The 54210-nt window shown below is 36.0% G+C and overlaps 3 protein-coding genes and 2 pseudogenes across 5 annotated transcripts; 2 read left to right on the forward strand and 3 right to left on the reverse strand.

Moving 5' to 3' along the window:
• Nucleotides 1-13780: 13780 nt before the first annotated feature.
• LOC132163052 (protein GAMETOPHYTE DEFECTIVE 1-like) lies at nt 13781-18525 on the reverse strand (annotated as a pseudogene). The gene is made up of 7 exons (XR_015913035.1): nt 18086-18525; nt 17868-17945; nt 17683-17763; nt 16791-16945; nt 15552-16684; nt 14178-14818; nt 13781-14014 (listed from the first exon to the last, which is right to left on the reverse strand). The product of XR_015913035.1 is annotated as a protein GAMETOPHYTE DEFECTIVE 1-like (transcript).
• A 2738-nt stretch (nt 18526-21263) lies between these two features.
• On the forward strand, nt 21264-21935 carry LOC132163278 (Histone superfamily protein). Its single transcript, XM_088519316.1, has 2 exons — nt 21264-21346; nt 21422-21935. The coding sequence occupies exon 2, from the start codon at nt 21452-21454 to the stop codon at nt 21761-21763; it is 312 nt and encodes a 103-aa protein (XP_088375442.1). The 5' UTR covers nt 21264-21346; nt 21422-21451; the 3' UTR covers nt 21764-21935.
• A 671-nt stretch (nt 21936-22606) lies between these two features.
• On the reverse strand, nt 22607-35193 carry LOC132163254 (calcium-transporting ATPase 1, endoplasmic reticulum-type). The gene is made up of 9 exons (XM_059573465.2): nt 34995-35193; nt 33128-34567; nt 32583-32655; nt 32361-32482; nt 25655-25936; nt 25158-25535; nt 24523-24632; nt 23533-23761; nt 22607-23400 (listed from the first exon to the last, which is right to left on the reverse strand). Exons 2-9 carry the CDS (start codon nt 34538-34540, stop codon nt 22816-22818), a joined length of 3192 nt encoding a protein of 1063 aa, XP_059429448.2. The 5' UTR covers nt 34541-34567; nt 34995-35193; the 3' UTR covers nt 22607-22815.
• Nucleotides 35194-39012: 3819 nt separating this feature from the next.
• On the forward strand, nt 39013-40616 carry LOC132164209 (mitogen-activated protein kinase kinase kinase 20 pseudogene; annotated as a pseudogene).
• A 2561-nt stretch (nt 40617-43177) lies between these two features.
• On the reverse strand, nt 43178-46894 carry HERK1 (hercules receptor kinase 1). Of its 2 annotated transcripts, XM_059574757.2 has the most exons (2): nt 43783-46894; nt 43179-43607 (listed from the first exon to the last, which is right to left on the reverse strand). In XM_059574757.2, the coding sequence occupies exons 1-2, from the start codon at nt 46281-46283 to the stop codon at nt 43604-43606; spliced, it is 2505 nt and encodes an 834-aa protein (XP_059430740.1). In that variant the 5' UTR covers nt 46284-46894; the 3' UTR covers nt 43179-43603. The 2 variants fall into 2 exon arrangements, with proteins under 2 accessions (XP_088375065.1, XP_059430740.1); XM_088518939.1 differs by having other exon boundaries at nt 43178-46894.
• Nucleotides 46895-54210: the final 7316 nt, after the last annotated feature.

Genomic DNA, 54210 nt, shown 5'->3' on the forward strand with positions numbered 1-54210 from the left:
AGCTTACGGTGTCTCTGTTACACCATATACATTCTTCTTAGTAAATGCTTGATAGTTGTCATCTATTAATATCATCCAACAGCTATTAGATCATCAAAACATTTTGGACGGCTACGATTACACTTATATTCCATATATCAAATTCAAATCCAATTAAATTCAATAAAAAATTCAAAATTCAAAATTTAGGAATTATGAATAAAAATTGTGTTATGTAGTATTATTTAGGGAAGTTTGTTATTTTAATTTCAATAATTACAATTTTAAAAATTGTGTTTTTTTAATCGCGTATTTTTTTTTCTTATTATTTTAGATTAAGTATTTTTTAAATCACAACGTAAAACGCTTTATGTCACACACTTACACACACTAATCACTATTATCATATTACATATAGTATTATTTAGTTAATATGTTAAAATGTTAATGCTTAACACGGGTCAATTATATAATGTCAATATTAATATATAATGTATCTTATATGTAAACATTTATATACTTTTATGGTTATATGGTTGTATCGTTATCTAATTTATATGGGTAATGGTTATGGGTCAATGTTAATTGTTATAACTTATATATTTATATTATATGTTCTTAACTTCTTATTATCACGATTTATGATATATGATTTAAATTCAAATTGTTAAGTTTTTACTCACCGTAAATTGTTATTATAATGTATAAATTATAAGAAACATATTAGTTACTTAATTATTAATCATTTAATCTAATAGTAATACTCAAACTCTAAGTAATAAATTCATATGATCTAATGGTCGTACACTCATACTTAAATTTTATGATCATATTATCTCACAATTAATATTAATATTATCTTAGATCTAAGATCATGTAATACATCATATATGTTTTATAAGAATAAAATATAGAATTATAATGTATTGATTAAATAACACAATAACTTATGCAGATATACCATATGATTATATAATGATTAATGATTATGTGATATATACGATTCCAATTTTCAAAGTATAAACTATCTAATTAATTATAATATTTGTATTAAATGATACAATAACTTGTACGGTTGTACTATATGATTATATCATATGATAAAATGATTAATGATAATATCATATATTTCTTGTATATATATATTTCTTATATGTTTTTATATTAATATATACATATATTATATATATAATATATATACACACATATACATAAATAACAAAAAAAAAAAACAAAAGTATATAATATATTTGTTATTATTGAGTAAATGAGTAATGTTGATTATATATTGTTATTTGTTACTTAATACAAAATATACGAGCCGAGCTTAATAAGCGAGGCGAGCCTTATACGAGCCGAGCTCACGAGCTGCTCACGAGTTAGCTGAGTCGAGCCGAGCTTGCTTCGTTTAATATTCGAGCTAGGATTTGTGTTCACGAAGCGCTTCATTTAATATTCGAGTCGAGCACGAGCCGAGCTTATGCGAACCGAGCCCGAGCTTGCTCGCGAGACATTTCGCTCACTTAACAACCCTACATGTATGTAATGTTTCCCAATTTAATGATTTAATTGCCCTACTGTTTTACTTTAACGCAATTGGATTGAATAATTCTTGGATATCTTCTGTGATTTAAGGATACACTTGATGGTTTAAGATTATTCAATACAATTGATAGCTTAGTTTTCTTTGTTAAAAATTGAATTTCCCCTGTGATTTATTCTTTGGATGCAATTGATATTTTGATAAAAATTGGATATTTTCTTATGATTTACGGATACAATTAATGATTTAATTATTTATTGGATTTCTTTTATAATTTGGGTTATGTATGGATACATGAAATGTTTTGATTAATTCTTTGACGCAATAGTAAAACAAATCTAAGATTTACATGTGAGAACTTGGGTAAATATTATAAATCACATGGAATTATGTTGCTATGAATTTGTGAGTACGGATTCTAAAGTCCTAGTGTTTCGTCATTTGATTACATTCAGATTAAATTGCTTATGCTTTTGATTTTTCATTCAAACAATAATCTTTCAAATTTTGGAACTAGGTTAGGGTTCAATTAATTTAGATTTAAAATTGCTTTCAAAAATACAATTCTCTGTGGGATCGATATTGCACTTGCAATCCATTAACTACAATTAATTCGTGCACTAGCGAGTTAATATAAATTGACACAACAAATACTATAAGTTCATTGTATCCCATATCTATGCCTGATTCTACATGGTTATAGAGTCTAACTTTGAGTAGTCGTAAGACTGCAAGACAACTTCCACAACGTCCACAAAATCCACTGATTGTCTCATGCCTCTGCTTCAATTATCCTCTATTAGCTTCCCTAACCAAAGTAAGAGAATTTTCAAACAACTCTTTATGTTCATCATAGGCTAAAGCTAGGCCTGGGTATCGGTCAAAACGGTCCGGTTTTGGCTCTTATCGGTTATTAACCGATACCGAACTAATAAGAATTTTAACCGAAATTATTCAATTATAACGGTACACGGTTAAACCGGTTAACCGATTTAACCATAGGCTTTATATTGATTTATTTTGTTGGGCCAAAAATGAGTTTTTTTTACTTTTGAGAGCCCAAATACTTTTTATTGGGCTAAAATAACTTATTAAAAATGAGTTGTTTTAGGGCCCAAATACATTTTGTTGAGACCCAAATTTTTTTTTTTTGGGATAAAAATTGAAGCTTTTTTATACTGATCCACCACAACTTTTTTTATATTATAAAATACATTTTTCCAAAGCAAATGAACTAATTAACATAATGAATGCTAATTAGACTCACAAAATTAGTTAATGAAAAATGCTTTCACCAAAGGCAAAAAAATCTCATCCAATGCCATCACTAAAAAAAAAAAAAATTAAACCTACCCAAACCCAAATTAAGATTAGGTTACATAGGTATATATATAATTCCAAAACTATGTCATTTTGGCATCCCTATTTAACGGTTTATATTGGTTAAACAGTTAACCGATATGAAATTTCTAACCGAACCAATAAGCATATCGGTATAAAAAATTTAACCGATAAGGATATCGGTATATCGGTTACGGTTAATATCGGTTCGGTTGAAACCGGTACACGGCCGGTAATCGGTAACCGGTTAATTTGCCCACCCCTAGCTAAAGCTGTGGGATTAAAATTTATTGTATCCTAGATCTATGCATGATTCTAGATGGTGATAGAGTCTGGCTTTGAGAAACTGTAAGACTGCAAGATGGCTTCTACAACATCCATAAAATCCACTGATTGTCTCATTCCTTTTCTTCAATTATCCTCTGTTACCTTCCCTAACCAAAGCAAGAAAAGTTTCAAACAACTCTTTATTTCCATCATAGGCTCATAGCTGTGGGATTAAAATTTATTGTATCCTAGATCTATTCCTGATTCTACATGGTGATTGAGTCTAGCTTTGATTAACCGTAAGACTGCAAGGCGGCTTCCACAACGTCCACAAAATCCACTAATTGTCTCATGCCTCTCCTTCAATCATCCTCTTTTACCTTCCCTAACCAAAGCAAGAAAATTTTCAAACAACTCTTTATGTACATCATAGGCTCATAACTGTGGGATTAAAATTTATAGCGTCCTAAATTTATGCCTGATTATACATAGTGATAGAGTCTAGCTTTGAGTAGCCGTAAGACTGCAAGACAACTTCCACAACGTCCACAAAATCTATTGACCCCTATGATTGACCACCACGAGCTGATTTGGAATCTTTCCTTCTTCTAACCTGTTGAGGGTATTAGCCACTTATCGGAGCTGAGTCTCCATTTTGGTGATCGCCTTCAACACCATCTTTTGGAAGTCAGTCTGCGATAGAGGAGGTAGTTCGTCCTGATACTACTACTGTCGAGGCCAATATGTGGAAGAAGGCTGATAGGGCTGCCTGTTAACTTGAGCTTGACTGTGCAGGCCTGGAGTTGAATTTCCTGAAGCTTGAGCCTTCCATGAGAAGTTTGGATGATTTCCCCACCCTGGGTTATAGGTATTGGAGTACGGATCATTTCTCGGTTGTGAGAATGTTGCATTGACTTGCTCATTAGAAACATCAGAAAAATTTCCAGTAAACATTCAACATCAGAATGTTGCATTGACTTGCTACTATCCACGGGCTCAGAATCCATTCTCCACCGTTCATAATGTTGTTTCATGTGTCATGAACGTCCTTACAAAGTTTCAGCTCAATCAGACCACAAACGATCAATGATTGGAGCTGTTGATTAAGACTGGACGAAATTTCAAACTCTGGAGCAGTTTCGGAGAAGCCTATGCGCAAGCTGCATGGAGGCCGTCCGGACAGAGGAAGGTTCGTGATAGCTGGGATGGCTGACAGACTTTATGGTAGGTGGCCTAACTGAGTTTGGTGGCCTAACCTGTCGGGCCATCCAAATAGATTGCGGTTGGTGAGTGTGAACTCGACATGAACTGCAGCTATGCAGAAAACACAGAAGTTAGGTGGCCTAACTTGTCTAAGGGCGTCCAGACAGACTGCGGCATGCTAAGTGTGAAACCGACAAATATTTCGGTGGTCAACACGGAAGTGGGTTGCCAAACTTGTCTGTGCCGTCCACGAGGGGAGGCCAATCGAACGGACCCAAGACCGTCCGGACAGACTGTGCCTAACTTCAATATTTTATTGAATATTGTCTCCTCTCTTGTGCCTTTAAATAGAGGACTCATGCTGCTCGATTTTCATCAAGGAAAATAGAGAGATACAAGCTCAAACCAGAGTGAAAACATTCTAAGTGTTTAGAGTGTTTATTTCCTTGTATGTGCTAAGAGAGATTTCATGTTTATGTGCTTTGAAGCCATACTCTCTTAGAGTGCTTGGATGTTTTGTTTAGAAGCTTTTCTTGTGTAATTTACTTTGGAGAAGAAGAAGCCTATCGGAAAGAATCCGGTAAAAGTGTATCACTTGAAGAAGATTGTGAGCTAGGAAAACAAGCTGGAGGCTTGTTGTCTCTTACAAAGCCAAGTACTTGCATAGGATTGTAACTGTCCTCTTGTCTGTAATCTCGTGATAATCTGTTCGATAGTAATATTCTGAGGTTTGGCTGGCCCGGAGAGGTTTTACTTTTAGAACAGTTTCTAAAAGGTTTTCGCTTCGTCACCAAAATATCTGTGTGCATTTGCTTTACCGCTTTACATATTTTTGTGATTGATTGTTTATCCCCCTCTAGGTGTGTTTAGAGTTTATTATTGTACTTTCAGAATAGCTAAATGAGTAGATGTGGGCATATCATACCCCCAAACTTGAATGCAAGAACACGTCATGAAAAAGAAAACGATACTCCAACCAATAAACAATCAAATGCACACATTGTTGCCAAAATATAATCTAACTGTAAAAATGGAACAACAACAGAGAAGATAAAACCCGAAAGGAGATCATGTACCCAGATGAGGTGAGGAGTCGAGCGCACAGGGCCTAGGCTCGATCCTCTGAGGTATTTCTCAAATTAAATCCGAGTTTCAAAGGATCTTACCTCGATCCTTCAGAAGTCTAATCAAGTTTTTCCATCCCTTCTTCTTTATGATCATATAACACTCCACAAGGAATAGGACTACTCTTAAGACCAAAAAATTGCTTCTCTCAAATGGAAGACCTTGAGACTCCCCATGGCGATACTCAATGTGCTTATCCTGAACTTGTTCAATGATCAACATTTTCTCTCTATGGGGTTCTCAAAAACCAGGGCAACCAAGGATCTTGACAAAATATTGTCAACCCCAATAAAGTCAACTTCGATAACCTCTGAATGAAGTATTGCCCATGTGGGGTTGTCATAAGTGGTGGAGTACTTGAAGTGAGGCATAGGCTCTGATGGGTTGCTCCAAGACTGGGCATTAGTTAGAGTATTAGGAGGTGGATCTTCAATAGTTTCTGCAATGTCATCCAAGAACAAGCATTCGTTTTGATCAGGTACATGTTAAAAGGCATTGAAGATGTTCCGTCTAATCTTCATTTTCTCAAAGGAGATCTCCATTACTCCGGTCTGACAATTGATGCATGCATTGGTCGTGGCTTGGAAAGGTCGCTCGAGGATGACAGGAATCTGCTTCTCAGGATTAGGAACCGGTTCTGTGTTGAGAACTATCAAGTCAACTCAGAAATAGAACTTGTCCACCTTGATGATGATATCCTCCACAATCCCTCGGGGTTTCTTGATAGATCGGTCAACCAATTGCAGGACAATATTTGTGGGTTTTAGTTCCCCTAAGCAAAGTTGTTGATACACCGAGTAAGGAAGCATATTCACACCAGCTCCTAAGTCAAGGAGAGCCTTCTCAATCTAAGTGTTTCCGATGATGCATGAAATTGTAGGAGCTCCAAGGTCCGTGAACTTTGGAGGAGTACTATGGTGAATCAAGGAGCTTACTTGCTCGGTGAGAAGGACTTTCTTGGGAATGTGTTTCCGATTCTTCCTCTTTTGAGTGCACAAGTTCTTGAGAAATTTCGCATAGGCCGAAATTTGCTAGATGGCATCAAGGAGTGGAATGTTGATTTTGACCAGCTTGAAAACCTCCATCATGTGTTATATTTTTCTCTCATTGTTTCTCGAAGTGGGAGGGTGTCTTGAGACGCTCTGAGAATAGGACGCGAGGCTCATATGGTAATTCAGGAGTGGGAGCAGCTAATGAATATGCTTCAGTACTTACTTGCTTACCTTTGTCCTAATGCAAATTTTGTGGAGCCTCAGTTTTTGCATCCATCATCTCTTCCACATGATTGTCTACCACTCTTCCACTCTACAATGTCGTGATAACTTGGACTTGCTTTAGATTAGAGGTACTCCCCTCCACCATGTATTGGCCCCTAGGATTGGCCACTAGCAGATTTGGAAGTTTTCCTTCTTCTATCCTGTTGAGGGTATTAGCGTTTTGTCCAAGCTGAGTCTCCATTTTGGCAATGGCTTGAGTGTGAGAATTCAGTATCTAATCATTAGCCTCCGTTTTCCTAATCGCCTTCAACACCGTCTTTTGGAAGTGAGTCTGCAACAGAGGAGGTGGTTCATTCTGATACTACTGTTGTCAAGGCCGGTATGTCGAAGAAGGCTCATAGGGCTACCTATTAACTTGAGCTTGATTGTGCAAGCCCGGAGCTGAATTTCCTTAAGCTTGAACCTTCCATGAGAAGTTTGGATGATTTCTCCACCCCGAGTTATAAGTATTGGAGTACGGATCATTACCTAGTTGTGAGAATGCTGCATTGACCTGCTCATTAGAAACAGCAGAAAAATTCCCAACAGAGGGACAATCTATATCTTGATGCATAGGACTAAGACATACTGAACATGGGTCATGCGTTGAGGTTCTGTGAGAGGAAGCGGCTACCACTACCATAAGCTGGTTCATCTTTTGAGATAGATTGGTCATCTCAGGGTTGACACTATTACTAGGCTTTCCTATCTCAAAACGACCTTCAGCTGTTGGGGCCTTGGGTGCAGGTCACCTACAACTAGTTAAAGCATGATGCGCAGAATTGTCACCAAGGTTCTCAAAAAGGCTTCATGCTACATCTTCACTCATCATCATAAAGGTCCCTCCACAAGATACATCAACCATCTGTTTATAAGGCTCAGTCAAGCCATCATAGAACCTTTGCAAAATATTTGTGTGCATTTACTTTACCACTTTACATATTTTGGTGATTGATTGTTTATTCCTTCGTAATTTTTAATTCCACAGTCATTTTGGCAAACACATATTCACACCCCCCCCCCCCCCTCCCCCTTCTAGGTGTGTTTGGATTCTATTATTGTACTTTCAGAATACCTGAATGCGCAGATGTGGCCCATGTGGGCATATCATAATCCCAAACTTGAATGCAAAAATACATGTCCTGAAAAAGAAAGTGATACTCCAACCAAGAATCAATCAAATGCACACATTGTTGTCAAAATATAATCAAACTGTAAAAATGGAACAATGGAGAAGATAAAACTTGAAAGGAGATCATGTACCCTGATGAGATGAGAAGTCGAGCGCACAGGGCTTGCTCTCAATCCTATGAGGTATTGCTCAAATTAAATTCGAGTTCCGAAGGATCTTACCTCAATCCTTCAGAAGTCCAAGCAAGCACCTCCATCCCTTCTTCTTTATGATCATGTAGCACTCCACAAGGAATAGGACTACTCTTAAGACCCCAAAAATGCTTCTCTCAATTGGAAGACCTTGAGACTCCCCATGGCAACACTCAATGTGCTTGTCCTGAACTGGTTCAGTGATCAACATTTTATCTTTATGGGGGTTCTCAAAAATTAGGGCAACCAAGGATCTTGACAAAAGATTGTCCACCCCAATAAAGTCAATTTTGATAAACTTCGAATGAAGTATGTCCCCTGTAGGGTTGTCATCAAGTGGTGGAGTACTTGAAGTGAGAGACATAGGCTCCTGTGGGTTACTCCAAGATTGGGCATCAATTAGAGTATCAGGAAGTTGATCTTCAATAGTTTTTGCAATGTCATCCAAGAAGAAACACTCGTTCTGATCAGGTACATGCTAGAAGGCATTGAAAATGTTCAGTTTAATCTTCATATTCCCAAAGGAGATCTCTATTACTCCAGTACGACAATTGATGCATCCATTGGCCGTGGCTAGGAAAGGTCGCCTGAGGATGACAGGAATCTGTTTCTCTGGATTTGGGACCAGTTTTATGCTAGAACTACGAAGTCAACTCAAAAATAGAACTTGTTCACCTTGATAATGACATCCTCCACAATCCCTCGGGGTTTCTTGATAGATCAGTCAGCTGATTGCAGGACAATATTTGTGGGTTTTAGTTCCCTGAAGCCAAGTTGCTAATACACCGAGTAAGGAAGCATATTCACACCAGCTCCTAAGTCGAGGGGAGCCATCTCAATCTAAGTGTTTTCGATGATGCATGAAATTGTAGGAGCTTCAGGGTCCTTGAACTTTGGAGGAGTGCTATGCTGAATCAAGGGGCTCACTTGCTCGGTGAGGACTTTCTTGGGAATGTGTTTCCGATTCCTCGTCTTTTAGGTGCACAAGTCCTTGAGAAATTTCGCATAGGCCAGAATTTGCTAGACGGCATCAAGGAGTGGAATGTTGATTTTGACCTGCTTGAAGACCTCCATCATGTCTTGTATTTTTCTCTCCTTGTTTTCATAAGTGTGAGGGTGCCTTAAGACGCTTTGAGAATGGGACTCCAGGCTCATATGGTAATTCAGGAGTGGGAGCAGCTAATGAAGATGCTTCAATACTTACTTGCTTACCCTTGTCCTGATGCAAATTTTGTGGAGCCTCAGTTTAACCCCTGGGCATCCCTAATGGACGAATGAAATCTCGTGAGGGCTTAACAGGAATGATACCCACAAACATTGTATCACTATGTTGTTAACAAAAAAAAAAATTCACATAAACCATAATTTTTATTCATGAGCAAACTTAAAAAGACAAACACCATCATCACAGTCAAAAGAAAATCCATAATCAAATCACTTATAAATGAACAATTGAGACCTCATATGTTCTGAAAAGTGTAAAGTATAATGAGCATACATTCATGAAGCTTTCAGTTTAAACTCAAAACAAGTTCCACAAAATTGGGAAGAATCCCTAACAGATGAAAACAAAGGCCAGATATGTATTTTTCTTCTCCTTTTTTTTTTTTTTTTTACAAGCTCTGCAATGTTTAACTCCCTTAAGCTTTCTAATTGACCTATGTAACAAGTGTTAGGTCAATGACACCAAAGCCATGTAGCTTTAGGACACTTAATGTAGAACATCCCTATGGGCTTATTAACTTTAGTCAAAAAGGCTATGAAGCCAAACTAGCCATATCTTAAATCAACACTGAATTTCACACTTTTTGACGCTAACACTCAATATGCTTGATGAGGCAAGAGGTCCGATTACTCAGCAGAAAACTCAATATAATCTTTCTTCACTTTTTCCTTCTTCTTTTTTTATTTATTTATTTTTTATATCTTGTAAGCCAAGGTTATTCATCAATAGGTCATCTAACAAATCTCAAAAAGAACAAGCTTAAGCTCGAATATCATACCTCACAGAAAACATGTTAATGTGCTCATAAAAATTTGTCTCAAAACAAGTCAAATCTCTTTTACCCAAAAATAAGTCAAATGACTCAAACTCCTAATGACATAATGATGATGATCAACCCTTTAAGCAATCCAATGAAATGCAAACCACAATCACAGTTTAACTCAAACTCGACAACAACATAGCACAATTTTTTTATTTTTTTTCAAATTTTTTTGCACAAAAAGACAAATAAAAATAAACAAATATAAACAAATAGACAGAGTATCTTTCCATACCCCCAAATTTGATTTACACATTGTCCTCAATATGTAGAATAGAAATATATTACCAGAAGTAAGGAAATCTGAGTGTAAACAAGGCCAAGGCGTCCCCCAAACTTAAACAACAAAACACATGTCAACAAAACTAACAGCAATATTTTTTCATAGAAACAAACATCAAAAGATTAATTGCTGTTAGAAACAAAAACAAATAAAAACATGTAATGAAAAAGGAACGAAAGAATTTGTGGAGTGAAGTGCAGAAAATAAACTGGAGGAGAAAACTTTATAGCGCTTCCCTTGATCATGCAGATGTCCACCCAATCCCTTCCATCCTTTCTTCTTCAAAACTTCATAACCCTTTAGAAGGATGTTTCGCCATCTTATGTAACCGACTTGCTTGCTTCAAAGGATATTCTTAGGACGACGATTCTTAGATTTGTGTGCACAAGTCCTTGAGTATCTTGACATAAAATGGCTCTTTGAGACATTCAGACGAAGAAGCTTTGGGCTCTTGATGTGTCTCAAGAGGGACATTGATGCAGGCATGAGCTTCAATACTCACTTTCATGTCACTAAGCAAATTAGGATCCGTTGGGGCTCACTGTTCTCATGGCGTTCAGCTTGCTCAAGGTGCTCAACTTCTTTTTCTTCCTCTTGAATGTTATCCACAATTTCCTCTCTAAGTGTGGTGGTGACTTGAGCATGCTCAACTTGCTCTGTGTGCTCCTCTTGCTTAGGGTGCTCAACTTGCTCCTCTTCGTTGTGCTCAACTTGCTCCTCTAGCTGTCATGAATTGGTTTTTTTTTCTTTTTAAGTTATCAATGTGAGCAGTTGGACAAGGTTGCCATACCCCATCTTTAGGAAGATAATTCCTTGTAGCACTTTCCTCTCTTTCAAGGTTAGTGGTAGCTTGGACATGCTCATAATAAGAATTTCTAGACTCATCCTCATCAATCATGTAGTGTCCTTTAGCCATCAGCGGACCTTAAAGCTCTTCTTCCTCATTGTTATCATCAATGCTCTCATTGTCCCAATATTGAGTTATTGGGTCAAGTTGATGTTTAGCTGGATATTTATTCTCACTCTAGCCAATCCCTTCTTCCAACCCTGCGGTAGCTTCAGTGTTGGCTTATTTGATCTCTTGATTAAATTGTCGCAGTTGTTGTAAGAATGCTTTGAGTGTGTCTTCCAGTGATGACTATGGTGCAAGCTGTGACACTTGAGTGGTGGATTGATAAGTAGGCGGTTAAGCTTGGTAATCGAATTGCGGATAGTCTAAATGGTGCAATTCATGATATTTGGGAATATAATTTCTTATAGCCTGAGCTAACCATGAGAAATCAGAATGGTTGCTCCATCCTGGGTTGTAAAAATTGGAATTTGAATCAACCCCAAGCTAGAGAAATTGGTGTTCATTTGCTCATATGAAAAATTAGAAAATTGTCTCCAGTGTGGACAATTACTATAACTATGATAAGGATTGGAGCAGTTTGAACATAGTTCATGTGGGTAAAAATTTTAAGGGTAGTTGATAAGAGCTGGTGTCCTACAATTAGGAGAAGCATGTTGTACAGAAAAATTATTAAAATTATTAAACGAAAAATCCATACTTCACCTTGACTCTTTAGCATGCAAATATCCCACATAACACATTACCCCCCCCCACCCCTTTTTTTTTTTTTTTTTCTATATATATACATTTTTAAATAAAATAAACTCACAAAAAATAAATAAATAAATAAACTAAAATTTAAAAACTCACAAAAAAATGACCAAAATAAATTTTGGCAAAATTTTTCAGCTATTGCCAATCTGTTGCCGTTGCCTCTAGAGGTGCACTCGAACGCAGTAGCGCTGATCCATAGGTGCGTGGCCGCGAGAGCGCTCTAGCCTTCAGAGGCGATTGTCAAGCGCAGGTGCACTTGACTTGCTGACTTGGCTTCGAGTGCGCGCAATCGTAGCAGGGTTCCGATCGATCGCACTAGCAAGGGCGTGCGGAAGGTGTTGCAGCAGAACTATAAAATAAGCAAAAAAAAAACAAACAAACAAACGAAAGAAAAATCTTTTTTTTTTTTATTAGTAACAGGAATAAAACAAAACAAATTGCAGAAAAAATAAAATCCTAATTATAACTAATAGAAGAATAAAACTAATTTAGAAATAAATTGATTTCAAAAATTAAACAATTCCCCAGCAACGGCGCCAAAAACTTGTTATGCAAATTTTAATATACTTACAAGTGCACAAATCGTTTGCAATATAATATTTTGCAAGTACAAGGTCGAACCCACAGGGAAATGTGTTTTTGAAATAACTTATATTTAAACTAATTTTATCCTAACCTAGCTCTAAAAGAGATTTAAATTTTTGAAATTTAAAAGATAAAATATAAACTAAATAAAATAAACTAAGACATAAAATACTAAGGTTTGGAAATTCACAATCACCGAATCATAACAACATACTCCATGTTCATCAATATTAATCTGAAGTTCTCACAATTAAAATCTGATAAATGGTTTACTATGCTTCAACAATTAATCAAAATCATCTCATGTATCCACTCATTGCACAAATTACAAAAGGAATCTAATATCAATTAAATCATCAGATGTACCGTAAATCACAAAAAGATATCCAATTTTAATTTAAAAACCTAATGTATCCTAGAATAAATCACAAGAGATATCCAATTTTTAAGCAAATAAAATCAAGCAATCAATTGTATTGAATTATTTCAAATCATCAAATGTATCATTGAATCACAATTGAAATATTAAACCCAATAAAATCAAAAAAATAGATTTACATAAAAGTGATGTCGTTTTTCATCTGTCACCATTTTTGTTACCAAACATTAAAAATAAAAATAAAAAATAAAAAAATTTAAGACAGTACCAAAATTTTTGGAGACAATTATGCCCCTACAATGACAAGGACTAGAGAGGATCCAAATGCAACCCTTAAAGTTTTTCAGTGAAAATTTTTTTAACAAAATTTTAAAGACAAAATTCTATTTTTCTATGTAATCTCAAACATGCTCATAATTTAGTAAGTCCCTAACACATCAATCAACAAATGTCTTAGTATAATTAGAAAAAAAAAAAAAAAAAAAAAAAAAAAAAAAAAAAACTAATTTCTTAGTACTATTTCCTACAATTTCTCTTTTAAGGTTGATTTTTGAAGGGCAGTGAATTTCGGTCAACAAAAAGAAGAAAAAGCATCAAATAAATGATATATAAGCTTCATAAAGAATAAATTTTTTATATTGTGTTATAAAATATTTTTATTTTTATATTAAATTGTATTTATCATTTTTTTATTTTATAAAAAATAAAATATTATTTTAATGTCGTCCCTACTACAATCAATTACTGGCTCTGCCGGTCACTTCCAAGTACTATTGGATCCAAAGGAATTGCCATTAAAATAAACTAGACCATAGGGGTCAAATCCACACACACACACACACACACACACACACACATATATATATATATATATATATATATATATGGAATTAGCTATTGAAGAGAGGCCAATCAAGCTATGATGTCCGAAGAAAATGAGAATAAAGTAACTGACCTTATAAAGCCTCAAACAGAGCCCCTAAAAGAGATTCTTAATATGCTCTAACTCTTGAGTTTCTTTTGGTTCTTTCCCCACGCAGCCATGCCTCCCCATAACTGGGATACGCCTATCGACACACCTAACATGCAAGAGAATAATTTAGGAGAATTTGACACAAGTTTTGTAAAAGAAAATTACGATATATCACTTATAGTTTCTCAACGGTCCAGATATATTCTCTTTTTTAAGAATAATTTAGAATTAAATTTGAACAATTAAAAAAATAAAAATAAAAATTTTACCGTAAACGTATTCTCAGTTGTCGGCTGGTCTCAAGGAGCCTCTGTTCCATGTTGTCTCCATGTTCCAAAATCAACACTAATTTAGACCAACTTTGACCACTTCAAGAATAATTTGGATTTCGGAGACATTTCACTACTTCCATTCTCCTTTAAAATCATGGCTAAAATTGATTTCGGGACCAAAATTTGGATATAAATAAAAGATCGTTGACAAAATTTTACCACCATTCAAATGAGTGGTTACAAATGATGCAAAGAAAAAGTCCGTACTGGACTACACTCAATTCTAAATAGCTGATCAATGGGAATAATTAGAGAGAGAAAAAAAAAAGTTACTAGACATACACTCTCATAATTTTTTTACAACTTTTAACACTTGTCACCTTGTGATTAAAGAGTGATAGAGAGTGTTAGATGCTTACAATTTTTTGCTCCAATCACAGGGCAACGCATGTTAAAAGTTGTAAAAGAGTTGTATATATAGCATTATTAAAAAAAAACAAAAATCACTTTACAGCTTCAGCATCTTGACCCGGCTTTTGATTTTCTTAGATTTTTTCTTGAAAGTCGTAGGATTCAACAATGGCTGAAAGGAAATAAACATGCTCGATTAGATGCTCTCCATTTTGGTCTTGATTTCCCTACAAATCAGTAGAGTCCATGAGTAAATCATTGGTATATCAAAAAAGACCATGACAGCTTACAAAATTCAGAACCAAAAAAGGGAGCTTCAGCAATATGTAAGAAAACTTGATTAAAAAATACTAATGAAACAAAGGACCAGGACAGCTTACAATACAATCACAATTCCATGCAAAAACTCAGTTGTGTTAACAGATCAGTAATTCTCGAGAAACTCAGATCTACATGTGACTTAGAAAACCTAATCCAACCCCCAAAGTTGGTGGAATCAAAAGCTAAATTATATAAATCATAAAGCAGAATGAAATAAATCTAAGAACAGCAATGAAGGACAATGACAGTCTTCAACAAAATTGTTTTCAAAATGTTACACAAAAATTCACACCTGTCCCGGTATACAAGAATGTTTCACAAAAAAGAAAAATGAAACAACAATGAAGCACCCGGAAACCCATAGTAAACTGGTTTACAATTTCATCAAAGTTCACAGCAGAAGATATAAAAGTAGATGCACTTGTGACAGAAACAAACCACATTCAAGCTTCTAAATCAGAAGATATAAAAGTTCAACAATATATATATATATATATATATATATTACATTGTAGGTTATATCCAACTACAGCACAGCTTGTATGTGTTTCGCACTCATGCAATTCTCACAATGCAATATTAAGTATAAATATGGTTGGCATGCAACCAATTCCCCCAAACACTAATTGAAAGTGTTACCTGATATAGATTGAACGAAGCTTGGATGATGAACTTCAGCTTCTCCATGCCTTTGCTCTTCCATTGTCACCTCCACCAACTCATGATTTGCAACTGAAGCATCATCTGTAATTGTCATATCAATAAAAGACTCTGGGATTGGAAGGTGATCAGTGAGTATAGCCGCATCATTCCCAGGTTCCCTATATTGTTCTCCCTCTGGAAACTGCTCATGTAAAGACACATCATTTAAGGCCAAAGATGTATTTTCTTGATTTTTCATATCTACCTCCATTAACACCCCCTCCATATCAAAACCTAAGACTACATTAGAACTTTTTGTACTCTTAGACTCTTCGTTCGTAGGAGAAAGAAGAACTATATCCTTGGGCAGTGTAGGAAGTTGTCTTTTAGCATCAGCATCACAAGGAGCATCTAACTCCAAGCCCTTCGTTGATGCATGAAACGTGCAATTTTCATTTTCTGGAACAATATGTGATTCAGAATTAGCGACACATATTTGTAATTGCAAATCATGCTTTTCTGCTACACTCAAGGAAAGATTCACATCTGACCCATTTGGATTCTCTTTTTCCTCATTAGAGGTGGTTGTAGGAGTTCTAATTTCCTCAGAGTTTGTTAAAGCTTTTGTAGTATCACTTGCTGAATATAAATTCTGAGAATTTTCACAGCCAGAGGTTTGATGTATTAACGAAAAATCATGTGATGAAGTTTGATCTGGTTCTGGAAGAAGATCAAGCTTGCCTGACTGTTCAGGCAGTCCACAGGCTGCATCAGATATCTCAACTACTTCAGCAGCAGACAAAAAGTCTTTCCCATAATCTGGAGGTTGGGGCACAGTCTCAGTTTGAGATATCAAAGCCTTGACTTGAAAACCATATGATGGCATGCTGTCAATAACCGAAGCAAAATCTAGGGCTTTCACAGTTTTTGATAATTTACTGGAGGCGGAGAAAGACTTTGCCATGTCCTCTAATAGCAAATCACCTTCACCACTAGAGATGGGATCCCATTTAAACCAATCACCAGACAAAGGTTTGTTGGAGTCTAGTGATACACCTGATGGTATTACTTCAACTCTAATGGCCTCCTTGTGAAACTGTTTTTTCCTTAAAGCATTAGCTACAAGAGTCCTGCAAAACATGGGGGGAAAAGGTTTCCAGATATATATATATATATATATATAAACATCAGCACAGTGTTTCTGGATGGCAGTGAGGTTTTAAAAAGTTTTCATACCTACAATTTTTGGAAATAGCCACTTTAGCTCGTTCCATGGAGAGCCCAAGCAATAATGATAAATTTGCAACGTCATATGGCCCTCTAAGTTCATTTACAGAAGGGGCACCACTCGAGAAAATGAGATTTTTTCCTCAAGTCCAATCCACCAGTAACTGAAAATTTATGAAGAATATGCCCACATAATCAATTTCCAGATCCATTAATAACTTAGATACAAACAATAACTCAACACATAATGTTATTAAAAAGAAAATAATAGTTCACAGAAGAGCACCTTACAAAACTTGGCACCAATAAAATCATACAGAATTAACATGATTAATTTACAGAGCATTGAATGCTGAAACTATTGCATTATTTTCTACAAAATATACGTCTATCTATACTCGACACATATCTCAATCTCAACAGTATAACCATTAGCTTAGTTGATAAATGAGGGCAAAATCTGACTCTCCCATAATAGCCACAAATTAGCTAAGATCCTTTCACCAGAACAAGATGATCTTCTTTAAATGTAACCAAAGTACCAAAGACAACACTCCTTATCATATAAAATAGAATGCCTAGCTGTAGATTTATCTAGAAATGTTTGATCATAATTTCCTTCAAAGATGTTCTCTACGAGAATAAGATAACCAAACATCATTAATTCAAATTTTATGAACCAAAACCACATCAACCACGCCTGTCATCAGAAACATAACAAAACAATTCAATAACATATATATCAAGAAGCACGGGTTTGAACCTTATTTGTCTTTCTCGATACAAATTCTCTTCAAGATAAAATAACATAACAAATTTGGATACACAAACAAACAAGCATTCCTACAGTAAGTTTTTCACAAAAATTGAGATTCACAGACAAAGTTTGCAAGTCCCACACCTTAGCATTGGATATCATTTGCCTCCTAGTTTGGACATCTACGATAAGATCGGAATATGTGAGCTCGAAATAAACTCCCCTCTGTGCATCGAAGACCAGATATTAATCACCATTCTAACATTCCAGAAACCCTAAACGAGAAGAAATAAGGAAAGAAAGTAAAGGAAAATCATTGCAGAACAAACCTTAATAGCGGCCTTGACCATAGGCAGCTTCAATCGGAAAGCCAGCCTCTCTGAAAAATCAATGGCGATTATATCTACCTAGGTGACACGCAAACAACATCAATAAAACCATCATTCAGCGGCAAAATTGTAATTCAAATAGCAAATTAGTCGATAATGCTATATTTTCTTCTATTTTCCTCAAATTTCTCGGTATCCGAACAGAGCATAAAACAAACCTCCAATTTCTCACAGGCCTGATCGAAGACGGTCTGGTTCAAGGGCTGAACAGCAACCAAGTCGTAGGTCTTCAAAATAGGGTTCCCGGAGTTGAGGGTCTGGGCCTGAGAGGGGCCGTCGGCGCATACGGTGAGGCGCGTGTACTGGCGGAAGGGGGAGGCGAGTGGGACGCCGAGGAGTCGCGGTGGAGATTGACGGAGGAGGAGAGGGAGGGCACGAGTTTGAGAGAGACGAGAGAGTGAGTAGGGAGATGGAGCAACGGTCGTGATCGGACATCATGCCCTTGATCGTACGGTTGTAGGTGATGCCGGTGTACCCTAGCTCTATGGCCTTTATCACGAGCTTCGTTCGCGTGGCTTTGAATGCCGTCTTATCGGACGGGGAGGATTCGTGGTACGGTATGTTCAGGTCGAAGAAACCCATGGCTACAGAGAGAGAGAGAGAGAGAGAGGGGGGGGGGGGGGGGCCTGGGGGTTTAGGGTTTTAGTCTAGCAAATCTTATTTCTAGAATTTTACTGATATTTTTCGGGTAACTTTCATTTTATATTCCTGAATTATCACGCGATCTAATAAGTTTTCAAATTTTAAAACTTCACAACTTGAATCATGAACTTTTAATTGCAGTCAATTTGAATCCATTCATCAGATTAGACTAAAATATCTCTGATTTTCATTTTTATTTATTTATTTTTAATTTGGAATTAAGGGTAAATTTGAAATTTTATAAAAAGTCAGGGGTATAAATGTTATTGTCTCACTTTTAACGTTTAAAATTTGATAGGGGGTTCAAATTGACTGCAATTAAAAGTTCATAGATCAAATTGAAATATTTTAAAGTTTGAGAGAGGCTTGTCAAATTGTATGATAATTCAAAGATTTAGAGTAAAGTTATCCTTTATTTTTGTTTTAGGTCAAATACACGTAGAACAAAATTCGATTGATTTCTCTCTAATTCCTATTAAATTGACAAAATTAAATATATTATTAGTTACTGTATGAAATAGGATTAAATAAAAAATTGGTTTTTTAACAAGTTGTTAAAAAAATAAGGGGAAATTTCAGTAAGCTCCCTTGAACTTCTAGTTGATTTGACAAGCACCCCATGAATTGTAAAAACTCTCACTTAGGCCCCTTGAACTTTGGTTTGCTCTCACTTTGGACCCTTCTGTTAGTTTTTAACGTTAAAGTCAAATAATTTGACTTTTTATACTATTTTACCCTCAACCAATACTACGTCATTGTGGACTCCAAAACTACACTATTTTTGGATTCAAAACTACATCACCACCTAACTCAAAACGAAGTTGTTTTGAACATAATATTAATATTAAAAAAAAAAAACCGAAATCGGGGTGGCTCAGGTCTTGGGGGGGGCGGCTAGGGGGTGGCTCCAGCCACCCCGATTTCTTTTTCTTTTTTTTTAATATTTTGCTTTTCTTTAAAAAAAAATAAAAAAATAAAAAAATTAATGCCTAAAACGACGTCGTTTTGAGTTAGGTAGGTGTTGTAATTTTAGAGCGCAAAACGGTGTAGTTTTGGGGTGAGGGTAAAATAAGCATAAAAAGTCAAACTATTTGACTTTAACGTTGAAAATTAACCGAAAGGTCCAATGTGAGAGTAAACCAAAGTTCAGGAAGCCTAAGTGAGAGTTTTGAAAATTCATGGGGTATTTGTCAAATCGGCTGAAACTTCGAGGGGGCTTAGTGAAGTTTCCCCAAAAATATAAATATGTAAAAATTACAAAATTAGAGGAAGCATAATATATGTGTGAAAACTACGAAAAAATAATAAGCTCGGGAGGGGTGGGCAAAGAAAGCGTCAATGCAACTCCCGGGGCGACAAACTTGCATGTATTTATCCAAAAGTCATTCTAAAATAAGAAAAAGATAATTTCTTATAAAGCATGAAAAGCTATCCTAGCTTTTCAATATATATGTGAGAGTGTAAGACACAAAATGAGAAAAAGTTGAATATTTGAAATTAGAGAAAAAATAATAATTTTCATGAAATAATTTCAATGCAAATAATTATTGAAACAGTCGTACCATGAAAACAGAATTATAGTATGAGGAGGAAGCCATGGTCCATGGATAAAGAAAATGTAGACAAGTGATACATAAAGTAATAACACTACAATAAAAAGAATATCAAGGAAAATATGTACACCAATTATTAACATCAACAGTAGAGACCAATTAATTAGAAAAAACAAACAATAGAGATCAATTACCAACAACATAGAAAAGGTTTGGAAATATTTGTAAAACAAACTTATCCATAAAATAGTACGTAAGCATTCAAAGATGAAGGATCTGCAGTCATCTTAAATATATGAAAGATCAAACGCATTTTAAAAAAATAATAAAAAAATTTTAATTAATTAATTAAAGAAAAATAATTTGAAGAATAAGGGCAGTTAGGCACTAAGGCCTTGTTTGGCAATAATTTTGGACTAAATTGTAGTAGAAAGTAATTGATATGGTATAAAATTTTAAATTTTTTTAATAAAAAACTGAAAAAAAAAAAAAAAAAATTGATAATGTGACTTTTTTGTTTTGTAATGATTGTTTTATTTAAATAATAAAAAATAATAATAATGTGATGAAAAAACTTTTTATCGTGAGTATCCTGATAACACCCATTTTACAGCTCTCAATTAATAATCGTCACATAAACAAAAGCATAAAAAGTGAACAAAAATAAGTTAGACCAAAATACACTAAATTTTATGGTAATAAAGGGTCACAGCCGGCGGGGTTTGAGGTGTTCACCGTTGGCCAGACCCACATCGTGGGTCCGATGAGACTCCCACGTGGATTCGGCGAAACTCACAGTTGGGTCTTGCCGACTACAGGTTTTTTTTTCTTTGATTTAATATGATTATTCTCACTTTTATTTTTATATTTTTCTTTAATTAAATGTGTTATATAATAATTAGAAACTACAAAAATAGTATTATCTGATAGTAGGGGCTCTCTAATATAATATAAAAAGTCTGAAAATTAAGTGACTTTTTTTAGCCGCCTACTTTTTTCGGTCTGTAAATTCCAGTTCAATCCAATTTGTAAAACCTCCTCGGAAAAACCACTCATCCGTCCATGTCATCGATCCGCGCCACATAAATCAAATTCACATCTCAACCGTCCCTTTCAAATTTATCAACGACTCATAACATCCACAATCAACCAATCTTCTCTTTATATTTATTAACCACTCCCACGCATTATTCGCAGGCTTGGCCAAAGAATCCCCAGTTTCAGGTATTGTCGGCTCGCTTTAACCTTTGGATGGTTTGGGGTTTCTCTGTAGCTGTCTGACTAATTTTGGGTTTTCAGATTTTGTTCTGTGATTTTAGGTGATTGAAAATGTCGGGGCGTGGAAAGGGAGGGAAGGGGTTGGGGAAGGGTGGAGCGAAACGACACCGTAAGGTCCTGCGTGACAACATCCAGGGAATCACCAAGCCGGCGATTCGCCGACTGGCTCGCAGAGGGGGAGTGAAGCGAATCAGCGGTCTGATCTACGAGGAGACGCGTGGCGTCCTCAAGATCTTCCTGGAGAACGTGATTCGGGATGCTGTGACCTACACGGAGCACGCGAGGAGGAAGACCGTGACGGCCATGGACGTCGTGTACGCGCTCAAGAGGCAGGGCAGGACTCTGTACGGGTTTGGGGGTTAGGGTTTATGCTGTGAAAAGTCTTGCTGTCAAGAAAAAAAATTGGATGGGTAGCGTTGTTTTAGGTTTTTTTTTTTTTTGTTCTAGTTGTAGTAGTCGGCTTTCTCTGTAATTCCACCTCTGAATTGCAATTAAAAATATTAATGGAAACTTTTAGTTTTGTTAGCTTCTTCAATCCATGGGTTCTGTGCCTCTCTTTCTTTCTCTATCTCTCATGTCCTCTAAAATTTACATTCATCAAGATTTTGAGCATAATAGCTTAACCAAAATTTTTTTCCAAATTATTGAGCTAAATACTTCTTTTAGACTAGTCAAATAAACATTTATGGAATATTACTTTTTACCCCATTAGCACTTTTCTCATAAACTATTAATTGTGACATTTGAACTCTATGAACTATAATTTTGTGCTCAAAACTCTTTTTCTATCAACTAAAGGCCCATTTTGACAGTTAAAAGAATTAACTCAAATGGTCAAATAAACTAATATTTTGTGCTTAAAACTTTTTTTCTGTCAGTTAAAGGCTCATTCCAACAATTAAAGGAATTAACTCAAACAATCTAAGTGACAATGAGTTATTCATGGAGTCGGATGTCACAGTTAATAGTTTATAGAACAAGTAAAAATGCATTGTAATTCAAGAGGGCAAAAGACTGTTTCCCAAACATTTAATTAACCAAATGAGAATGTTTTAAAATATTCACATCTCACTCAATAAATTGGTTCTTGATTTTAGCTTTAAAAAAATATATATATAACTTAACTCATAACATTTGTTTATGTCTAGCAGGATGGGAATGCTAAGTAGGCAGCTTGTAGGAACAATGGGGGCCTCATGCGGAGAATTGTCCACATACCAGAGCAATTTATGCATGAAAATTATAACTTTAGATCTAATCAGTTTGTCACAGAAATTTCTACTTCAAAGGTAGTACAAGTCTTTCAATAATCCAATTAAATATCAGGTCCAGGCCAACCCTTGCCATTTTAAAAGGGTGAGAGGGTTATAGATGGGACGACGGACCCAATTAAGGTCTTTTGTATATGTAGTCCCTTACTCTGCTTTGTGCTTTGAAGATTTTCTTGCACTAGAAGTCCGCAATCCAATCGTACACCTCCCTACAAACTTGAGCACCTCATCAATTAGAATCACCGGCAAAGAGACGGCTAGCACTAGAAGCCACTCGTTCAGGCTGAGCGGAACAATGCCGAACACTTGAGCCAGAAATGGCACATAAAGGATTAAGAAGTGAAGGCCAAATGAGACAAACATGGCGAGGAGGAGCCACGGGTTGACCCATGGAGGCATCGTCAATAGGCTCCCATCCTCAGAGAGGGCATTAAGAGAATTGAACATCTCTATGGCAACCAAGACGGAGAGGGAGAGAGTTGAAGCTTTGATTTTCCCAGACTGGAAGTAATCACATGGATTTGAATCAAAATTGAACACCTGTTCCCCAGCCGTGAACGGGGACGGTGAAAATCCCTCCCAAGAAGGGCACTGAGCCCAGTTAGCAAGTTGAGAGTAGGACACAAGACTATGACCATCTTTGCTCAAGTCAATGCCCATGAATGAGTGATGCGTGTACCATATGATAAACACCCCAACGGTTGCAATCCCAACATAAAGCCCGATCACCTGAACAGGTTAGGTATATGGTTCAGCTGTTTGAGTTAATTCCAAATAAAATCCAATCCAATACAGCACAAGAATAGGAATAAAAAATAAATAAAAAGTTATCTGTTGTGAAAATGCATGTAATTGAAATACCAGATAGCGGAATAAAATCCATGCAGTGATCAATGAGTCGTCACTTCTTCTAGGGGGCTTCGTCATTATATCTTTGTCGGGAGGATTGAATCCCAAAGCTGTCGCTGGGGGTCCATCAGTAACCAGATTGACCCAGAGAAGCTGAACAGGAATCATGCCTTCTGGAATACCCAAGGCAGCTGTCAGAAATATTGAGGCCACCTCACCAATGTTTGAGGAAATCATGTACCTGCAGTTATAAATGGGGAGGGAGGGAAGACAAAACAGTAACTTGTTTAAGAAATGAGTTGCATAAACACAAACCAAACAGAATTTGACAAAAATCTTCTGTGAACAAATTCAATCGAAGTTGGATCCAACTTTGGCATGGCTCTGGCTAGTGAATGAATCGAATGATGGTGGTGTGACAATGAAGTCGAACCACTAAACAACTCCAGCATATGTTAGACAAACATGTAACAAGTTTGGAAACATTATGAACTCATGTCTGCAATGCTCTGTCAGAATAGAGATGCAATTCCCTTCAATTTCATTGTCAATGAGGCTTCCATTAGGTAACTATTAGTCAGTTTCCCTTACACAAGTTGTTGCATGCCCAGACATTTCAAATGTATACTAAACACTAAAAACTGCGTCCACTATAATCACTCATTTTTTTCATTTTATGGCACATTAAAGACAAGGCAGTTACCAGAGTTTTCAAAATTTTAAATACCACCGCCACCCCTCAAAAGGAGCAGGCACCTATGTGCTTGGTCAGTAAAGTCTAGTGCTTTGACCACTTTCCAGCAGCCCCTTCCCCAACATAAACTCACACAAAACAAAAGAAATATTGCCAACATAGATAAGTTTTGTGCTTAAGCCTCTTGAACAAGAAGTTTATAGTTAGGGGACTGACTGAAAAACACATCTTATATCACCAAAATCTGCAGTCACTTACTGAGTATTAAACCTGTTATACCTGTGAACTTGCTTAAATGGAGAACAAACCTGATAAAAGCCTTCATGTTGTTGTAAATAGATCTGCCTTCGCCTACAGCAGAAACTATAGTACTAAAATTATCATCTGCCAACACCATGTCAGAGGCTTCTTTGGCAACCTACAATGAGTGCAGGGGATCAGGAGTAACAGCGAAAAACAAAAAACATAGCAGTTAAGTTAGACCCTTCTTTGATTTTGATATGGTCACAAAATAGCAGACGGCACAATAAGATTTGTAACCAGCCCAATGATGTACAAACATAGAAAGTGACTGATATTTCACCACGAGCCTTTTAAGGCCTGAATATATAAGTATCTTCATACTAAATAGCCATGCATATGGCATTTGTACTTGCACACTGTTGCAACAATAAGCCAGTTAACTGATGAACAAACAAATTATATCAGTCCCACCTAATAAATGCATCCGCACAGCATTTTTCCCATGAAAATAAGAAGCAAAAGAACTCTGGATGGTTTTACTAGTTAGCAACATCCGTGCATACCTAATGATGGTATACACCACAGTTTGCATAGTATAGCCATTTATAGAAACATACACCCAATTTATGACTCCATCCAGAAAAAATCCAACACAGAGATATCAAAGTAAAAGAAAAGAAGAGGAAACATTAAAGAGTACCTCTGTCCCAGAAATGCCCATTGCAATCCCAATATCAGCCAATTTTAAAGCAGGTGCATCATTGACTCCATCCCCAGTCATTGCAACCACTTCACCATCTTCTTTAAGCAACCTAACTATCTCCTGTTTATGTCTTGGTTCAGCCCTAGAGAACAGAAGTCCTCCACTTTGTCTTAGATGATTTTTCTGATCAGGATGATCCATAAATTCTCTTCCTGTTATGCTTTTTGAACTAATATTTTCATGAGGCCCAAAAACACCTATTTCATGGCAAATAGCTTCAGCTGTATTCTTGTTGTCTCCAGTAATAACCATAACACGAATTCCAGCAGTTCTGCAGTCCTCAATTGCTTGACGAACCTCTCTCCGAGGAGGATCCTTTAACAATAGGGTGAAAGTTATTAAGAATCATTAAATTATTATTAGCAAAAATGAATAGAAAAGAAACAGACAACTTTTACATCATACAACAAACCATAGACATTGAGACAACTCACCCTTAGCCCAACCAAGCCAACAAAAATAAGTTTACTCTCAATTGAAGAATAGTTGGATGGCTCAAGTAAAAGTTGATGTGCTGGATGGTCTTCATCGCCATTATATGTCTCAAACTCCAAAAGTTCATCTTTGTATGCAAAACCCAAACAACGCAATGCACTTGTTGACATTTCACGAAGGCTCTCTAAGATAAGATCCCTTGAATGTTGGTCCAATTCAACAACAGAACCATCGAGCAGCTGAATGAATGAGCTTCTTTCCAATACATTTTCCACTGCACCCTGCAACATTGAGCAGTGTTCAATAAAGTTAAAAATATCCAACAAACAACAGTGAGTAGAAGAATAGGACAAGTAACATGACAGCACCAGTAAAAGGCACATCTTAGACTTCAATTAATGATTTTGATAGTACCATATAAGAAGAATAACAGAAAAAATAAAAGGACAAACTCATAAAACACCAAGACCATTCATATGGCAAGATAGTTCACATCAAGACAAATAAAATCAATAAAGAGAAACCCAAACAGCATGTGTTGATCAAGGAAAATTACTTAAATAGATTATTACTCCAAGAAGTGATAAGGAGCTTCAGGGAGAGCATAACATGATTTGCTGGCAAAAAAATAAAAAGAACAGGAATATGCTGAGAGACAGATAGGGAAAAGAAAATCAGGCAACAGCTAGCTCTCCTTAATAAGTCACATTCCGATAGCATCAAATCCAGAAATGATTTTCACACATGAAAATGAAGACAGAACAGCATGTGCATACAAAGCTCAAGATTAACACAAAGCATCAGCATCAGCATCAGTGAAATTAGATGTGACTGGCATTTAGCTCTCTAATCTGTCCCTGATTTAAGAAATTTAAGTCATCCAATTGATGAGATTTATATCTATAATTTTAACAAAAAGCCAAGGGAATAAAACCACCTCAAAGTTCCTCCAGTACTACCTCTCTTTCAGAAATTTCTTTATTATTTAGTTGACCAATTTTGAATACCTAGTAATCTCAAGTCATCCTAAACCTGATGCAAGTATTCAATTATGCTTTAATAGGAAAACAAGAAACATTTGTAGAGCATAATAGAGATACTTAGAATAGCAAAAGTGGTGTCGCCAGACCATTTCAGTGGTGCAAAATAGCTGCAAATATATCCTGGAAGAATAAGTCAGATTGATTGAGAATGGCATCTCCATGTGGCAGTGCCCCATGGAGCGGTAGGTGAAGATGGACGCCTAGTATTTGGTTTATTAGACTCCGCTCGATCGAAGTACAATTCAATAGATCAAACTGGCCTTCAAGCGTACAAGTAGGTGAGATTCGACAGACAATTTAATGCAAGCCGCCACCTTTTGATCGATCAAGTTTAAGTTCAATCGATCTAACTTGTTTTTAAATGTGCGTCAGAAACTTCTTAAAACATCAAAAGTGAAGAAAAAACTTATTTTCTTCACCACATTCGTCTAGACCACTGAGAGAGCAAAGGGTGAGAGGCGTGAGAGAGAGTAAGGAAGAGAGTGAGAGGAGCTTAGAGGGAGATGAGAAGCATGTGAAGAAAAGACTTTGTTTGATATTAGGGTTTTGATAAATTGTTTTGAGTTAGGGAGAATAGGGTTGTGCATGTAATAATGGTTTTGTTGGTGGTGTTTTTATGGTTTTAGTGATATTGTTATATTGGTGTAGTGTTGTGTAATTGCCGATGGAATGATAATGGTAGTAGTGTTGTTGAAAAATAGATGAGTTGTGAAGTGTAGTTAGTGTGTTTGGTGCTGTTTATTCTGAATGTTGATGAAGTTGTAAAAAGGGAAGATTTTTGGTATAGAGGAAGCTTGTTTTAAGGTTCTTGATTTGTAGTTAAAAGTGTAGTAGGTTATGAAAGGTTCGTTTGGTAAATGATTTCGTTTTGGTTTCGGTTTGATATTGTAGCAAAAATTAATTGATGTGAAAAAAAAGTAAGAATGTTTTTTTTATAAAGTGAAAAAGTAAGAATGTTTTGTATGAAAAAATGAAAAAAAAAAAAAAAAAAATGTTTTGTAGTGATTTTTTTAATTTGAATAGTAATAAAAAATGATTGATGTGATGTAAAAAGTAAGAGAATGTTGGAAAAATGAAAAAGTAGGATGAATAGTGTTGTGCCGAAATCATGCCAAATATCAAACGGGCCCAAAGCGAGGAGAAAGGTGGGAAAAAAAAGACCAGGGTTTAGTGTTTTCGGACGTGAGAGCTACTGTCAGGGTACTTCAATCGGTCGAAATCAGGTTCTAATCAATCAAACTTGACACAAAATGACTCAACTGAACCTTCGATCGAACTTGACAGGGGCAAAAAATGAAAGAGGAAGAACATGTGCAGGCATTAAGGTTTAGAGGTGATTAGTGTAGACTAGGGTTTAGCTTTTTGTGAGTAAACCCCAACTGACCATGGGATAAATTGTAGATGTTGGAGTGAAAGGATTGAGGGTTTTAAAAGGGTCTAAGAAAGCACGGTAAGTAAACCCACTTCAAAAGTAGTAAAGTTATTATACATGAAATATGGTTTAGTATTTACATAGTAGAATAGCATGCAATGATGTTTTACCATGATATGAGCCAATGAATATAGTTTTATTTTTCTTTATAAATAATTGCAAGTTCATTAGAAAACGTAAAGGCACAACTCAAGTACACAGGATGTTTACAAGAGAGACATCTAACTAGAGGAAGAGAAAAGATCTAGAAAAATATGAAAGCTAGAAATATTAAAATCAAAGACAGCAGCCCAATGGTAAAGTGTTTTAAAGAAAAAAATGATTTAATTCCACTGATGCCCGCTCAAGGTCCTCAAAGTTCTGATTATTTCTTTCCCTCCAAAGACACCACATAAGGCAAGACGGTATCATCTTCCATACTACGTCAAATTGAATCCTACTAACTTGCCCTCTCCAGCATGCGAAAAGGTCTAGCACTCGACTAGGAATCACACAAACCAGCCTTACACTACTGAAGATTGTGTTCCAAAGAGCACTGGTAATCTCACACTGAAGCATAAAGTGTCCGGTGACTCTCCACTCTTCTTACACATGCAACACCAATCAACTACAATGACATGTCTCTTCCTAAGGTTATCCATGGTGATGATTTTCCCTAATGCGGCCGACCAAGAAAGAATATCACTCTCGAGGGAACATGATTCTGCCAAATACTCCTCTAAGGGGAATGAATAATATTATGGGGAACAACATTGCAATATGATCTTGCATCAAACAACCCTCTCTTAGAAGATACCCACTAAAGCTTGTCTTCCCCACCCCGTCTCAATCTGAAGAAATAAAACAAATTGAAGAACAATGTAAAGAGATCCACCTCCCAATTGTGAGTTGCTTTAAGAAAGTTAACATTCCATTAATGAGAGTAATGCAGCGTGACGTCGTGGGATGCAAAGAATAACCGCAAGAAGAAGGGATAAATATAACTTAGATCTTAAGTCTATCAAAGATCTAAGAAATCTTTTCAAAACTTTAGAGTCTATCTAGGGTTTGAAGGAAAATAATGAAGAAACTCAACTCTAAGACTTCTTATTGATAAAAACTCAAATATAATCAAAAGCTTCATTCTAGGGTCTATAAAAATGTATATATAGGCCCCCAAACCCTAAACCTAATAAAAATACGAAATAAAGTCGGATTGTAAGTCTACGATGGCCGTCCGAACGGAACATAACACCGTCCGGACGGTCACTAAAATAAAAAATGAACACTATAAATAAACATAGGCGTCCGGACAGTCTTCGGACGAGACTCCAGACGAGGCTCTCAGGATTACTCGCGTCCGGACGGTTGCAAATGAGCTTGCAGACAAGGCTCTTGAAAAGACCCTTCACTCTCCTCATCCGGACAGGCTCTAGACGAAGTTGCAGACGAAGCCCTCTGATCTACATCAAAGAGGCACTAGAAAGATCCAAATGATCTACTACGGTAGCTTCCTTGAATCGGGAGATACTGAACAAGTCGAAAAAGGGATCTTAAAAGTTTGATCCCCATGACACAAATCATGCCAAAATCTAATTTTGGAACCGTCACCTACCTCAAAATCTAGTATAACTAGAAAGCTCTCTCCAGCCCCTCCTGACATTTTTCCAAAGCCCTACCCCATACGACCCATAGACCTCATTTGAACACCACCCACCCCACGAGCTGTCATATTTAGAATCTACAACCACCCTCCATAAGGCCTTTCTCTCAGAGCATAACACCAAAGCAACTTCCCCAAAAGAGCTCGTGATGTGGACACCAAATACAAGCCAATGATTACACATGTATGGACCCTAATATCAAAGGACAACAGCCTTGAGAGCTGGAAATTTTACTTTGGGCACTTTTGATTATGTCACATTTTATTGTTATGTTATTTTATTTTTTCAGTGTTATGTTATTTTATTTTTCAAACTTTGGGTTATGTTAAGTTAGTTGGGCTTTATGTTATTTTAGTGGGCTATCAACCCAAGTATCGCTAGGGTTAGGGTTTAATCCCTAGGCTATTTAAACATAACTTTGTACTGTGATAATAAGTTTTTAGTCAATTAAAATTTGATCAAATTGTTGTTGTCTTCTCCCTCGTTTCTTTACTCTACCGTTGCTTTGTTCTTCTCCCTCTCTTACTTCTCTTACCTGCTTCTTCTCTCTTTCTTCAACTTTTCTTCTCAATTGTTTTTGTCCCACATTGAACAAAAGTAAATTTTAAACCCCAATCCTCCTTCAGAAATTGGAGTACACACCTTAGGCTGGCTAACCAAGTGGAATTTGAACTCTTCACCAATGCCACCCCCACAAAAAATCTTGCTACAACTTCTCTATCCGATTGGCAACACCAACCGAAACAAGAGACATGAGGTAAGTAGGTAGATTAGATAAAGTGATTTTAATCAAGGTACCTCTCACCCTTTTAACACGTACATCATTTTCCATCCACCCAAGTGGCGTTCTATCTTCTCAATAATGTCATCCCAAATAGATTTTGCCTTAAACGAAGCTCCCAAGAGAAGACCAAAGTATTTCATTATTTTTTTTTTTTAATGTCAAGGAACATCTCCAAGGCAGGGCCCTTCGGACCCACCCCTTCAAAGTAAACCCCGGTCCCGTATACCGCACCCTCGGAAGTTTTCCTACACGGAATTGGTTAAATCGCTAAGACCTAAATATTTCATAGGCAAAGAAGATACCCTACAACCCAAAATGCTAGATGAACCTTCAACATTAATGACATTGCCTATAGGGACCAACTTTGATATAGCCAGATTAATCCTCTAACTTGAAACCGGTTCAAAGCATAAAAACAAGCAACGCAAGTTACAAAGATGATATGGATTTTCCATGCAAAAAATCAGGGTGTCGTACGCAAACAAAAGGTTTTAAAGGAACATCTTTTGAGAAAAGGCTTTAAAGAAGACTTTAATAGTAAAACAAAAAACAAAAGCACCTGCTAAGTTAGTTTGAAAGTTTTCAGTATTATGTTTTAAAGAGAACAAATAGTAAGAAAAACATGTTTGTTCAGTAAGTATGATTAACCCTACGGCAATAGAGAAAGTAAGTAGCCAATACAGTGCGAAAAGTTATTAATTACTAGTAGCAGATGGAACCACACGAGGGTGTGGGCTACCACCTGGGACTCCATCTTTTGGGTGCTCCACCCCATCAGCATAGTCCTGGATGGTGTCCTATTGACGTTAGCATAGTCATGGCAGTGTGCCACTCGTGGCATCAGCATAGTCAAAGGTTCATGGGTCAGGGTGTGTCTCCCCAATTAGTTTAGTACGTCTTGTACCCACAAGCGTGCTTAGATGCCTCAGAGAGGCGCATCAACCCAAGGTTGTACAGGGGAAAGACTAGTATAGTTAGCATAAAAACTCAGTAGAGAAAACATTTAGCATAATACAGTTTTCAGTATTATACCTGCAAGTTTAGAAAAGTATGATTTTGTTTCAGAACATTACTTTTCAGCATTTGTTATACCAATAAAGATTATAAGAGAGGGAGCAATATTTTAGACTGATTTCAGCTATTTGACGTATGAAAGAAAATCAAGTATTTGAGTTGGTATGGATTTTCAGCTCTGGTATTTCAATAAGCAGAAAATTCTCTCTCATTGCACCCCCATTTGGGTTGGATGGCATGCATGCCCCTTTTGTATATTGTTAGTCTATGTGAATTTTGAAGATAAGTGTAAATATGTAAGCATAATGGGTAGTGCAAAGAAGTGATGTAAATGGTTATGAATGAATATGTATATGCTTATGCTTAGAGGTTTGGTGATTTCTTAATGCACTGTAGAGTTTCAAACAAAAAAAGACTGCATATATATATATATATATATGGTGGCAAATTTCCAAAACCATTTCCACAATATGCTTCCACAATATCCCCTCAGAAGGGTAAGGGCAGTAGGGAGCTTCTGAATATGGAATGCTCTATTAACTATGATGCGAAGGGAGCATCATCTAGGAGTGGGAAAGGCAAGGCCCACGCTTATTAGCTTTTGAGGGTTTGGGGATTTGTTGTCTCGTGGGTTTGGGGTTGCGGGTGTTTTTGTTGTTGCTTGGGTTTTGGGCTTGTGAGAGCTCCCAATTTCAATAAACTATTTCATTACTTATCATAAAAAAAAAAGAAAAGAAGGTATAGAGCTCCAAATATAACTGCAACTCTGAAAGAGATTGGGGAATGTACCTTTACTAGCAATGACTTCTTCCCTGAGATGGAATCCACAATAACACCCATCGATTTACGATCGCGGTCAAACTCTAGAGTAGCAATCCGATGCTCCTTTTCATTCCAGAGTTGAGAACAACCTTTCATGAAAAAACAAAAACAAAAAGAGCTTTCAAAAGCATGTCACCAGCAGAGTAACGAAAAATGAAACAATAAACTATTCAAATATCAGATACATACGTAGTGGATGACCATGACCTGAAGAAGAACCAGTATCAGAGACTTCAGGAAGTCCCATCTTCTCAACCAGCACCTGAAAAGACAAAGAAACTGCATAGATAAGGAACCTATATCACAAACATTAAGGAAACTTTGTCCAGGCACTAGCTAAGGTTTGTGCAGTGACTTCAGAACAACAGGTTGTAGTAAACATTGATCCTTAACCAATATAGTGCTTTATAGAAAATACTTGACAGTACAATTGTAGTATGCAGTATAGTGACAAACAAGCAGCACAACTAGAGCAAAGCAGTGTTGTGAACCTAAATTTAGGTGCTCCTGCTGTCTAAAAAGATTGGATTCTAACACTAATCTTTTAACTGATAGTATGCAGGTTTTGACCACCACAACAACTCAGGTGCTAGTATCTCAGTTTTTCCCCTTGCTTTCATGCAAGCCCTAGGATCATTGAGCAGATAAAACATTCTACTACTTTAAACATAGAAACCCATATTTTAACACTATATCCAGGTTAAAAAAAAGAGTAGTTAAGGTACTCATTTCACCTTCAATGCTGCCTCGGTGGGCATTCCATTTGCAACAAAATGATTCCCAGATTGTTCAACACTTGCATCATTGCACACAGCACACACCTTTGCGATCATTAGAAGGTTGGCATCCACTCGACCCACTGGCCAGCCCTGTATTTTACCCTCAAAAGGATCGTATGTAGTCCCCTCCACATCAAAAGGTCGGAGTGTACCAGGCCTAGAACCAACGGCCACAAGCTTCGCCACTGCCATCTGATTGGTAGTCAGAGTGCCTGTTTTATCAGAACAAATCACAGTTGTACAACCTAGAGTCTCAACACTTGGCAACTTCCTTACAAGTGCATTCTTTTGAGCCATCTTTCGTGTTCCTAGAGCCAAGCATGTTGTGATAACTGCTGGCAAACCTTCCGGAATGGCAGCAACTGCCAATGCCACTGCAATCTCAAAGTAATACGTACACTTCTCAAACGAGAACTTAAAATTTCTCGGCCACCCATCAACATATTCCCAAGTGAGAAAGTACTTCACATTAATAAGCCAAACCACAGCACAAACCACTCCAATAATTGCCGTTAGAGCCTCCCCAAACTCATTTAATTTCTTCTTCAATGGCGTATCTTCCTCACTCTGCGCTGCTTCATGAATTTGTGAATGCACCTTCCCTATCTCCGTATTCATACCCGTCTCAGTAACCAAGCAGATACAATGTCCATTCACCACAGTCGTCCCTGCAAAAATCATACATTTCTTGCCCTGAATATCCGAATCCTCAGGTACAGCCTTAACAGTCTTGCTCACTGCTTCACTCTCACCCGTCAAGGATCCCTGCTCAAGCCTAACTGTCGAGCTTACCAAACTCAAAACCCGCATGTCTGCTGGTACCTTATCACCAACCTTTAACTCCACAATATCACCCGGAACAAGTTCCTTCGAGGGCAAATTAGCAACCCGTTTACCATCCCTTATCACTGTGGCTTGCTGAGATTGAATTTCTTTCAAAGCTTCCAATGCTTTCTCTGCATTGCTCTCTTGCCAGATTCCAACAATGGCATTCACAATCAAGATCAAGAAAATTACAAGTGGCTCCACAAATGCCGTAATCTCCATTTCACCACCTTCGTCTCCATCATACCAAGCCAGCACAAACGATACAACCGCCGCAACTAACAGAATTCTCACTAGAGTGTCATTGAATTGTTCCAATATCAGTTTAAAAATCGATGTGCCCTCGTGCTTCTCCAATTCATTGAAACCATAGCGCTGTCGCCGCTTTTCAACTTCTTCCGACGATAATCCAGATTTGCGGTTCACTTGGTAATTCTCCTCACATTCGTGAATCTCTTTTGCCCACGCAGGAAACGTCTCTTGGTTCGAAGATCCCGTATCAAATTTCTCTCCTTTTCCATAGTCTTGCGCTCCTTTTCCCATTGATACTCAGTGAGGATGACAGTACTCCTGAAGAAATGAAAATAAATAAATAGGATGTTTTCAGTGGTGTCACCTGAAATGATGCAACCCAACCTAGGTTATCACAATCTGATTATTCAAATTCGTACATATGAGATATTGAAACCCCTAACTCTCTATCTAAAACTAGAAAAAATCAAAGAAAACAGAATAAAAAAATCGAATCTGTCTTTTCCTTGTTGTTTTAATTCAACTCAACCAAACAATCATCAGACAAAGTAAATGTTCTGCACGATTTACGTCCCGATTAACGAAAACGACAAGGGTTTAACACAAAAATGAAAAACCCTTCATCGACCTCGAATTTTCTCAGCAACCAAACAAAGCATAGAAAATCTGAGAAACTAGACATCAAAATAATCCAAATAAAAAAAACAAACCAATCTTTGCTCTAAATAAACAAAATCTGAATTACCAGATTTGTGGAGCTCAGCTGAAGCTTCCTCGCTTTCCCTTTTATTTTCCTCTCTCTTTTTCTCCCTCCAAAGTATGACTCAATGTGAGACAGTGAGTGTGAGCGAGAGAGAGAGAGAGAAAGGGAATCAAAGCAAACTCACGCTTGCAATGAAAGACAAATCGCGCAGAAGAGCGATTCAACTGCTTGCTAGGGCGTTCACGGAGGTAACCAATTCATATACGGGGGACTAGCCAGTATGATTGCGCCACGTGGGGAATCCGACTTCGGATATCTACGATTTGGGCCCACGTATGAGTTACCAAATGTAGCTTTTGTTGTGGACTGGAGACTTTTCTAATAGTGATTAGGTGCACAAGAGTAATGGTGGGACTGTGTAGCACTGTAGCTACCGTACGGAATATCCTTTCATAGCAAGTAATTTGGGTTAAGTTATTATTATTTTATCTAAGCATTTGGATTAAGTTATTAAGCAAAGATAAAAGCTAGAAATTACTTCATAATTATCTTATAATGCCGATTTAAAAGTCATTGCTTCTTATTTAAAAGAAAATTGTTAAAAATTACATTTTTATCTCACAATACTAGCGTATCAATCTCAACCAGCTCTCAATAATGTAGAATAATTATAAAATAAAAATATAATTTTTAACATTATTAAAAAAATTAAGAATTAATTAAAACTAACACGAGTTGACAATATTACAAAATATTTATAAGATAAAAATGTAATATATAGAACTAGAGATGTATTTAATGTAATTTTCTTACGTATCTCTTATTTATTTTTTATTTTTTTTACAGATTTATTGTGAAATTCGTGAGATCTACATATAAATTACACAAATTCAATAATAAAGAGCTATGCTAGAAGTTTCCATTAAAAAAAATTTATTGGGAAGACTTTTTTCATCTCTGGAGTGGAGCACACGTGGAAAGGTGTAATATCGCTTTATGCCAAGTAATTTGGATCAAGTTATCTATACTTTATTACAATTTATTTTATAAATTGATGTATAGATAGATAAATTCAGTTTCCGGCGAGCGCGCCATTGACTCTTTTTTCCGGCATCCTCTTAGTGTGCTTTTTTATGTTAGTTATTTCCTTGACTTTTCTTTTTTTGTTCTTTATGTCTTATTTTGTTTTCTTGTATTAGTTTTATTTTTGCTTGTAATAATACTCGGTCCTCTCTCTCGATCTACCCGCTTGATTTCCTTCGGGATAGTTGATTTGGTCTAGACCTTTGGTTTATAAATGTGAACATTATCCTGACTTTTGGGTCGTGAAGAATGAGTTTTGGCTTGGGGTTCTCTGTTCTCAATACCAAAAAATAAGAACTACTTATGCATTGGTTTGAGTCTGTTTAGCACAAATCCATGATTTAATTTGAAAATTAATCATAGGTTCGCAAATTTTGTTTAAGTTTTGAATATAATACATCATCTTTGAAGTTTATAATCTCGTAATTTTAGCTATAGTGGTTTCAGAGCTTTGCTCTGTATCGTTTGAACTTTATGTTCGTTTATTAATAAATAAGATTGAATTGTTTAAAAAAAAAAAAAGTGTCATTAAATAAATAAATTTATCTACTAAATTTTGTTGTTTTAATTTTTTAACAATTTGTAAAAAAAAATATAATAAAAATTATAATATTTTTCTACATTCACCCCGCCGGCTTGTGGTCTGTGGTGTGATTTTGGCCGTTGGAGTAGTAGTAAATTCACAGTTTGCGTGTGATAAAATCCGCTTTGCATTTTAGTAAATAAAAAAGTTTAAAAAAATAAAATAAATTGGTTTTAGGTTTCTTCACAAGTTTGAAAAGATGTATAATATAACTTTTACTGACGTGTTTGTCAAGATATAGGGTACAATGTACGTGATCCTTTTTCTTCGACTGCTAGAAGTCTTTCCGAAAATGGAAATAACTTACCATGGTAGGTAATGTTCAGAAACCTTTTTCTTCGACTGCTAGAAGGCTTTGGGTAACCTTTCTGTCTTTTTTTTTTTTTTAAATGGTTAGCGTGCGTTTGGCAAATTGTTTTAAAAATGATTATAATGAAAAATATAAAAAAAAAAAAAAAAAAAAAAAATTAAAAATTTGAAAACCCAGCTCCAACGTGTTTGGCTTGGCTGGTTTGGGTGGCGGACTAGGTGTTCTTGAAGAGATTTGGATTGTTGTTGATGGTTGATTTGGGTTGTTTGATGATCAAGATTTTGGTTGCAATTTTGATTTGGGTTTACTAGTCACACCATAACAATGTGGTCTTCCCAACACTCTATTATATGATCTCCATAAAAGAATATAACTTCTATCAAGGTTTAGAAGAGAATAGGAGTAGCTCTTCATAGTCATAGGTGTCCCAATCATTTAGGCCTGTTTGGTAAATGATTTTGGTTTAACACTATTTATTTTATTTTATTTTTATTTTTTTAATATTCTCTTACTTTTTACATTACATCAATCATTTTTTATTATTATTTAAATAAAAAAAATCACTATAAAACAAATTTATCCTTACTTTTTTCATCAATCAAATTTTCTTACAGTATGGGGCCAAAACCCTTTAACAAATACACCCTCAATGGGTTCAAACTCTTCATGAAAATTAACATGGTTAAATAGACTATGGGTTAGAAAACACAACACAATTTTTCTGCTCATCTTCGCTTTGTTTCCTCGTGGATTTCCGACTTAATGGGAACAAATCCTTCTATAGTGTTTTCATCAAAGTATCAATAATGGCCATGAGTGGGTATAGGCTTATAGCATTAGTAAGAAAATATATTTGTCACTTCTAGTGAATACTTTGTAACCCCCCCCCCCCCCCAAAAAAAAAAAAAAGAACTACTCCTAGTGTCAATAACAAATTTGTATAAATACCGTCAAGTGGTGATGGTTCACTGCTATCAAAGAATCTTTTAAAGTGATTGGGCATGCACTAAGGCATAGGTTCAAATCATTCAATGAAAATCTCCAAATTAGACTAATTAGTCTCGCTGCCCTAATGGGAACTGGGTCAGGTTTTGGTTTAATCGGACTTGAAGGAACACATGTTATTCCTACCATCTAAGCCCTTCATGTGCAGCTCCCAGCAGACAGATATATATATATATATATATAAACAATTATCCATTTTATCAACGAGACAAAAATGCTCATCTAATATAACTAACCAGATACTCTCCAGGTCATTTAAACTGGAGAGGATCTTGTTCCCATAACTTTGACTGAATATGTCTTGTCTTTTTGTTTCAAGATAGTTGCCCATTTGAAAATATTACGGGAAACTATATTTTGACTCTTTGAAATTTTTGTAATTATTTTTTAAAGTTCAAAAATTCTGAATTTAGCATATTAAACTTTTGATTTTTTGAAATTTCACCCATCCTGTCGATTTTTTCATTAAATCATACTGAAATGGTGTCAAATTTACCAAAATACCTAATGTTAGATTTGATATGAATCACTATTGAATTCTAATCTAATGATAATTTTAAAAGGTAAAAATAACAAAATGGTCCCCTAGTATTAGTGTCTACCTTTAATTTTGGGACAAATTTTTTTTAGAAAAAATTTCTTTCAACCCATCTAATTAATTGTCATGCGTTCTTATATCATGTGCTGCTCACGTGGACTTCTAGTATTTTTAACGGAGTCTCTCCTCCATCAACTCCCTTCTAGCGTCTGCAATTCATTTTTTTTCTCAAATACATGCACGTGTCCCAAAAATATAACTACAAAGCGCAAAAACTCATTTTCTAGTTATACTTTTGGGACTCGTCTATGTATTTAAGGAAAAATAAGCAAGGACTCCGTTAAAAATATTAAAAGGACCACGTGAGAAGCACATGATATGATATAGTAATGGCAATTAATTAGATTGGTTGAAAGAAGTTTAGAAGAAATTTCTATCCTTAATTTTGAATTTGGTTAATATTATTAAGGGATAAGGTTAGTTAGTGAATGAGGCATAAATCCGTAAATGAAAGAGATATATACCAACTGTGACTTGGAGAGTGGGTTTCAGTATAAGAACTCGACCGTTGAAACCCTAAAACCACTATGCTTTCCCATTCTTCTCTACAATCTTTTCACAAACCCTGCGCTGCAAATATTGCGATCAAAAAAAATTGTTGCTGTTCTTTGTCGGAAAAGGCAGAGAGAAATCAAGAGAAAGGCAGAGGAGAAGGCCTAATCTGTTTCGAAATCCTAAAGGTACTCTACTTTCTAATTCCTCATTTGGGTATTCTTTGTAAGCAGAGCGAGAAATAGGAAAAATGAAGAGAAAGGCCGAAGATAGTATGTGCGGCCATGGAGGAAGTTGGGTGAGAGGGCCAATAATCGGGAAAGGAAGTTTTGGGTCCGTGTTTCTTGCGACCTTGAAGAAATCCAGATCAAGTTTCTCTTGTTTACCATCGGCCATGGCTGTGAAATCCGCAGAGGTCTCTGTTTCGGCTTCACTACAGAAGGAGAAAGAGGTTCTCGACAACCTCAAAGGCTGTCCTTATGTGATTGGCTGCTTTGGGGAAGAGATCACGACCCAAGACGACGGTGAGATGGTTTACAATTTGTTATTGGAGTATGCTTCTGGTGGAACCCTAGCCGATTTGATCGAGAAATCCGACGGTTGTGGGTTGCCCGAATCTGATGTTAAGCGCTACACCAAATCGATTCTCAAGGGGCTTTGTCACATTCATGACTGCGGTTATGTGCACTGCGATTTAAAGCCTGCGAATGTTTTACTTGTGCCAACTGTTTGTAATTGTGTGGCAAAGATCGGGGATTTCGGGTTGGCAAAGAGGTCGGCACAGAGTAAGCAGAGGAGGATCGATCGCTTGAGAGGCACTCCGCTGTATTTGGCACCTGAAACGGTGATTGAGAGCGTACAGGAGCTTCCCTCTGATATTTGGGCTCTGGGATGTGTTGTGTGCGAGATGCTTACTGCGAAATCCCCTTGGGAAAGGGCAGAGGAGTTGAAAACAGAGGATCTTTTGCGTTTGATTGGTGATCAGCGTGAGTTGCCTAAAATCCCGTGTGGCATCTCTGATGAAGCAAGGGGTTTCTTGAAGGCATGTCTTGTGAGGAAACCCATGTGCAGATTCACGGCTGAGATGCTTATGGATCATGCATTTCTCGCTGGTGTACGCGAACTGGATGATGAAGAACTACTTGATGCTGCTTCTACCGACTCTGATCAGATTAGTGATTGTTCTTCTTCTTCTCCTTCGGCTGATTGGAGCTTGGTATCTGACGATGACAATGTTGATTCGGCTTTTTGTTCTTGGCCGAAAGAAGTTGAAGATGTGCAAGTGCAATTCATTGGGAGATCAGATGAAAAAGTTTCTCTTTTAGGCTCCCTTTGTTGTTCTTGGCCGGAAGAAGTTGAAGAAGATGTGCAAGTGCAATTCATTGGGAAATCAGATGAAAAAATTTCTCTTTTAGGCTCTTTGAACTGCCTCACTCCAACCCTGCCTATTGGTGTATAGCAGTGACTACAAAAGAATGTTCAGTTTTGGTAGATAAGATAAAAATGCATATTTTGTAGGCTCTTTTATGTATCAACTTTTTAATTGTACATGCATTGTTACAGTTTCCTTTTATATAAATGAGAGTTACTTTCTACACTTTACATATGATCAATGGAGTATTTACGAAGTTTCATTTCTCGATTATCTTTATTCTTTGAGGAGAGAGAGAGAGAGAGAGAGATTGAAAGGCATAGATAGAGATGTTTAATAGGGATGGCCATGGCCAGAGAATCACCAAGGGGAAGAATTATACGGGACCCCATTACAAAATCAAAATCATATTTGTATTTTGTGCATCATGGAAGTTTCAAATTAAGCAAATTTTATTGGTTTGTTTCTATTTTCTATATTTGATTGCAGTGCATGCAACTAATGATTTCTTATGATAATAAAGATAACAAGACCATTGTCATCTTCTTTATTAGCATTAGGGTTTTGAGGATTTCTTGTTCAACTCTATAAGATTTGCTGAAGCTAAATTCAAGATATTTGAGGGATGATAGGTAACCCAGATATAATTCTGTATAAAGAAATGATAACTTCCAATTTCTTTTTGATTGCTAGTGTACCCACTACCCAATTATCGAGAACCCTTCGGGCCTGTCTGCTGAAGGCTAGTTGTACGGGCCCACCGACCATGAAGCCACCTCCATCGAGTGGTGGAGCCAAAGAGTGTCCAGAGGAAACATATGACCCTCAACCAACCAAGTTAAATTATTCGCTGAACAAAGCACCCTGCATCTGAATTTTATAGTTTTCTACATCTGGCTTACGCCTAACTGTTGTTTCTAAGACAATATTTATTCGGTTGTTTAACTTTACAAATTGTATAGACTTCTTCATAGATGATTATCTTGTGTAGTTTGAATTGTATTATCTAGTACAGCGCTTTCTAGACAGCTTCTCTCTCTTCTCCAAAAAGTTAGTCTTTCTTCCTTCATTTTCCCCATAAGTTTCTGTACAAAAAATTATCGGAGGAGGGAGGAGCTCCCTCTTCCTTCCATTTTCTTCCTTTCTCCGCTTCGTTTTGGGTCACAAGTCTGCACACCGTCTTCCCCGGTGCTCCTGTAGTGGCTCTCCATAGTTGGTTCTCTCTTTTGGGTTATAGGGATTTGCAGCTCTTGTTGCAGGTTTTTTTTTTTTTTTTTTTTTTTTAGAGGTGTCATTCCAGAGACCGGGCGGGTTTTGCCCGTGAACGGGTTTGATCCAACTTCTATCCGTGCCACCCTTGCTACTGTGGATCTCCTTCCGGTGTGTTGCTATTGTGTTTTCATTGTGGAGGTTCGAGCAGGTTTGAAGGACCTTATGAGGTCCGTGCCCCTTTCAATGCCTCATGGCTATACCGTCTCTACTACAAGAAGGGTTGAGGGATTTTTTGAGGTTCATACCCCTTCTCGCTCCACAAACCGTCTTAACTGACAACCGATTTTCTTGGTGTTTATGCTAAAAATTTATAGGATCGGTACATTCTCTTATGATATGATTGTATTGGGCTTATTGTTGGGTTGCCCTGACCTTTTTTATTTTGATGTTTTCTTTCCCTTCCCCTCTGTATATTACAATAGAAAAATAATAATAATAATAATAATAATAAAATAAAATGTATTTGTCCAGGTTGAATTGGAAGCAGTGGCCTTCTCCAAACCTGTGTGCCCGAGCATTGGCTCCTAAAATTTTAAAACTAAATTCTATAAATATTCTCTATTAAACATAAATTCCAACGTGGTCCTCAAGAACTGTGGAAAATTTAATAGATTAAAAAAAAAAAAAAAAAACCCAGCTAATATTCTTCTTAAACACATGGAGGCTGGAGCAAGGGACGCAATGTTCGGAGTCAAGTTGCATATAATCCCTACAAATCCATTTCATATAATGGATGTTGGATTAATTTTTCTAGTCCTTGTTGTAAGTTATTTGTTAGTTTCATTTGTTTTTAGCATGTGAATGGCTACGATTGGAAGTTCTTGCCAATGTCAAATTAAATCCGAATGTGGCCCTTGTGAATCAAGCTCCTAGCTCTGCCGCTATATATACATATATATACTTTGAGTCTATCATAAGTTGTGCATTATCATCATAGTTTGGCTCCTCCACGCAAAAATTCCTAATCGTCTCTGTTGATTGGTACTGCCTAATTGAGGCTCTGGATAGTAGATCATATTTTACTGATGGCCATACACTGAAGTAATGTTTCAAGAAGGAGAATACTACTAGGTGTGGGAATAGATGGCCAAGATTTGGATTTGAAGCCCTAATTGGTATTCATATCTCCACTCAATTGATGATCTTTAGATGGATTAGGCCTAAGAGGCGGTTAGAGGAGACCTATGAGGTAGGGCAACGACCACCCAACGAAACATTTGGGGGGCGGGGGGCGCAAAGATCCTCTCTATTTCAAATGAAATGAAGATGAATCATTCCATGGTCAAAATTTAATGTTGTTATATCTAACAGTGTAAATGATGTCGCATTATATAAATTTTTTTGAATAACGTGTAACATCATCTACACCGTTAGATACAACAACATTAAATCCTAATCATAAAATTGTTCTTCTCCATTTCACTTGAAATAGAAAGATCTTATTTCCATTTGGGGAGGGATGGAAAAAAACACTAGCAGAAGTATTAATTAATGTAATCTGTATCTCATTATCATCCAAGACACGACCAACCGTTTACAAAATTACAAATATAAGAACAAAAAAGCATAAAGAGTAAGTGTAATATGGAAGTGAGATTTAAAATAAACTTCAAAGCAGTAAGGATCACATTAGAATCACTCACAAAAAAAAAAAAAAAAAACACTAGCAGAAGTAATAGTCAATGTAGTCATCACCATTTTCAATTCTGAATCTAAAAGGCACAAAAACACGTACAGTACATGGCAACTTTAAGATGGAACATCCTTGAACCACCAGCCTTTCTGTACAAAATAGAACGCACGATGCTCCACTCAGTTTGATTACAGAACTCCACAAAGATTTTAAGCACCATAGAATGGAGCAGAGTTCCTCTTTGGATTTTCCAGCTACCAATCAAACAAGACACATATTCTACAAGGAGATGCTCACATCATTTTACCTGAAAAAATCAAACATATTTCAGCAATTATAGGTCTCGTTTTATGAATAACAGAATCTAGACAATGTTTCTACTGCAACATGGTGAAGAGCGGTTGCTCAGAAGAAAAAAGCACAGAAGTTTTTATCAGAAAGTAGCTGAAACCATAGATAGTGTTCAATCTCCAGTCAGTCACCTGCCCTCAGACTTCACCAGCTGTGAGAACACCCTGCTCATGGAAACACCTGAAAGATCGTTCACGCTGGACGCTTCAAACGGCAAAGTGGTAACACTAGTGTTGCTGTCACCCAAATTGTTCACTTGAGGAGAGAGTTCACCAATCATTATCGTACTGTTTTCTTCAGGATCACCATCAATAACTGCCTCTTCAATTTGAAGAGCATATTCAAGATTCCATAGGACATCTCCCATAGAGGGCCTGTCAACACCATAGTCAGCCAAGCATTTCTCAGCAGTCTCTCCAAACTTCCTAAGAGAATCTGGTCTAATTTTTCCCACAAGAGTAGAATCTATGATTTGATCCAACTGCCCTCTCTTCTGCCATTTCATGGCCCATTCAGCCAAGTTCACCATTTCCCTTGGAAGGGTTGGATCTATAACAGGTCTCGCACAGAGAACTTCAAACAAAACCACACCAAATGAATATACATCTGACTTTTCCGTCAGTTGTTGCCTTCTGAAATATTCAGGATCAAGATATCCAAAACTTCCTTTCACAGCTGTACTCACATGGGTCTGATCAATTTCAGGCCCCGTCTTCGAGAGCCCAAAATCAGCAACTTTGGCCATGAGATTCTCATCAAGTAAGATATTAGCAGACTTTACATCGCGATGGATAACTGCTTTTGCGTATCCTGTGTGAAGGTAATGGAGTCCTCTGGCTGATCCAATACATATTTCGAGCCTCTGCTTCCAACTCATGCTGGGAAGAGAAGAGCCGTAGAGATGACTCTTGAGGGTCCCATTTTCCATATATTCATAAACCAAGATCATCTCATTCTTTTCGTCACAGTACCCAATCAATGAAACAAGATGGCGATGGCGGAACTGGGATAGCATCTCAATCTCAGTTTGAAACTCTGCAAGTCCCTGTTGGGACCGAGGATTCCCCCTCTTAACTGCCACTTTCGTACCATCACTTAAAACTCCCTTGTACACTTTCCCGAAACCACCAATCCCAATAACCCAACTCTCATCAAAGTTGTTTGAAGCCTCTTGAACTGCTGCAAAAGGAATGCGATAGCCAAAGTTAGAAATGGCACTAATAGTTGTTCCATTGGAGTATTTACTTCCCATGGATAGCGAATTTCCTCCATTGGTAGATAATGGAATCCATGTCTTTGAATGTCGTTGAAGTGCCAGTCTTCTTCTTTTTCTGCACAACAAACAGAGAGTTCCAGCCAACATCACAGCAACAAAGGCCCCAATGCTTCCACCCACTATCACACCAACATTTTTCTTTGAACTCGAACCTGAGGAAATATTCACAGTGTCTGCTGAACTCAGGCTGCCCAGAGAATTGTTCATTTTCATGATCTCCAGCCCATTTAGGATAGCAATGGGGTAGACAGCCAAAGTAGACGGGCCAACACTTACACGAAGCTTATTGCTAACAGTTGACACCGTAACAACATCCATATAAAATGCAGTACCCAAAGTGTTAAACGAATAAGTACTCGGATCAAGATCCCTAGCAACAATCCAGGAGTCAATGTAAACATTGAGGTAGAGTTGGTTAAGAGCGTTACTCACTATATCACAAAAGTGAAACCGAACAAGGTATTGAAATCCTGGATCCACATTGAACTCCCAGGTAACATTGGAATTACCACTAGGATCAAATGATGAGTTCAGCACTCTGGCAGTACCATAGACCGTTTTTGGAGCTGCATCTTCTGTTGCCGCACCCTTAACGTATTTCACAGCTGGAAGATTTGAGTAATTTGCGGCAAATTCAGTTAATAAAAAATTTTTATCGGGGATCCAAGTTCGCCAAAGTGTATCATTATCAACTGTGACTGTTGGCCCACCCATGTTCACCCTCCAAACCGTCTCAAGTGCCAGAGGCAACAAGTCTGGGATGTTTGCTGATGGAGTAACGCTGTTGGCATCATCGGTAATGAGCCCATCGGGGACTGAAACCACTTCAATGGCATTCAAGAACGCCATTGAATTGCCGGAAGGGGTGAAGGTGATTACAAGGCTGTTTGATGTCACATTTAAGGAGAATTCTTTAACAGAAGCGTTTTTCACACTGAAATCGCTCAGAAGGACATAGTTCTGAGCCGAAACACCAAACTTTGCCGCACTCATATCGTAACTATTATATACAAATGGATAGAAATAGAGGCGGATCCAGTGTCTCCCACTCTGGCGGATCGAAAAGGTGTATTTTGAGGATCCAGTAAAGACTCTTGCTGTCTGATACAGCAGTGAATCTTTGGAGGAAGTGATTGATTTCAAAGTGGTACTGGCAAGAACATCTTGAGGGGTTGAAAGCAAATTGGAAGCCAAGTTATCGGCAATGAATACACGGTTTCCAACTGAAGTATTTGTGGATGATCCACAGTCTATAAGGTAATTGTCTACAGGATTAAATCCTGCAGAGAAGCATGCCAAGCACAAGATTGATAAAACCCAGATTAACAATTCAGGTTTTCTATGACCCATCATCATAAAGACTGGAGATTTATTGAGGAACAAAGAGATGGGTTTTCTTTAGCTAGGTTGGAAATGAAATTTGAGTTTCTTACACAGGAAGAGCAATACAAGAACTCACAAACACTGTAGAAATCAAAACCCCATGAAATAAACTGAATAAGGAAGAGAAAAGTTGGCACCTTTTGGATCATGCGAGCTCCAACAGAGACAAATCTGAGTACCCTTTAGGGGTTCTGAAAGGATTTCGATGGCAAATAAGAGGAACAGGTAAATACTGTTCACAAATCTTGCAAAGCACCAGCTGGTTTGAACTAGATGACAGCTTCAGATATTGACAAGTTCTTAGATTCTTTTGTGCATTAAATTACGGAAACAAGTATCTTACAAAACAAGCTAATGATCAAAACATAGTCAGAGAAGTGTTGGAACATGATTGAATGTGAGGAAACCAGCTAGTAAGAGGGCTGACCTGGTTTTGTTTTTTTTTTGAGAGACTACCTGGTTTTGTTTGTGAAACCATGTTGGATGAATCTCAACCCCTTTTTGGGTCTGAAAACTACTAATAAAGGGAAAATTTGAAGAAAAATTAAACAAAAAAAGAAAAAGAAAAAAAGAAATAGAGAGGTAACTTATAAAACAGAGAATTTAATGGACAGGATTTATTGGTCATTCAATTGCGGTGGTGGGGAAAGAGAGAGTAACAGTCAACTATTTACTCACTGATGCTATTTGAGTTGGGCTTTGCGAGAGATATTGAAGCTACGGCCTTCCCCAGAAGAATAAGTTGAATAAAATAAAATAATACAGGTGGAGACGTGGAGTAAATACAATAGCTGTTTAGGTGTGTCAATTTCATTAGATGCTCTTATATATTCTCTTTTTTTTTTCCCCTATAATTAAATAACCATATAAGACATTCAAAATTTATCCTAATTGAGTGACGTTACTCTTCGTGTCTATTTATAAAACACATTTTATATTGGTTAATGTTGTGTGTATTAAGAACATGTTTAGAATTGTGTTGGAAAGTAAAGCTTTTAGAGTAAAAAAATAACTTTTTAGAAAAAGTTTTAATTTTAAACTTTTTTTATAAGTGTGTTTTGTCCATTTTTATGGCTTATTTGTGTATGCGTTTGAAGAACTTAAAAATGCGCTTAACACTCAAAAGTTTGTTTAAAAAAAAAAAAAAAAAAAACCCTTTTGGTAAAAAAAAGACCAAAAATGGTCAAAAACGAACTTTTGACAAATACCAAAAAAACGTATTTTGACTTAAAAACTCTATTTATCAAACACAATCACAAACATACTCTTAGAGTTAAGCTTTCTAGTTATTAAACGTACTTTTTACTATTCCTTACATAATTTCAAACAGACTCTAAGGACCTGTTTGAGATTGAGTTAGAGAGCTTAAAAATACTTTTATTAACTAAAAAATTGTGCCAAACAAACGTTGACATGTTTGAGAACAAATTTCATGGATTTTTGAAAAACCCAAATTTGTGTCTTTTTTTCGTTTATATTTACATTAATGCCAATGTTGTGTGTGTCCTCTTGTTTACCATTCAAGATGCATGTGATGCAATGTGCTGTTTGTTCTTGGCAAACAAAAATCTACTCTGAAATTTTTGGACTTCTTCGTAATAGTTAATGGACTTAAGTTTCTTATCTTTTATTAATATTTAATTTAGTATAGAAGCCTTCAAGTAATCCATAATCTTAGTAATATGACCGTTCGGAGAAAATATAAGATTTTAAAAATATGATCGTTAAAAAAATATAAATTTCAAAGTATATGGATGCTAGAGAAAAAAAAAATTCTTAATTTGTTGAGTTGGATGTAAATTACTTTTAAAAAAAGTAAGTAGCTAAAATGATGAATTTATTTTTTTATCTAAAATAGATAATAAATTTTGAGAGCCGAATGATAATGCTTACATAAAAAATCACTTACAATACGTCATATCAATCAATATAAAAATAAATATAATAACTAAGTGTAAAAATTAGGGATCCGGATCCCCACCCATTGGAGGGAAAATTGGAGATTCTTCAATTATTCATCATGGCCATCCAACTTTCATCCAACAGCCCACACTACGCCACGTGTCCCAACCTGCCATTTGGGGGTGACTGAAGCCACCCCATGGCTCAGGTGGAGTGGCCGGCCACCCCCTATGGCAAAAATGAGGTGGTCCAGTCACCCCATAGTTTTTATTAATTTATTTTTATTTTTTAAAAAAAAATTAATTAATATTTTATTATTTAAAATTGAGTAAGACACATAGCGTGATGTAGACTGTTGGATGAAAGTTGGACCACCGAAGCCGGTCCAATTGGAGGGGATTTTGATCCAAAAATTAACAATCAATGCTCATAAAGAATTTTAAATGATGCTCTATATTTACGCCACGTGGATCAATCGGTAAGAGTCAGGTAAAGCGGCAATCAACAAAGAAAAAGAATGAAAATGTGATTTGTCTGTATTCGTTTTCGTGCTACAACGGAATATTGGTGGATGTCCCTCTCAATTTCTGTCTATTCCCTAATTCGCTTTCATCCTGTCCATTCAATTAAAATAATTTAGATTACTTCTAATAAAAAAAATTACATAATATTTTACTTTTCACAAAAATGAACAATAAAAGTTACATCCAGTAAAAAAGAATAACTAACTTTTTATTATATTTTTGCAATCTCTCCCGTTTTTATTTTTACCAAAAAAAAAAAAAAAAACTCCAATTATTTTCTCAGTCAAGGCAAGCGAAAGTCCAATCAAAATACCTCTTCTCATGGAACAAAAGCCTTATATATGATAGGTTGAAGGTCAATCCCCACCTAATAAATTAAAAACAAATATTTTATAGGATTATTAATTTGTTTAATTTAGTGGATGATGTCATATATAATTGTTAGATTATATGTAATGTAGTCCCACATGGGTTATGTACTTATGTATATTTATTGTTTGTCTTATTAGCCTATATATATATAGATCTCTTCTGTACATGATTTAGTGTGATTCAATATACAATCTTATTCTCAACATGGTATCAGAGCACAGGTTCTGAATCAACTTTAAAAAAAATTTTCCGCATCTCGTATTATTCCAGCGCCGCTAGTGTTCTCCGGCGAATCCTTCCCTCTGTCCCTTACGGTTTTCTATCTTCTCTTCAAAGTTTTCAACAGATTACTCTACTGCTTGAAAGCTCGGAAGACAATCGTCACAGAGCCGCCGTACACAGTCACATCGGAGTTCTCACGCTCCCACACGTGCCGCCCAAACATGTACGGTCGGTTTTTCATCACCGGCCAACAGTATAGTTTTCTTTTTTCTTGAGCATTTTCATCTGTATTGGTGGTTTGTGCACAATAACTCTGTCAAAATTTTAAAAAATGCCTCAAAATTATGTGTTATAGGCCTTTTAAATTTAAATTTTGACCCCTAACATTCTTTTTATTTTTTAGTTTCGTCTTCCCGTAGCTGAGCTACAAGAGTTGACGTTATTTCTTAAGAATAAGGCTTATGTCTTTTAGATGTGTTTGATATCATTCTTCTTCTACACATTTTTTGTCAATCTTTTTTAAAAAAATAATAATAACAATAATAATCATTGAATTTGTAGAATCCACATATGAGTCTCACATATTTATTGGTTGATTTACACATCTCTTATATGAAGATAGACAAGAAATTGACAAACAAAAAATGAAAACTGAACATTTTCTTATGTCTTGTGTGCCGGGATTCAAAACATAAACCAAAACCATTTTCTTAAGTTTTAATTTATATTTTAACGCTCTCTGTCTCATATAGGAATATTTAATTGAAATAGAATGAAGTGAAAAAGACAACGTTCGAGCTTAAAAGTTGGCTATGATATCATATTAAATTACAATTTTTTTTTCTAAAAATTTAAGCTAATAAAAAAAATTATTTAATTATTTAATTTATATACTAACAACTAGTCAAAATTTTCTTTTTTTTCCTTTTTTATTTATTTATTTTTTTTTAATTTTTTCTTCTTTGTCTTTTCCCTCTAGCTGATTCTAAGCTGCCAGATATCATTGGGATCATATGATAAAGCAAGGCCGTGTTGACCATATGAGCTAATATCTTGTCATTCAAAAAAATAGGCAACCAACGGAGAATGTGATTTATCTTTTATGTATTCAATTTTATATTAGAAAGGAGAATGAGTGGATGGGCCCATATGGGCCAGGATCGTGTGTAATTACTAGAATATTTGATGACGCGTTTCAAATCTTAACAATCATTACAAACAAGTGGCCAAGATGTAAATAAAGAATTGCACAAATACTTTAAGATGATTAGATGAATAATAAAATAATGTGTTTAATTTATTGAATGATATCATATAATAAATCTTGTGAAGTGGGTTTTTCAATTTATCCATGGCCAAGAGCAGGGAAGGAATTAAGATTTTAAATGTTGAGAGACGAAATTAAAAAAATAAATGAAAGAGGTAAAATTTTGGTTTAATTGGTTTAATATCCTCAAGCGATTAAGTGATTAAATTTACATCTTCCTATAAACTTAAGTTTTTAGGATAACTGATAATTTAATATGATATTAAAATCAAAGGTCCTGAAATCGAACCTTGACTCCGTCAATTCATCTCACATTAACACTAATGATTAAGTTATTAAATTTACCTCTTCCTATAAGTTTAAGCTAATTAGCAAAAAAAAAAAAAAAAAAAATGCAAAATGGATATTTGATTGAAAGACCAAAAAAAAAAAAAAAAAAAGTTAAAAGTAGCAGCACTTTTCAAGTGAGCCATTTTATTTTTTATTGTTTCTCTCACCTGTTTTCTTTTTTTTTTTTTTCTCCAAAGGAAATGCTAGGTGCTCTTCTAGTGTTCTTCTGGTGTCCTCACAACTGTGATGTGACTTTTAAAATCACTAATAGATTAAAAGTCAATAATGATAATCTCAAATTCAATAGTGATTTTAAAAGCCAAATCACAATTAGAAGGATATGAGGAGAACACTAGAAGAGCACTTAGCATTGCCTTTTTTCCAAAACTTTTCCCAAAACTTTTTCCCAATAAAGAGTAAAAAAATAATATTTAAATTATATGGATAAAAATATAGCTAATCGGATGTAGGGGGCCTTTAAAAATCCATTAGCTAAATTAGATAAAATGAGTTTTGAGAAACCATTTTACATAAAAATTTGGCTCATCCATTATGAATGCTCTTATTAGTTCCGCCACTGGCCAATAGCATAATTTTCATTTTTCTTTAGCTATCAATAATGTAGGACAGAGATCCTATGCAATATGGCTATCTTATTTACTTTGCAAGAGAACATATTCATGTGATATTATAGTCATGCTCAACATGCTAGGGACGGGTGGAGCTCAGCTTGTTCTTGTTTTTTACTCAAAACCAAGAGAGGGGGACGACATGTGGAGCTCAGCTTGTCCAAATACATGTTAAAACATGTAGAATCCAGACTCTCTGGACACCTATCAAAGTAAGTGGAATTCACCCATACTCTTACATGAATAACGGATGGATTGCCCTATTGCAGCCTTATTACAGCGTATGAAATCTAATAATGTAAATTATTTCCTAAAGCACTTATGCTTGGTAAGTCCGATAACTATTTCATGAGAAAGAAAAAGAAAAAAGAACAACTTTTATTAAGAATTGATTAAGTTAATATTAAAATAACCTTAATGTTAGAGTATATGATAAGAATCTAACTCATTCTTATGATTCTTATTGCCAATGAGAAAATGACTATTTATTAATTTAAAAATAGTCATTTTCTCATAATTATGATCCTTTACTGTTTAAATAAATTGAAGAATATTCAGTTAGTTATATTGGGTGATATTTTTATCCCATAAAAAAGTGAAAAGACAAAAATACTCATAAAATATAATAATAATTTTTTTTTTTAACACCCTCGTATTTTTGTAGTTTATATATATATATATATATATATATATATATTAAGTACTAGATATCATTCGGATCATAAAGCAAGGAAGTGTTGATGATCTGAATGGCATATTTTACCTACGTGGATGCAATGAGTTATGTCTTGTCAAGAAAGGCTCTTCTAATCAATAGATTGCATACTAAAAGTGCTGTCAAATCACTTGATCGCATCTTTTTCAAGGAGTACTTTGAAGTATATACTATAGTCGGGATGGGCACTCTCAATATTAATTATTTTAAATTAATTGTGTAATGGGAGAGCTGCTTTGGGTTTTGTTTGGCAAAGTATTTTCTTAATTTTTTATTCATTGTAGTTTATGTAAATTGATGAAAATAATAATAATAATAATAAAATAAGAATGTTTGATATAAAAAAGGAAAAAATTTTAGTTTTATAGTAATTTTTTTATTTGAATAATAATAAAAAAGCAAATAATATGATATAAAAAATTAAAAATTAAAAATTAAAATATTTTGATGTTAATTTTTTTAAAAAAAATATGATGAACAGTAACAAAGAAAAAACAAAGGCTTTGCCAAACAAAGCCTTGGCCTTTGATGCAGGACTGCTCACGGGGCAGCCCACAATCACAACCACCGCAGATGCTTGAATGGCAATCTTCAATTGGTGAGAGTAGGAAGCATTGTTTGAGCGTCGGTCACTAACTATTCAAGTGGTGGGATTAAGTGGAGCACCCAATGTGCTCTACTCAATGCCCGCACAAGGGAAGGTAGAGTAGAATGCTTTGCTCAAATAGAGTACTGGCAATAACCGCTCAAGCAGCAACACTCAAAACGCTCTGCTCGAGTGCCGTTCGAGAACACTCGAGTATAGTTCTTGCCACAAAACCACATATGGAAACTCAGCTTCCAAACATGGAAAAAATCAATCTTTGATTTTCAAGTTTATTCATGACATTTCATTTCTAAGATGGAAAAATTAGATTATTTTTTATTTTTAGGATCTTATAATAGATGTACACATCAGCCACAAAGAGGAGCTAAGGGGTCGCTATCTATTATAGGCAATTTAGGGTGCAGAATTCACCTGCTTCAAACATGTAGGCTCCACAATCTCTCTCTCTATAGATTGTTCAAATTGCAATACAATTTGAGCATTCTAAGAAATCCCAATTCATTTGACAGCAATACATAATGTCGTTATCTCAACTTGTGACCAAGACCTTTTATTCCATCAATCAAGGTTTTTCTTTTTCATAGAATTTCTTAAAGTATCATCTAAGTGTGAAATTCACTTGATCAAACCCGACCAAGAAAAAGGTCAAAGTACTTGATCACAAACCTTCTGAACTTTGAATTTTGTACTTTACAGATCAATGGTGAAAACGCGGACTTAAATTCCATGCTATATTTCTCATCTCTTGCCACATCATGAAAGGCCAAGAAACTATATAAAATTTGTAAGCAATAATTAACTTTAAAATGGTGCTTTTCTTTTTATAAGAAAAAGAGGTACAATGTTCAATTAACGCAGGAGAATAAATGAAATGGAGGATGTTTTAAGCAAAGAGGAAGACATTGGAGCCGTTACGGACATCTAATCGAGAAAGTAAGAGGGATATTGAGGTGTATATATATATATATATATATATATATATGGGAAAATTCATTTTACTCCCTTGAAGTTTGAGGAGTTTTTCAATTCGAAACTCAATGTTTAAAAATTGGCAATGTACCCCCTAATGTTTTAAAATTTTTCAATTCAGACCCTCCGTTACTAATTTCCGTCTAATTGGAAGGAAATCATCACACGTGCGTCTCACGTGGGATTTTGATGCCTTATATTCCAATTTTGCCCTCATTAAAATATATGAAATTACGTAATTACCCTAATTAAAACCTATGAAATTGAGGGTAATTATGTAATTTCATAGGTTTTAATGAGAACAAAATTAAAATAGATGGCATCAAAATCCCACGTGAGACGCATGTGAGATGATTTTCGTCC

The sequence above is a fragment of the Corylus avellana genome, chromosome 8, assembly GCF_965113065.1.
Source record: "Corylus avellana chromosome 8, dhCorAvel1.hap1.2, whole genome shotgun sequence".
Taxonomy (NCBI): domain Eukaryota; kingdom Viridiplantae; phylum Streptophyta; class Magnoliopsida; order Fagales; family Betulaceae; genus Corylus; species Corylus avellana.

Coding starts and splice junctions, on each gene's coding strand:
- LOC132163278 (XM_088519316.1), top strand. CDS start 21,452: ATGTCGGGGCGTGGAAAGGGAGGGAAGGGGTTGGGGAAGGGTGGAGCG.
- LOC132163254 (XM_059573465.2), bottom strand. CDS start 34,540: ATGGGAAAAGGAGCGCAAGACTATGGAAAAGGAGAGAAATTTGATACG. Junction 24,633..25,157: donor TGGGCATTTCTGGGACAGAG/GTACTCTTTAAT, acceptor CACTCATTGTAG/GTTGCCAAAGAAGCCTCTGA. Junction 23,401..23,532: donor GGATTTTATTCCGCTATCTG/GTATTTCAATTA, acceptor TAACCTGTTCAG/GTGATCGGGCTTTATGTTGG.
- HERK1 (XM_088518939.1), bottom strand. CDS start 46,283: ATGATGATGGGTCATAGAAAACCTGAATTGTTAATCTGGGTTTTATCA.